This window comes from Heteronotia binoei, chromosome 13 (genome assembly GCF_032191835.1).
Source record: "Heteronotia binoei isolate CCM8104 ecotype False Entrance Well chromosome 13, APGP_CSIRO_Hbin_v1, whole genome shotgun sequence".
NCBI lineage: Eukaryota > Metazoa > Chordata > Lepidosauria > Squamata > Gekkonidae > Heteronotia > Heteronotia binoei.
In genome coordinates this window covers 15,000,238-15,069,999 of record NC_083235.1, presented here as the reverse complement: position 1 = coordinate 15,069,999, position 69,762 = coordinate 15,000,238, and the positions used below count along the sequence as shown (strand labels likewise).

At 48.9% G+C, this 69,762-nt stretch overlaps 3 protein-coding genes across 4 annotated transcripts in view; 1 reads left to right on the top strand and 2 right to left on the bottom strand.

The window, feature by feature from the left end:
* The window catches only part of ZWINT (ZW10 interacting kinetochore protein), a 20,217-nt gene extending 2,419 nt beyond the window's left edge, over window positions 1-17,798 (bottom strand). The window contains exons 1-8 of the mRNA XM_060252348.1: window positions 17,694-17,798; window positions 15,272-15,371; window positions 13,489-13,600; window positions 10,242-10,408; window positions 6,366-6,422; window positions 5,917-6,068; window positions 2,472-2,643; window positions 2,110-2,249 (exon numbers count right to left, since the gene is read on the bottom strand). Of these exons, the coding sequence (XP_060108331.1) occupies window positions 2,110-2,249; window positions 2,472-2,643; window positions 5,917-6,068; window positions 6,366-6,422; window positions 10,242-10,408; window positions 13,489-13,600; window positions 15,272-15,371; window positions 17,694-17,731 (938 nt within the window). The 5' untranslated portion in view covers window positions 17,732-17,798. The remainder of the gene's footprint in view (window positions 1-2,109; window positions 2,250-2,471; window positions 2,644-5,916; window positions 6,069-6,365; window positions 6,423-10,241; window positions 10,409-13,488; window positions 13,601-15,271; window positions 15,372-17,693) is intronic.
* Window positions 17,799-22,288: 4,490 nt separating this feature from the next.
* On the top strand, window positions 22,289-49,090 carry WDR13 (WD repeat domain 13). 2 transcript variants are annotated; one of them, XM_060252731.1, is made up of 10 exons: window positions 22,289-22,410; window positions 32,473-32,559; window positions 35,950-36,190; window positions 38,698-38,807; window positions 39,697-39,827; window positions 41,941-42,248; window positions 43,845-44,025; window positions 45,037-45,178; window positions 46,011-46,129; window positions 47,281-49,090. In XM_060252731.1, exons 1-10 carry the CDS (start codon window positions 22,328-22,330, stop codon window positions 47,463-47,465), a joined length of 1,587 nt encoding a protein of 528 aa, XP_060108714.1. In that variant the 5' UTR covers window positions 22,289-22,327; the 3' UTR covers window positions 47,466-49,090. The 2 variants fall into 2 exon arrangements, with proteins under 2 accessions (XP_060108714.1, XP_060108715.1); XM_060252732.1 differs by lacking the exon at window positions 22,289-22,410 and adding an exon at window positions 29,428-29,485.
* A 1,418-nt stretch (window positions 49,091-50,508) lies between these two features.
* Window positions 50,509-67,070, bottom strand: SUV39H1 (SUV39H1 histone lysine methyltransferase). Its single transcript, XM_060252962.1, has 6 exons — window positions 66,906-67,070; window positions 58,025-58,170; window positions 56,562-57,227; window positions 53,251-53,397; window positions 52,794-52,923; window positions 50,509-51,576 (listed from the first exon to the last, which is right to left on the bottom strand). Exons 1-6 carry the CDS (start codon window positions 66,922-66,924, stop codon window positions 51,440-51,442), a joined length of 1,245 nt encoding a protein of 414 aa, XP_060108945.1. The 5' UTR covers window positions 66,925-67,070; the 3' UTR covers window positions 50,509-51,439.
* Window positions 67,071-69,762: the final 2,692 nt, after the last annotated feature.

The following is a 69,762-nucleotide window of genomic DNA, read 5'->3' as shown; positions in this document are numbered from 1 at the left end:
GCGCAGCTCCTGAACCTTTCTGAGGGTTCCCCCTCCTCCTCCCCACCTACCTTGTCCATTGAATAGGAGGTGCAGCTGCATAACAACCCCTGGATTAGGAGAGCGGGCAGCCAGCCAGCCACCAGCTTTGCCACACACCTCATCAACCCCTTGAGAAGCCCATGCCACCCTTTCTCCACTTCGTATGTGATTTTGGGTGGCTTGCCGGCCTTTTGACTGGGGCGGGGGGGGGGGGGGTGGCCAAGGAGAGCCCCAGGTGAGTGAGGCCTGCTTGGGCTAGCTGGATTTCTAGCCAGCCCAAGCAGGCCTTGCTCACCTGGGGGTCTCCTTTCTCGTGTTGGGTTGCTCTTGGCTGGTGGGAGGGCAGCATATGCTAATGAGTTATGCTAATGAGCTCCACGACCTATGTCAAGACTCAGGGGGGTTCTTACCAATTGCTGCCACCACTCTGGGTTAAGGGTCTCCCTTGAGAAGGCCCAGAGTTCCCTCCCAAGCTTCCCTTAGCTTAGGCCAACTAATGGGCGTGAGGACCAGGCAGAGTTAACAACAGGGGAAAAAAGGTTTATTAAAAGGTCAATGCAATATAACAAACAAGGTGCATAAAACAGTAAAAGGGGTGAAGGGAAAAGTAACCAAATGCCCTAACGCGTCTGAACTTACTGTCCGTATCTGTCTCAGTCAGACCTGGGCCTACTCACCCTACCTCACAGGGCGAGGATCTCTCCCTGGCAGCAGCTCTTCCTCAGCTCTGCCTCCTAGGAAAAGAACACCCACTTCTGGGGCTTGGCCTTTATATATTCTCTTCCCAGGCCCCACCCCTCTCTGGGCCTATTTCCCTCCAAAACCCTCGCTACCCAATCAGAGGGACAGAGGGGATCCTGGGAGATGTAGGCTCTTCCCAGTACTCCTAAGCAGGCTTCCCTGGAGCCTGCAGGCCTCGCTAGGCCCAGGTACTGTTCTACAAAACGACCCCTGGATACATATATCCCATGATTGTTTCTTTTGGAGACAGTTATGTTGCAACCGCTCTGACTTGGATTGCCCAGACTAGCCCAGCTAAGTAGGGTCAGCTATTGTTGGACGGGAGACCCACCAAGGAAGCCCAGGGTTGCTATGCAGAGGCACGCAATGGCAAACCACCTCTGATTGTCTCTTGCCCTGACCTAGACGGACCAGGCTAGCCTGATCTCGTCAGATCGTGGACACTAAGCAGGGTCAGCCCTGATCTGTACCTGGATGGGAGACTCCCGAGGGAGACACGAGTTGCTACGCAGAGGCAGACGATCGTCAACCTCCAGTGCTGAGTGGCTCATTAATCCAACCTCTCCAATATGATATTCCCTTGACAAGCAACAGTTCTTTTCCTAATCATAAACAAAGCTACCGTCTACTGAATCAGACCACTGGTCCATCAAAGTCAGTGTTTTCTACTCAGACTGACAGCAGTTCTCCAGAGTCTCAGACACACCAATTTTTTTCATCTGGTCTCTTACCTGGAGATGCTGGGGATTGAACCTGGGACCTTCTGAATACCACGCAGAGGCTCTTCTCCTGAGCCAGTGACCCTCCCCTAAAGCAGTCCTTCGTACATGAATGCTCTTGAAGCTTCCTTATATTGAATCAGACCCTTGGTCCACCAAAGTCAGTATTTTCTACTCAGACTGGCAACAGCTCTCCAGGGTCTCAGGCCGAGGTCTTTCACATCACCTCCTGCAACGTGCTTTTTAACTGAATATGCCAGGGATTGAACCTGAGACATAGTGAACAATGTGAAGCTGCCTTCTACTGACTCAGACCCTCAGTCCATCAAAGTCAGTATTGTGTACTCAAACTGAAAGCAGCTCTCCAGGTCTCAAGCTGAGGTTTTTCACGCCTATTTGCATGGATCCTTTTTAGCTGGAGATGCCGGGGATTGAACCTGGGACCTTCTGCCTGCCAAGCAGAAGCTCTACCACTGAGCTACAGCCCCTCCTAATCCTGTTGCTGGAAAACAGGACAAGGGTTTGTGTACAAAGTATCTGCTGCCCCTCTCCCATGTTAAATTGGGGAACTCTGCCCTCCAGAGGCCTGAGGCAGAACTGCAAGGGGCAGCACGGCCTGAAAACTCACCAGCTTTGGAGGGATTCGATCTCAGCCAGGAGCCGCGCTTGCTGCAGATAGCTGCTCTGCACTTCCAGAAGGATGTCCTTGATGGTGCCGCTGCTGCCCACGCGGAGCGTGTCGGAGAGAAGGAAAAAGGGACAGTCGCTCTGCACATGGGCAGGGGAAAGAGACAGACAGACAGACCAAGAGACAGAGACAGACAGACAGACAGAGAGCGAGACAGACACAGAGACAGACAAGTAGAGAGACAGACAGGCAGAGAGACAGAGAGAGGGGACGGTCAAACCAGGCAAAGTACAGGCCTACGTGGGCTAAGCCAGCCCATTCTCCCCGCTTCCCCAACACACATTCACGCTCCCTCCACTCACCTCCAGGGCAATGTTGCCGTCCTCCCGCCAGTGGAGGCGTAGCTTTAGGAGATGGGGTTCAGCAGTACCAGGCTGGGCATGAGGGGTCAGCTCAAGCTCCAGGTCACTCTCGGAAGCGTGAGTCAGTTTCACACCCTGCAGCGTCTCCATGAAGCCCTGGAAATCAGAGATCCTGGGAGGAATGGGGGGGGGGGGTAGGAGGGAGGAGATGGACCAGGAGGAAGAGAATTCTGAGGGTGCACACGTTCTAGATCCCATATGGCAAAGTTATCGGAGAGTCGACAAAGAGGTGAATTTGCCTTTGCAGGCGAGCTGGGGAACCGCCTCCTCAGGATCCTTCGTACAGGGAAGCAGTGCCGGCCTTCAAGAATGGCAGGGTCTTTTCAGTGGCCGCCCCAGTACTCCACGATGCTCCCTGGTGAGACCCAGCCAGACACCCTGCCTAGGGAGCAAAACTACCTCCTGTCTTCCATGGCTTCTCAACCTGTTTGTGTTTCTTTTGAATTATTCTGCATTCATGTACTTGTGTTTTAAGGACTGTGATTACTCAGCATTCATGGCTGAAGGCTTTCTAGTCTACTGTGTGCAGCGCTGGGAAATTTTTGAAAAAACCATTTGTATGATTGGTAAGTGATTAACTTAAAGGTGAAGATCTGATAGAGGAATGAGCGGGACTGTGTAGATTCCACATTGCTTGACTTGCTTCTTGACTCTGATTAGCCCTTCCTGGCAACTAATTCCCCCCCTTCACCTATATGTAAGCTTGAGAAAATCGGTATCAATGTATCTGAAGAAATGTGCATCTACACATCCTAAGTCTTCCAGTTCTCACTTATACTCAGAATCAGGGCTTTTTTTAGTAGAAAAAGCCTCACAGGAACTTATTTGCATATTAGGCCATACATCCTGACATCATCGTGTCATACAGGTTTTTTTGTAGGAAATGCCCAGTGGGGGACTCATTTGCATATTAGGCCACACCCCCTGGCATCATCATTATGTCATACAGGTTTTTGTAGGGAAAGCCCAGCAGGGACCTATTTGCATATTAGGCCACACCCCCTGACATCGTGTCATACAGGTTTTTGTAGAAAAAACCCAGCAGGGACTCATTTGCATATTAGGCCACAGCCCTTGACACCAAGCTAGTTACAACTGTGTTTCTGTGCAAAAAAAGGACTGCTCAGTATTAAATTTTGTTGATCTTGGAGTTGGACTCAGACTTAGTTGTCACATCTGTTTGTTTACTCTTGTTCTTTGTATGCTAATTTGCTGGTATCCACAAGTCTTACCAATTGCTTCAATCCAATCTCAGCTACATTTATGGCTCCATTACTTCTGCATCTAGACCCCAATTAGCCCTTCCTGGCAACTAAACCACCCCCCTTTATCTACCACCTGTGGGAAGGGCGGGATATAAATTCTAAATAAATAAATAAAAATATGTAAGCTTGAGGAACTCTGCTTCAATGTATGTGAAGAAGCGTGCATGCACACAAAAGTTTATACCCAGAATTAAGCTGTCGGTCTTAAAAAGTGCCACGTGGACTCAAGCACTGTCTGTTGCTTCCGACCAAGATGGCTGCCCACCTGGATCTTACTCTGTTCCTGTTAGATGCAGAGAGGAATGAGCAAGTAGGGAAACCCCACCTTGACAAATGGAAATGTCATTCACCAGCTCCTCTAAGTTTATACCAATGCATGCTGAATACCCACATCCCGCACCTATACCTAACACGTTTAAAGGTGTTAACCTTTAAAGCCCTACACGGCCGAAGATCAACGGACCAGGGCTTTTTTTTGTAGCAGGAACTCCTTTGCATATTAGACCACTCCCCCCTGATATAGCCAATTCTCCAAGAGCTTGCACGGCTCAGTACAGGGCCTACTGTAAGCTCCAGGAGGATTGGCTAGATCAGGGGTGTATGGGCTAATATGCAAAGGAGTTCCTGCTACAAAAAAAGCCCTAACACCATTTTGGGGGGGGGGGCAGCATTCCCCCAATAATGGTTCTGGGCCCTCCCTTTTGGTGTTTTTAAATGAATTATTTTATAACGTTTTAACTGTATTTAAAATTCTGTCAGCGTTTTAATGTTTACATTTTGCTGCCTTGTGATTTGGCAGGAAGGCACCATAGAACTGCTTCAAATAAAAATGCTTTAAACAAACGAGGACTTAGAAGACTTGCAGGCTTGCCGCTTTCCTTTAAAAAGAAAAAGACAGCTGTTCTAAGCTTCCCCAAAAGTCAAAGCATGTACACAAAATGTGAACTCGTTCCTTCTCTGCTCCTTTGGCCTACAAGTCTTGACAATGTTCCCGCTAAGCTGCTGAGTCTTGCGAGCAAAAATTCTACTTTGTGAGCTACTGGCATTAAAGTTGTGAGCTCCTGCATAAAATTAGTGTGCTCTGGGGCCATCCTTCCTGAGCGGGCTGAGCTAAGACCAAAATGTGTGAGCCAGAGGTTAAAAATATTACCGATTTCCCACTCACCTTACGCCACTCTCACATTCCTCTTCTCAGCAGGGCTATCTTCCAATTACACACTATCTGCCCCGGGGCTGCAAGTAGCATCGGCGTTTTTGCACGGCAAACAGAAACTGGTTTTTAGAGAAGATGATTTTGGATTTATATCCCGCCCTATACTCTGAATCTCAGAGCGGTCACAATCTCCTCTACCTTCCCCACCCCCACAACAAACACCCTGTGAGGTAGGTGGGGTTAAGAGTGCTTTTACAGCAGCTGCCCTTTCAAGGACAACTCTTGTGAGAGCTATGGCTGACCCAAGGCCATTCCAGCAGCTGCAAGTGGAGGAGTGGGGAATCAAACCCGGTTCTCCCAGATATGAATCCGTGCACTTAACCACTACACCAAACTGGCTCTCAGTTTTTAATACTTGCTGCAAAAATTGGAATAGCTCAATACTGGAAGAAAAAATTTGACTAGCCCAATACTGGAAGAAAAGGCCTGCTCCAACAGTTAGAAAGTGGTTCATAAAAGTATGGGATAGCCTTGTTTCAGATAAGTCGGCATCACAAATTCTTGCATTTGATAACTCATCGTATAAGTCAAATTTTGAAGAGAAATGGTTTCGTTTTTCTCAATATGTAACAAGAAAGAAAGAAAGAAAGAAAGAAAGAAAGAAAGAAAGAAAGAAAGAAAGAAAGAAAGAAAGAAAGAAAGAAAGAAAGAAAGAAAGAAAGAAAGAAAGAAAGAAAGAAAGAAAGGAAAGAAAGAAAGGAAAGAAAGAAAGAAAGGAAAGAAAACGCCGATGTTACTTGCAGCCCTGGGGCAGATAGTGTGAAATCGGAAGGAAGCCCCGCTGAGAAGAGGAACGTGAGAGCGGCATAAGGTGAGTGGGGAATCAGAGCCAGAGCTAGCTCACATGAACTCAGCTTGGAGGGAACACTGGTCTTGAGTCATATCAGCCCCGCCCCCAAACACTCACCTCTGCACCTTTCCCTGCCAATCACCAGCCTGGTGCTTCAGTTCCTCCAGGGCCCCCTGCAGGCTCTGCAGCTCCTCCTGGTGTCTCTGCAGTCTGCCCTGCGCTTCCGCCACCTGTCCTTCCATCTGCTCTTGCAGCTTCTGCAAACGCTCCTGCCGAGGGAACAACACTCTGAATCAGGGCGAGGGGCTCACTGTCCGCCCACCCCGCAAAACTGGATTGGGAGCAGGGCTCTTTTTCTAACAGGAGCTCCTCTGCATATTAGGCCACGCCCCCTGATGTAGCCAATCCTCTTGGAGCTTACAGTGGGCCCTGTAAGAAGAGCCCTCTAAGCACTTGGAGGATTGGCTACATCAGGGGGGTGTGGCCTAATATGCAGAGGAGCTCCTGCTAGAAAAAGAGCCCTGACTGGGAGAGAGATCTGCTTCATCTCCCCGAACACTCTTCACCTGTTCCTTGAGGCACTGCACTTGAGCATTCTTCACCTTCTCCTCCATCTCCTTTTTCTGTAAAAGGAAACGCAAAGATGAAACAAGGACGGGTGGAACGAAGAAACCCAGGTCAGGCTGATGAGCGACTGAGAATCTACCAAACCCGCTTGCCCAATGGAATGACAGATGTGATTGAGTCCTGATGGGACAGAATTCTTTTCCTGGAGGAACCTAAAGCTTTAAGTACCCCATCAAAATGCATCTGACTTCTAACTAACTGTCCCCATTCCTGAGCTTCCTGCTTCCAAGCCAGTTTGGTGTAGTGGTGAAGTATGCGGACTCTTATCTGGAAGAACCGGGTTTGATTCCCCACTCCTCCACTTGCACCTGCTGGAATGGCCTTGGGTCAGCCATAGCTGTCGTAGGAGTTGTCCTTGAAAGGGCAGCTGCTGTGAGAGTCCTCTCTAGCCCCACCCACCTCACAGGGTGTGTGTTGTGCGGGGGAAGGTAAAGGAGATTGTGACCACTCTGAGATTCAGAGTGTAGGGTGGGATATAAATCCAATATCTTCTTCTTCTTGGAGGAAGTGAAAATCGACCCTGTCCCATGTGGAGCACCCAAGCCATGCAGATCAATACTCCATCTAGTCCAACATCCTGTCTCACACACTGGCCAACCAGTTCCTCTGGAGCGCCAACAACAGAGGCTGAGGCCTTCATAAGAACATCAGAAAAGCCCTGCTGGATCAGACCAGGGGTCCATCTAGTCCAGCATCCTGCATCACACAGTGGCCAGCCAGTTCCTCTGGAGCGCCAACAATAGGGCAGAGAGTCTGAGGCCTTCATAAGAACATCAGAAGAGCCCTGATGGATCAGACCAATAGTCCTCCTAGTCCAGCATCCTGTCTCACACAGTGGCAAACCAGTTCCTCTAGAGCAAGGGTGGGGAACTTCTGTCCCAAGGGCCGTACACGGCCCTCAAGGTTACTTGGTGTGGCTCTCGGGGATGGCTGGACCGAACCAAGCCATGGGGCAGCCTCCCTGGGGCCTGGATGGCCAACGAGGATCGTGGGGCCCAGCCGCGCTGTGCAGCAGCCTCCCCAGGGCCAGGCAGGGATCAAAGGGCCCAGATGTACTGTGCGGCAGCCTCCCTGGGGCCTGGCTGGCTGGCCAGAATTGCTGCAGGGCCTGGAAAAGTTACTGTCACAGTTCAGTTTGCACTTGATTATCCCAGATGGTGTGGCCTAATATGCTTATATTAGGAGATGTGGTCTAATATGCTACTGAGTTTCTGCTGGGCTTTTTGTACAAAAAAGCCCTGGGCTTAGGCTTTTGCCTAGGGCGGCAGGCTGGGGCGGCGGGGGGGGGGGGGGTGTGCGCGCGCGCGCGCCAGCTTAGGCTCTCCCCTCATGACTTCAAATAGAAAAACAATTATTTGCATTAATTTTGCTGGCCTGAATCATTCTCCCTCCGCGGAGCACTGTTTTTTAAGTCGATAATTTTTATGGCCCTCGAATGATGTGATAAATATCCATATGGCCCTTGGCAGAAAAAAAAGGTTCCCCACCCCTGCTCTAGAGGGCCAACAACAGGGCAGAGAGGCTGAGGCCCTCAGAAGAACATCAAAAGAGCCCTGCTGGATCAGACCAGTGGATCATCCAGTCCAGCATCCTGCCTCACAGTGGCCAACCAGTTCCTCTGGAGGGCCAACAACAGGGCAGAGAGGCCAAGGTCTTCATAAGAACATCAGAAGAGCCTTGCTGGATCAGACCAATGGTCCATCTAGTTCAGCATTCTGTCTCACACAAGGGTCAATCAGTTCCTCTGGAGGGCCAACAAGAGGGCTGGGAGGCCAAGGCCTTCATAAGAACATCCGAAGAGCCCTGCCCAACAACAGGGCAGGGAGGCCGAGGCTTTTTGGTCTCTGGTAAGACAACAAACTTCAATAGTAGCAGCTATAAGCAAAAACACCTATTCCAGATATTTAGGCATTTAAATTTCTCGTCAGTTTGGATGTCAATTTAACCAGCTACTTCACTGGAACCCAATCTCAGCATCTCTAAAGTCCCAACAACAAGTTCATAACATACATATGTATTCCCCTAGAAATACCTGAAAATCATAGGACTACTTTATAGCTTTACTAAGGCTTGCAGTGTATGTGTATTGAGTACTCATGTGAAACTTTGTTGATCGTGATTACATTGTAAAATATTTGGTGCCTGTGAGCACGCTTCTATAATTATCACATTGCTGAAATTTTGGTGCCTGTTAGGCACATTTTTTCTAGGTGCTTGGAAGCACACTTTTTAATCACTATTTCCTTATGTTTGGGGTTGTTTACCGCCAACCTTATTATTATTATTAATATATGGCAGTATAGCTAGGAAAGGAAAGGTCCCCTGTGCAAGCACCAGTCGTTTCTGACTCTGGGGTGACGTTGCTTTCACAACGTTTTCACGGCAGACTTTTTACGGGGTGGTTTGCCCTCGCCTTCCCCAGTCGTCTACACTTTCCCCCCAGCAAGCTGTGGACTCATTTGACCGACCTCAGAAGGATGGAAGGCTGAGTCAACCTCGAGCCGGCTACCTGAAAACCCAGCTTCTGCCGGGGATTGAACTCAAGTCGTGAACAGAGCTTAGGACTGCATTCCTGCAGCTTTAACACTCTGTGCCACGGGGCTCTATAGTATATATCTAGTATAGCTATATATATATATATATATGATATATGATGGTTTTTATTTAGTGTGCCTTTGATTTTCTTTGGTTCCATGATCAGAAGATAGCAAAAAAAAAATGCTCCCTGGTCAAACTAGCCTGGAGAAAAATTGCTGCCTAACCCCAAAAGGGGCAATCAGTATCTCCCTGGGCGTGTTAGAAAGAGCCACAGCAACTAAGCACGGATGCAGCCCTTCCTGCCCTCCTTCTCATGATCTGCCTAATTCACAGAATCAGCCTTGCTTTCAGATGGCCATCGAGCCTTTGTTTGAAAACCTCCAAGGAAGGAGAGGCCCACCGCCTTCCCAAGGAAGCCTGTTCCACTGATACCTTTGGAAAGCCAGTTTGGTGTGATGGTTAAGTGCGCGGACTCTTATCTGGGAGAACCGGGTTTGATTCCCCACTCCTCCACTTCCAGCCGCTGGAATGGCCTTGGGTCAGCCATAGCTCTCGCAGAGGTTGTCCTTGAAAGGGCAGCTTCTTTCAGAGCTCTCTCAGCCCCACTCACCACACAGGATGTCTGTTATGGGGAGGGGAGGAAGGTAAAGGAGACTGTGACTGCTCTGAGACTCTGAGATTCAGATTATAGGGCGGGAGAGCCCCGTGGCACAGAGTGGTGATGCTGCAGGAATGCAGTCCTAAGTTCTGCTCACAACCTGAGTTCGATCCCGGCAGAAGCTGGGTTCAGGTAGTCGGCTCAAGGTTGACTCAGCCTAACATCCTTCCAAGGTCATCAAATGAGTCCCCAGCTTGCTGGGGGGAAAGCGTAGATGACCGGGGAAGGCAATGGCAAACCACCCGTTAAAAAAGTCTGCCGTGAAAACATTGTGAAAGCAATGTCACCCCATAGTCGGAAACGACTGGTGCTTGCACAGGGGACCACCTTTAGTTTTTTTTATAAATCCAATAACTTCTTCTTTAAAATGAACCATATTGTTCATTTTTCCCCCCCTTACATCTGCACCGCTTACCAGAAGCCCTGTTGGACAACAGTCCCGCCTGCTTTATTAAAAACTTGGTGGGCAGCATGGCACCCACGGACACCAGGTCGGGGACCCTTGATTTAAGGGGGTTTACTGGGTATCTTGGACATTGCCTGTTTGTTTTAACACCCGAACGCTGGAGATCGCGGTGCTGCTCCCCACTGCTGCCGCCCTGAAACAGGAGGAACAAACCTTGGCTCGGTAGCGCCCCAGCGTCTCCTCCAAGAGCTGGGCCCTGCGGCGCGCCTCCTCGAGTCTGGCCAGGGTTTGCGGCACAGCCTCCTTGATGGCCTCGACCTTCTCCTGGTACTCGGCCTTGAGGGCTTTCCACTGCTGCTTGGCTTCTTGGATCTTGTTCCCTGCAGCAGGGAGAAAAGGGTCCGAGTCGGGGGTGGACAAACCGTGGCTCGGGAACCACGTGTGGCTCTTTCAAACATATTGTGTAGCTCTCAAAGCCCCACACTGCCCCATCAGCTGGCTTGGAGAAAGCATTTAAAGTTAACGTTGCTTTCTTTCCACCTCTCCCTCCCCTCTTATTTTTTTCCCCCTTCCTTCCTGTCTTGCGGCTCTCAAACACCTAACGTTCATATCTTGCGGCTCTCAGATATCTGACGTTTATTCTTTGCGGCTCTTACAATTCAGCGAGTTTGGCCACCCCTGGTCTAAGCTCTAGGCTCAGTGCCAGAAGCAGGGCCGGGATCTCGCGGCTCCAGGCGGGTCACACAGACTAGCAAGCATAACTCATCTAACCCCCAGTGGAGAAGAGTGAGGTTGCCGTCCCTTTAACAACCAGGGCCGATCTTGCTTAGATTCTGAGATCTGACAAGACTGGGCCAGCCTGGGCCATCCAGGTCAAGGCAGAGAGGTGGTTTCCCAATGCCTGCCTCTGCGTGGCAACCCTGTTCTTCCTTGGTGGTCTCCCATCCATATACTAACCAGGGCTGACCCTGCTTAGCTTCTGAGATCTGATGAGATGGGGACAGCCTAGGCCAGGCATCCCCAACCCCTGGTCCGTGGCCTGTTAGCAACCGGGCCATGAGTTGTATAATTATTTCATTATATATTACAAAATAATAATAATAACAATACAACATTGGATTTATATCCCGCCCTCCACTCCGAAGAGTCTCAGAGCGGCTCACAGTCTCCTTTACCTTCCTCCCCCGCAACAGACACCCTGTGAGGTGGGTGGGGCTGAGAGGGCTCTCACAGCAGCTGCCCTTTCAAGGACAACCTCTGCCAGAGCTGTGGCTGACCCAAGGCCATTCCAGCAGGTGCAAGTGGAGGAGTGGGGAATCAAACCCTGTGAGGTGGGTGGGGCTGAGAGGGCTCTTACAGCAGCTGCCCTTTCAAGGACAGCTCCTGCCAGAGCTGTGGCTGACCCAAGGCCATTCCAGCAGCTCCAAGTGGAGGAGTGGGGGATCAAACCCAGTGTGTACACTTAACCACCACACCAAAATAAAGTGCACAATGGTGTCAGTCCGAAACCATTGCCTCCCCCGCCCCCACCCCACCCCACCGGTCCGTGGAAAAACTGTCTTCCGCAAAACTGGTCCCTGGTGCCAAAAAGGTTGGGGACCGCTGGCCTATGTCATCCACATTGGGGCAGAGACAGACAGAGGTGATTTTGCCGTTGCCTGCCTCCGCACAGCAACCCTGGACTTCCTTGGTGGTCTCCCATCCGAGTACTAACCAGGGACAACCCTGCTTAGCTTCTGAGATCAGACGAAGCTCTATATGGTCGAGGGCCTGCCTATCTATGGGACCACCTTTCTCCGCATATTCCCCAGAGAGCGCTGCGTTCAGGGATGCCAAACTTACTATTTATCCCCAGACCAAGGGAGGTCAGACTGTGTTCCACATGGGCTCAGGGCCTTCTCAGTGGCAGCACCAGAAATGTGGAATGCCTGAATTATTTCAGCAGGCCTTTAACAGCTAAAGCGGGAGAGGAGTGCCGCCCTACACTGCTGAGGAACTGCGATCATCATAGGATCCCTGCCAGAAGAGAGAAGATCCCGCCTATACGGAGGTTGAACAGCACCGTAAAATGTATTTTAAATTGTCAATTTTATCGTTTTAAATTGCAGATTTAAATCTTCTTGAATTGACCGTCAACCGCCCTGAGTCCGCTTGCAGAGAGGGCGGTATAGAAGACTAAAGTAATCGATCAATTATAATGTGATCTTAATTATTTTATTATGTTGTAATCCCCCCTGAGCCCGACCTGGGAAAGGGCAGACTAGAAATCAGCAAAAATAAATAAATAATCAATCAATATAAATGAGGCCAGGTTAGCCTGGGCCATCTAAGTCAGGATATCAAGACTGACAGAAAGGCGGAAGAAGCCAAACCAGCTGCAGAAACTGACTTTGCCTAACCCGCTTTGGTTCCGTTTGCAAAACCCACTTTGGTTCTGTTTGTCAGTGCCGAGCGGGGGCAGTCCGAAACAGGAGAAATGCCCACCTCCCGTCAGATTATACATCCAGCTGCCAAGTCTGCCAACCCCCAACTAAGCAACCAGAAAACACCAGATATCTCCCTTGTACAATGAAAACAATGTACTTAATATCTCCAACACATAAAAAATACACAAAACGCTAGTATTACTTATGAGAAAAATTCAAAATGTTGTAACACACTCTCGAGAGCTACTGGCCCAGCAGGAAATACGTATCTCGGAGTCGTGAATATTATAGGGGCTGTAAGCCTCCAGAGATAAGATATATTAAAATATATATTTTTGAAGCTGACATATGTTTTAGAGTAAAGACTTAAGTTATTCATATGTGTATCTCTTGACAAAGATACTAATCAAAACGGGAAATACAACAATCGAAATTCCATTGAGAATATACTTTATGCACAGTTTAGAGAATATTTATATCACCTTTGAGTGTTGTACAAGTCTTTACATATTCCTTGGAAGACTGGAACTGTAATAGAACTTGGTGGTTTGGTTTATGTTATTCTGGATATTGTACTTATTGGCAACAGTGTGTTACAACATTTTGATTTTTTTTCTCATAAGTAATACTAGTGTTTTGTGTATTATTTATGTGTTGGAGATATTAAGCAGAGTGTTAAAAGCTGCAGTACTGCAGTCCTAAGCTCTGCTCACAACCTGAGCTCGATCCCCGGCAGAAGCTGGGTTGTCAGGTAGCCGGCTCGAGGTTGCCTCAGCCTTCCATCCTTCCGAGGCCCGTAAAATGAGGACCCAGCTTGCTGGGGGGAAAGTGTAGATGACTGGGAAAGGCAATGGCAAACCATCCCGTAAAAAGCCTGCCTTGAAAACGTTGCGAAAGCAACATCACCCCAGAGTCGGAAACGACTGGTGCTTGCACAGGGATCCTTTCCGTTCATTATACAAGGGAGATATCTGGTGTTTTCTGGTTGTCCCTGTTTTTTCATTGACCCCCAACTGAGCAGGAGTGATACTCACGGACACCTGCATAAGAGGCATCTCGAACGCCAAGGTCAGAGTCCAGGAAATCCAGGAGGAACTTCACCACTTGTAGCTGGCTGAGCAGCAGTTTGTGCGTCTTTCTGGTGTTCTGGGATCCGCACAGCAAAGAGTGTCACCAAACTGCAGGCATAAAGAGCTTCTCCCTCCCCACCTCCTCTTTGAGCCGGCCGCAGCTGAAGCCAGAATCCGCTAGGGCAGGCGTGGCCAAACTGTGGCTCGAGAGCCACAGGTGGCTCTTTATGGTGTGGCTCTCGAAGTCCCCCCCCCTCCACCTTCTGACTTGCTGTCTTTCAAGCAAGGCTGAAAGCTGGTTTTGGCCTGATGGCCAAACTGGAGCCTCTCTAACATTCCCTCCATTTTTCCCCCTTCTACTGAGCGGAGCAGTTCACATCCTGAGCAGAACAAAAACTGGGGTAATCTTAAAAGGGCAAAGGGCAGTGCAAGACCCCACACAGCTTCAGATGCGGAGCGGGGCTTCCTGTGTTCATGAGCAGCCAGTCACGTGCCCTGTGGGCACCTTTGGAATCCTGACGCAGGGTGGTAGATAGGCTTTTTTGGTAGCAGGAGCTCCTTTGTATATTAGGCCACACCTCCCTGATGTAGCCAATCCTCCAAGAGCTTACAAGGCTCTTAGTATAGGGCCTACTGTAAGCTCCAGGACAGGGGTGTCGAACTCTTTTGTTATGAGGGCCTGATCTGACATAAATGAGACCTTGTTGGGCCGGGCCATGTCGGGTTGGGCCAGGCCATGTGTGCACCAATCTAAGATTAGGCAGCAGAAATAGAAACTTCATAAAGGATACAGATAAACACAAATAAATAAATAAATCATTGGTCTTAAAGTTGCTTTCTTTGTATTTCTCCCATGGGATCCAGGGAACTGGGCAAAGGAAGCTCTGGCTCTTCCCCAGGGGACCGGGGCGGGGGGGGGAGCCTCGGACAATAGAAGGAAGAGAGGCTTGGCTCAATAGCTCTGCTGTACAATTGACAGCGCCTGGAAAAACAAACTGTGCCTCCCCCCACCTTCCTCCCCAAGAGAGGAGCCTCAGCCAATGGAGAAAATAGAGGTTTTGCTCTGTAGCTCCTGTGCCATTGAGCAAGCCTTGCAAAGCAAGCTGTGATGCAGAAGGAAGCAATGGAGAGGGAGAAGGAAGCAGATGACAGCCAGTTGTTCGGGGGCCTGATAGGAGCCCTTCGAAGGCCTGATTTGGCCCCCAAACCACATGTTTGACACCCCTGATCCAGGAGGATTGGCTACATCAGGGGTGTGTGGCCTAATATGCAAAGGAGTTCCTGCTAAAAAAAAAAGCCCTTGTAGGCACAACCACAAAATGGCTGCCACAGGAGGAGGAGCTGAACAGGCACAAAGAAGAAGCCCTAGTGTAAAGAAAGATTATTTTTAAAAATATATGCTGCAAAAGAACATCTGATAAAGAGAGTTGCGTTTCTCAAATACAAAGTGTCAGTCTTAAAGGCGCTGCTGGACTCTGCTGTTTTTGCAGCAACAGACTAAATCAGCTACCCCCTCTGAAGATATGACCATGGGAAACAGCAGCGAGTGAATCAGACCAACACTGTAGCAACAGCAGCTGCCCTGAATTGCCATTTTTATCTCCATGGACAAACAGAAGGTCTGCTGGAAAGGACCCCTCCTGGCCCCACCCACTTTCCAAAAACAATTGGCAGTTGCCATGGAGCCCAGGAGTGCCACGTTGCGGATCCCTGTTCAAGGGGGTATCAAAAGGGGACTGCCACTCACCACTGCATGCTCAGCCAAAGCTTTGGCGGGCAGCTCAGCCTCTGCCCCGTCATTGGCGTGGCCCTCAGAGGCAAGTGTGTCCTTCAGCCGAGCCAGGAGCCTGAAGAGGGCATAAGCAATCAGAATGTCAGAATGGTGAATTTCGAGCTTTGTTGTGTGTGTGTTATATATGTCTATAAAAAGGTAGTCCCCTGAGCAAGCACCAGTTGTTTCCGACTCTGGGGTGACGTCACTTTCACAACGTTTTCATGGCAGACTTTTTGTGGGGTGGTTTGCCACTGCATTCCCCAGTCATCTACACTTTCCCCCCAGCAAGCTGGGTCCTCATTTTACCAACCTCGGAAGGGTGGAAGGCTGAGTCAACACCTTGAGTCGGCTACCTGAACCCAGCTTTCACCAGGATCAAACTCAGGTCATGAGCAGAGCTTGAACTGCAGCTTTACCACTCCGTGCCATGGGGCTCCAGCTATAGCTATATATCTACATCTATGGGTCATTTTGTAGAAAAAGAGTTGCCGGAAATTATTACAACTCATTTGCATGTATCATACACCCCTGACATCACTGGAAGGCATACTGAATTATATCAGCTCAGCTTCTTGAATTATAATTGTCGTAATAAACCCTTACTCCCATCATGAGTTTTAAATTACTTTTTCCTGTGTGGCCACGGTGGCATGAGGAAGATTTCCATCTGTCTGGGTTTTGGTTATTTTCCCTTTTTTTGCAGGGGAATATATTAGAAAGTTTGTCAGATCTTAAGAGTTCAGCAACATTCTCACAGGGGTTGATATCCAAGTGGGCGGTTGTGCTGACGTGAAGCAGTAGAACAAAGTAGGAGTTCAGTTGCACCTTTAAGACCAACAAAGTTTTATTCAGAATGTAAGCTTCCGTATGCATGCATACTTCTTCAGACGAGGGGATGGGGTGCAGTGGGCTGAAATACATGTAGTTGGGGGGGGGGGGGTTAAGAGCATAAACTGATAAAAGCTGGGATCAAATGGCGAAATACTGTAATAAATTGGAAGACCATTTTATTACCTTCTATTGCTATCCAGACCAAATGGTCTTCCAATTTATTACACTATTTCCCTATTTAATCCTAATTTTTTTATCAGTTTACACCAGGGGTGGCCAAACTGTGGCTCGGGAGCCACATGTGGCTCTTTCACATACATTGTGTGGGTCTCCAAGCCCCCACTGCTCTGTCAGCCAGCTTGGAGGAGGCATTTGTTTCTTAAAAGTACTTTTTTTAAGCAAGCCAGTCAGAGGCTTGGAGAATGCATTTAAAATTAAAGTTGCTTCCTTTCTACCTCTACCTCTCTCCCCATCTATTTGCCTGCGTCTCTCCCTCATCTATTTGCCTTCCTTCCTTCCTCAATGGCAAATATCTGACGTTCACGTCTTGCGGCTCTCAAACATCTGACGCTTATTCTATGTGGCTCTTATGTTAAGCAAGTTTGGCCACCCCTGGTTTACACTCTTAACTCACCAACTACATGTATTTCAGCCCACTGTACCTTTTCCCCTCGTCTGAAGAAGTATGCATGCACACGAAAACTTACATTCTGAATGCAACTTGGTTGGTCTTAAAGGAGAACTTGAATCCTACTTTGTTCTCACAGGGGGTTTGAACAATGGAGCCCAAAAGCAAGTATTTGGGGGCAGGGGAAAGAATAAGACAGACAGACCACAATAAAATGTAGACGTTCCGGAGCTCTACTCCTGTGAGCTCCTACCCCAAATGAGGCAGTTGTACACAGGAAGGAGCTCCTGAGGCAGAGGTGGCCAAACTGTGGCTGGGGAGTCACACATGGCTCTTTCACATGCTAGGTATTGGAAGGTATCACTATTTTAGGGTTCCCAATTTCCAGGTGGGGGCAGGGGATCCCCCGGTTTGGAGGCCCTCCCCCCACTTCAGGGTCATCAGAAAGCGGGGGGAGGGGAGGGAAATGTCTGCTCATAACTCAATTATTCCCTATGGGGTATAATGGTGAATTCATCTGCTGGTATCTGGGGCTCTGTGGGGGTTGTTGTTGTTTTTTTTTTTGTTTCACTTTTTTAGGTAGAGGCATCAAATTTGCAGCATAGCATCCGGTGCCTCTCCTCAAAACACCCTCCAAGTTTCAAAAGGATTGGACCAGGGGGGGGTCTGAGTCTATGAGTCCCCAAAGGAGCTGTCTCTATCCTTATTTCCAATGGAGGGAAGGCATTTTAAAAGGTGTGCGGTCCCTTTAAATGTGATGGCCAGAACTCCCTTTGGAGCTCAATTATGCTGGTCACACCCTTGCTCCTGGCTCCACCCCCAGATATTTCTTGAATTGGACTTGGCAACCCTACACTATTCCCAAGGGGTAGGTGGTGAGAAGAACGAAAACAACCCGTCACCCTGCTCTTCAAGGCGTAGTCCCGACTAACTCACCCCACGGCCGCTTCTTCCACGTCTACCCTTCCCTCCATCCTTTCGCTGACAACAAAACCCCCTTTTCTTTTTCTCGCGCCCTTTTATTCAATTCTTCCCCACCCCGCCCAGCGCTCCAATCCGCTTTCGGGATACCAAGCAGAACCCCGCCTTCTTGGAGTCACACATGGGGGACGCTGCAGCGCGATTGGACGGGTGGGAGGACGGAAGCCGAAACGGCTGGGTTTTTTTGCGGCCGCCATTTTGGGAAGGTCCGAAAGCCGCGACGGAGGGGTTGATGGGAAAGGACGCCGTTAGCGAGAAGAAAGGGGAGGGTGGAACGCAAGGCACCGCCCCTCCCCTAAGGAGCGGCCTTGACCGTTGACAGGGCAACAGCGCCCGGATGCTATGCCAATCTTCACTTCCTTCTTTGCATCGGCTCACTGTGCTGGATTCCTCGCCTGATGAAGTGTGCTTAAGAGCACACGAAAGCTTACGTTCTAAATAAAAATTGGTTGGTCTTAAAGGTGCACTTGACTCCTGCTTTGTTCCAACACGGCTGCCCGCTTGGAGCTCTCTTCACTTCCCGTTCCTGTTAGGCTGTCTCTCCCAACTTGTGAGAATGTGAAATGGCACTATAGTCAGAAGTTGCAAACCCTTGGAGGCGACCCTCCTGGTACAAATAAGAGGAGGGGCTGGAACAGATGAGAGGGGGGCTCTTTCTGCACAACGCTGTGCCTGTTTCCATGGAAGTAAAACCTAGGGTTGCCAGCCTCCAGGTGGGGCCTGGAGATCTCCCGCTTTTACAACTGATCTCCAGCTGGCAGAGATCAGCCCCCCTGGAGAATACCAACAAGCAAAGGAGACCTGGGGTAATTACATGGCTATAAAATACAAGAAAAGCCCCAAGGTACCAAAAGACTAGAATACTTAACAACACTTTAAAGTTTTCGACCTCTGTAACTGAGAACAATATGTAGACTAACAAAGCCCACTCTTAACAAGGAAACTTCTACTAACTAGTAATACAATAAGCAGTGTAACACAGTGCAGTGATCAGTACAAAAGCAGGTTGCTCTTAACAAATATCAAGCCAGTCCAAAAATGTGGCTCAGCCAACAATATTCTTCTCTGGCCACTTCAAACTTGACCACCTTAAAGAAGCAAAGCTGGACCGGTGATCGATAATATCCAGTTTTGGGTAGCCTTAGTTTTCAGCTTGCACAAATCTCAGAGCAATGTCTCCAGGCCTGAAATATATTCTAAAAGGGGGAAAAAATATATTCTAGCTGTCAGGATGTCTATCATCTTCCTTTGGATTGAAATATGATCCTTCTACTCCTAGGCTCAGCGTCCCCCTGGAGAATATGGCTGCCTTTAAGGGTGGACTCGATGCACTGAACCATGCGGAGGCCCCTCTCCTCCCCAAACCTCACCATCTCCCGGATCCACCCCCAAAGTCTCCAGGTGTTTTCCAGCATACACCTGGCAACCCTGGTAAAACCCACTAACTCTTAAGTGAGTGCTTGTAGCATTAAATTAGACAGACAGTTTGGTGTAGTGGTTAAGTGAGTGGACTCTTATCTGGGAGAACCGGGTTTGATTCCCCACTCCTCCACTTGCACCTGCTGGAATGGCCTTGGGCCAGCCATAGCTCTGGCAGAGGTTGTCCTTGAAAGGGCAGCTGCTGTGAGAGTCCTCTCAGCCCCACCCACCTCACAGGGTGTCTGTTGTGGGGGAGGAAGGTAAAGGAGATTGTGAGCCGCTCTGAGACTCTTCGGAGTGGAGGGCGGGATATAAATCCAATATCTTCTTTTTCTAAATTCAGATGGGTTCCCAAGATCAGCAGGGCAATCCTATGCAAAGAGACTTGATTCTTAATATGGTAAAGAGTAAAGAGATCAGTAGCACCTTTAACAAATTTTATAGTAGCATAAGCCTTCAAGAAACACAATTCTCTTTGTCATCTCATGAAGAGAGCTGTGTTTTTTGAAAGCTTATGCTACTATTAAATTTGTTCAAAGTGTTACTGGACTCTCCACTATTTTGCAGCAACAGACTAACACGGCTAACTCCTCTCAGTCTTAATGTAAAATTGACATTCAGAATCCAAACCCCGGGGGGAGAGCATTTTAATCTTCCAGGTAATTCCACTGGAGCAGCAATCCTCAAAGGGTGAAGCTTCAGGGGGAGATTACAATAGGAGATGGTTTAAATTCAGCTCATTCACAAGTGCTGAACAGGAACAGAAAGATGCTTATCTCACTACAAATGCTACTTATCTGCTCTCTAATTGATTCTCTCCTGCTCTAAGCAAATTGTACCTCTGCGCCCTGACTCCCTTCTTCGCAACACCCCTCTCACTTTCTGACTGCAGTATAAGGACTCAGATTTCTATTTCAATTTATCTGAGGAAGTGAGCTACCACTCTTCAGAGGTTATACCCTGAACGTTGTACTAGTCTCTAGGGTGTGACTGGACTCCAATCTAGCTAAACTGTCTTAGTAATTCATTTCAGTGGCCCTTGAGGGGTGCAATGCACGTTTGATTTCAAGCAAGCCCCCTCTATGTTCAGAGGGACTGACATCCAACTCAGAGTAATTTAAGGCGGCTGTCTTGGTTGCCAACTTCTTCTGCCTGCCCTTGTTGCTCTGTTATGTAACCCCTATCTGATGCACTCTAAAGTAGGGCTGCTAACTTCTAAGTACAGCCTGAAGATCTCCTGGAATTATAACTGATTTCCATCCGATAGCACCCTAAAGACTAACAAAAACCTGTGGCAGCTTTTGTGAATTTACTGCTCACTTCTTCAGCGATCTGATCTAGGTGGGCAGCCATGTTGAGCTGAAGCAGCAGAACAAATTTTGAGCCAGTAGCACCTTTAAGACCAACATTGGACTCCAATTTTGTTCTAATGCTTCAGAGCTGCCCACCCAGATCTGTCTTCATGGAAGGTAACAGAGCAATTTTTGAGCCCACTGGCCCCTTTAATGTAATGCAGTGAATATTGGAATATGTTCCTCTGACAGAACACAGCACTCCACCTCAAAGGAGAGGATGCTGTCAGCTAACTCCATGCTTGACCAGCTTACCTTAGGGACCGTCTCTCCCCACACGTTCCCCAGAGGGTACTTAGATCAGGAACACAAAACTTGCTATGGATCCCCAGGCTGAGGGAAGTAAGACTGAAAACAGCTTGAGAAAGAGCCTTCTCAGTTGTAGAACCTCACTGGTGGAACCAAGTGCCCAGTTCCTCAAGGTCTGTAAGATGATACTATTTCAGTTAGCATTTAACTGAAATACTGACCACCACCACCTGCTTTAGACCTGCTCCCTATGGCTCAGAGGTCCTTCCCCAAACCTTGCACTCTCAATTTCCAGTAATTTCCCCACCCGGAGCTGGCAACCCTAACTCTTCAGCCCCCCACCCCCTACTGGAAAATTCTCTCCTGTGCCTTGGTTTCTGTGCCAGGCAAACCTGCGCCACTGACTCGCCTTCCCTAATCAATAAATGATGTGGTGGCTGGGCTAGAAATAGCTGCCTTGTGCACTTCTGCAAGACAGTAAAAGATCGGTGGGCTGCCGGGGAATACAACGACCCTTCGCGTCGCCATGCCAGCCGGCGCCTCTCCTAGGGCTGCCAATCCCCAGGTTTGGAGGCCCTCCCCCCGTTTCAGGGTCATCACGGGGGAATGTCTGCTGGGCACTCCATTATTCCCTATGGAGACCAATTCCCCGAGAGTATAATGGAGAATTGATCAATGGGTATCTGGGACTCTGGAGGCGCTGTTATTTGAGGTAGAGGCACCAAAGTTTCAGCATAGCATCTGGTGCCTCTCCCCCAAATACCCTCCAAGTTTAAAAAAGATCGGACCAAGGGGTTCAATTCTACGAGCCCCCAAAGAAGGTGCCCCTATCCTTCATTATTTCCAATGAAGGGAAGGCATTTAAAAGGTGTGCGGTCCCTTTAAAGGTGATGGCCAGCGTTCCCTCTAAGCTGAGTTAGCCTGAGCTAGCTCACAGATTTTTAGCCTTCAGCTCACACCTTTTTGTCTTAGCTCAGGAAGGATGACCCCAGAGCACACTCATTCATGCAGTAGCTCACAACTGTAATGCCAGGAGCTCACAAAGTAGAATTTTTGCTCACAAGTCCCTGCAGCTTAGAGGGAACATTATGGCCAGGACTCCCTTTGGAGTTCAGTTATGCTTGTCACACCTTTGCTCCTGGCTCCACCCCCAAAGTCCCCAGATATTTCTTGAATTGGACCTGGCAACCCTAACGCCAGGCGAAGCTGCGCCTCTCGCTTGCCTTCCCTGATCAATAAATGATGTGGCTGGGCTAGAAATAGCTGCCTTAGGCCTTCTGCAAGACAGGAAGCCCCGCCGAACCGACTCCGGGATAACCCCGCACAAGTTGGGCGCGCTGCCGGGGAATACAACGACCCCGCAAGGTCGCGCCGCCGTGCCAGGGGCCCCTGACCTCGTACCAGGCACGGCGGGCCGGAAACGCCTTCGGAGCCAAGCGCAACCGCCGGACCCAGCCCGCTTCCCCTTTTTCCAAAAGCCGCTCCACCCCGTGGCGATAAAAGGGCCCGGAGAGCGGCGCAGCCAGTGGAGCCGGCTTCTCCGGACCGGGCGGGTTGGCTGGCTGGGCTATGGCGGTGCTGGGTGCCGAGAGGCGGAAGGGCAGCTCTGTGAGCTCCAGCGGCTGGGACGTCGCGGACTGGAGGCGATTTCTGTAAGTTGCCCCCCCGGCGCGGTTGGCCTGGGGAGCCCGGGAGGACTTGGCACCCCGCCGGCGGAGAGCACTCCCTGCTCTCCCTGTTCACTTCCTCCTTTGCTCTAATTCAGGCAGTTGCAATGCACTTTCCTAACTGGATTTTATTGTTGGGTGAACTAGCCAAATCCAGTTGGAAAGCCCATTGGAAATGCAAAAGTTTGAGCTTTCCCTGCTGGGAGAGATTGCCAGGCAATATTTTCCTCTTGAGAGGAAAGGAAAGGTCCCCTCTGCGAGCACCAGTCGTTTCCGACTCTGGGGTGACGTTGCTTTCACAACGTCTTGAAAGGGTGGCTCAAAATCCCCACCGAGGGATCCAGCAAGGGGTGGGATTCTCACTTGCAACGGGGGGTGGGAGCTGGGGAGGGCGAGGCCCCTCGCCTTGGAGGACGGAAGAAAGGATTTTGGGAGATGTAGTTTTCTGTGTGCAAGGAGGGGGAGGGTTGTTTTCCTGGAAAGGTCCCCTGTGCAAGCACCAGTCGTTTCCGACTCTGGAGTGACATTGCTTTCACAACGTTTTCACGGCAGACTTTTGACGGGGTGGTTTGTCCTTGCAAACGGGATGGTTTGCCCAGTCATCTACACTTTCCCCCCCTGCAAGCTGGGTCCTTCCATTTTACCGAAGGATGGAAGGCTGAGTCAACCTCGAGCCGGTTATCAGAAAACTCAGCTTCCGCTGGGGATCGAACTCAGGTCGTGAGCAGAGCTTAGGAGGACTGCAGTACTGCAGCTTTAACACTCTGCGCCACGGGGCTCTTTTTTTTTTTTTTTGCCCCTCTACTTGTTTGATAGAAGAAGGGATTCTGGTAAATGTAGTTTTTGTGCAGGGATGGGGAGAATTTTGCCCCCCCCCCCCCCAAGTCACAGCCTGTGGGGTTTTCAAGGCAAGTGCTGTTCAGAGGTAGTTTGCCTTCGTTTGCCTCTGCGTTGTGACCCTGGACTTTGTGGAGTTGCCAGCCTCCAGGTGGGGCCTGGAGAACCCTCGCTTTTACAACTGATCTCCATCTAGTAGAGTCTGGATCATCGCCCCTGGAGAAAATGGCTTCTTTGAAGGGTGATTTCTATGGCATTGTACCATACTCCCCTCCCCAAACCCCACCCTCTTCCAGATCCACCCCCACAAATTCTCCGGGTATTTCCAACACCAACCTGGTAACCAGGGATAGAATTCTAGCAAGATCTCCTTTGCATATTAGGCCGCGCACCCCTGATGTAGCTGTCTGATCCTCCAAAAGCTTAAGATCTTGGAGGGTTGGCTACATAAGGAGGGTGTGGTCTACTATGCAAAGCAGCTTCTGCTAGAATTCCACCCCTGCTGGCAACCCTACTTTCTTGGTGGTCTCCCATCCAGATACTAGCCAGGCCAAACCCTGCTTAACTTCTGAGATGTGATGAGGCTAGTCTGGAGCCTCCAGGATAGGGGAGAGATAAACAGAGGTGGTTTGCCATTGTCTGCCTCTGTGTAACAACCCCACAGTTTCCTTGGGTCTCCAGAGGCTTTTTTGAGCAAGGACGTACAGGAACGCAGCTCCGGCTGACTTGGCATTGGGGGTGTGGCCTAGTATGCAAATGAGTTCTACAAAAAAGCCCTGGTGGTCTTCCATCCAAATTCTAACTAGGTCCAACCGTAGCATATGTTACGTTTTAAAACATTGGATATTGGCTTCATTTATGCCTTGTTTTTCTCCCCAGTGGGGACTCAAAGTGGCTTAGATCATTCTCTTCCATTATATCCTCTTGTGAGGTAGGTTAGGCTGTGAATGTGTGATCGGCTAAAGGCTGCCCAGTTAGCTTCCATGGCAGAGCAGGGATTTGAACCTGGGTCTCTCAGATCCTAGTCTGACACTGGGACCAGTGCACAATGCTGGCTGTCAGTGGTAGAGGCATGGTGACTGAAAGGATCCTTCACAGAAGCACTGAACCTCTGAATCCCAGAGCCAAGAGGCAACATCAGAGGAAGGCCTCAGCCTCTCTGCCCTGTTGTTGGTCCTCCAGAGGAATAGGCTGGCCACTGTTTGAGACAGGATGCTGGACTAGATGGACCACTGGTCTGATCCAGCCGGGCTCTTCTGATGTTCTTAGGAAGGCCACGGCCTCTGTGCCCTGTTGTTGGCCCTCCAGAGGAACTGGTTGGCCACTGTGTGATAAAGGATGCTGGACTAGGTGGACCATTGGTCTGATCCAGCATGGTTCTTCTGATGTTCTTAGGAAAGCCTTGGCCTCTATGACCTGTGGTTTGCCCTCCAGAGGAACTGTTCGGCCACCATGTGAGACAGGAGGCCGGACTAGATGGACCACTGGTCTGATTCAGCAGGGCTCTTCTGATGTTCTCCTGAAGGCCTCGGCCTCTATGCCTGTTGTTGGCTCTCCAGAGGAACTGGCTGGCTGCCATGTGAGACAGGAGGCCGGACTAGATGGACACTGGTCTGAGCCAGCAGGGCTTTTCTTATCTTTCAGCAAAAATAGCTTACCTGCATTTACCTGGGACCCTTCCCTTGCTTCCTAGTCATGTATAGATCCTGGGGCCTGGTTCACTTAAGCAGGAACTGTAATAGTGATAGAATAGACTGTGCCAATTCAGACTGCAGGTGTTGGGTTCCAAGTCTGAGCGGTCTTTAATATTTAAAAAAATCCCTTCAAGTGGAAAGCTAGGACATCAGGGAGATGGGTTCTGCCTGTTCTTTTCTGTTGTGCTTGTTTTCTGCTTGCAGGGAGTTTTTAAGAGAGGGATCCTCCACCTGCATTCTGACACAGTGCCAGTTAACAGTATCAAATCTTTGCTATGTCATTTTCCTGCATGCATGAACCAGGCCTGGGCCTGGGATTCCTGCATTCTAGCTGCCATTCACCTGCAAAGTGGTGCTGGGTGACCTTGGAGCTCCCATTCTCTCAGCTTAACCTACCTCACAGGGTTGTTGTGATGATAAAATGGAAGTACAATCACACACTCTACCTGGAGTCCCTTGGAAGTATGGCACATGCTACAGATTTATGGGATGCAGTCACAGCTGGGTCCTGCCTGATTTTTCAACATTTGAATGCTCTGCGGCCTGCATTGGCTGCCTATAGAGTACCGGGTCCGTTTCAAGGTGTTAGTTTTGACTTTTAAAGCTTCGCGCAGCCTGAGACCAACATACCCGCGGGACTGTCTCTGCCCCGGAGGTCGCTTCGTTCAGCCTCCCAAGATCTTTTGACCGTCCCCGGCCTAAGAGATGCCCGTCTTGCCTCTACCAGGGCCAGGACTTTTTCAGTCCTGGCCCCAACCTGGTGGAATCAGCTCCCTATGCAGATCCAGGCTCTACCTGGCTTGTTAGCCTTTTGTAGGGCCTATAAAACGGAGCTGTTCTGCCAGGCTTTTGGATGAGGCAGCAGGCATGTATTTGTTAGATCGGCTGGCCTCCCTTGCTGTACCCTTCTGCCGTATCATCTTGCTATACCATTCTGCTGGATCATCCTGCTGTACTATTAACTAAATATTATAACTGGTTTTCATTGTGATTTTATTGTGATTTTATTACTACCTATATTGATGTACTCCGCTCTGAGCCCTCACAGGGGAATGGGCAGAATAATAATAATAATTAGCCTTATTGGCAATTGCATTTACATCTAAATAATAATAATAATTATTATTATTTAGATGTAAATGCAATTACAGATAAGGCTAATTATTATTATTATTATTTTGCCCATTCCCCCATGAGGGCTCAGAGCGGAGTATTATTATAATTATTTAGATGTAAATGCAATTGCAGATAAGGCCTATTATTATTATTATTATTATTATTATTATTATTATTATTATTATTATTATTATTATTATTATTATTTTGCCCATTCCCCCATGAGGGCTCAGAGCGGAGTATTATTATTATTTAGATGTAAATGCAATTACAGATAAGGCTTATTATTATTATTATTTTTATTATTATTATTTTGCCCATTCCCCCATGAGGGCTCAGAGTGGAATATTATTAAGAGATGCCCGTCTTGCCGATGGAGTGACTGTAAGCCACAGTCACTAAAGGGAACCTCCACATCCGGAGGCAGCAAACCTATGAATACTTGTGCCAGGAGGGAACAGGGGATAGGCCTTGGCCTGTATTTTCAAAGAGAGGCTGTAGCTCAGCAGTAGAACACCTGCTTGGCAATCAGAAGGTCCCAGGTTCAGTCCCCGGCATCTCCAGTTAGAAGAACCAGGAAGCAGGAGGTGTGAAAGACCTCTGCCTGAGACCTTGGAGAGCCGCTGCTAGTTTGAGTAGACAGTGCTGAACCTTGATGGACCAGTACTGGCCCTGATGTGCGTTCATGTATTTTGAGGGCTTATCGGTCCTCCACTGATCCACCCTGTTTCACAGGGTGCTGGAGTAGATGGACCACAGGTGCAATCCAGCAAGGGCTCTTTGTATGTTCTAGCTAGCCTGATCTTTTCAGATCTCTGAAGCTCAGCAGGGTCGGCCTTGGTTAGAACTTGGGTGAGAGACCAACAGGGAAGTCGAGGGTTACTATACAGCAGCAGGCAATAGCAAATCCATCTCCATTCTTTGACAAACTGTGCGTGAAAACTTATCCCCCCAACGAATCTTCATTGGTAAGAACATAAGAGAAGCCATGTTGGATCAGGCCAATGGCCCATCCAGTCCAACACTCTGTGTCACACAGTGGCAAAAAAATTTATACATACACACACACTGTGGCTAATAGCCACTGATGGACCTCTGCTCCATATTTTTATCTAAACCCCTCTTGAAGGTGGCTATGCTTGAAGCCGCCACCACCACCTCCTGTGGCAGTGAATTCCACATGTTAATCACCCTTTGGGTGAAGAAGTACTTCCTTTTATCCGTTTTAACCTGGCTGCTCAGCAATTTAATCGAATGCCCACGAGTTCTTGTATTGTGAGAAAGGTAGAAAAGTACTTCTTTCTCTACTTTCTCCATCCCATGCATTATCTTGTAAACCTCTATCATGTCACCCCGCAGTCGACGTTTCTCCAAGTTAAAGAGTCCCAAGCGTTTCAACCTTTCTTCATAGGGAAAGTGTTCCAGCCCTTTAATCATTCTAGTTGCCCTTTTCTGGACTTTCTCCAATGCTATAATATCCTTTTTGAGGTGCGGCGACCAGAACTGCACACAGTACTCCAAATGAGACCGCACCATCGATTTATACAGGGGCATTATGATACTGACTGATTTGTTTTCAATTCCCTTCCTAATAATTCCCAGCATGGCGTTGGCCTTTTTTATTGCAAACGCACACTGTCTTGACATTTTCAGTGAGTTATCTACCACAACCCCAAGATCTCTCTCTTGGTCAGTCTCTGCCAGTTCACACCCCACCAACTTGTATTTGTAGCTGGGATTCTTGGCCCCAATGTGCATTACTTTGCACTTGGCCACATTGAACCGCATCTGCCACGTTGACACCCACTCACCCAGCCTCAACAGATCCCTTTGGAGTTCCTCACAATCTTCTCTGGTTCTCACCACCCTGAACAAGTTAGTGTCATCCGCAAACTTGGCCACTTCACTGCTCACTCCCAACTCTAAATCATTTATGAACAAGTTAAAGAGCATGGGACCCAGTACCGAGCCCTGCGGCACTCCACTGCTTACCGTCCTCCACTGCGAAGACTGCCCATTTATACTCACTCTCTGCTTCCTATTACTCAGCCAGTTTTTGATCCACAAGAGGACCTGTCCTTTTACTCCATGACTCTCAAGCTTTCTAAGGAGCCTTTGATGAGGAACTTTATCAAAAGCTTTCTGGAAGTCAAGGTAAACAACATCTATCAGGTCTCCTTTGTCCACATGTTTGTTCACCCCCTCAAAGAAATGTAACAGGTTAGTGAGGCAAGATCTTCCCTTGCAGAACCCATGCTGAGTCTTCCTTGGTAGTCCGTCTGTAGCAGCAGAGATGAGCAAGAGTCCAGTGGCACCTGAAAGACAAACTGTATCTGCAGTAGGGCATGAGCCTTCGTCAGTCATGCCGAAATCTCCTCCCCTGTCACAAATTTTGTCAGTCTTGAAGGTGCTCCTGGAGTCTTGCTCTTTTCTACCTCTGAAAGTCTTTTCCCTTGAAAACTATAAATCTGCCATGATGATGATGCCTCGAATTCAGCAGGAGCTCACAGGAGCACAGCCCCTGAACCTTTCTGTCAGCCTCCCTCCTCCTCCCCACCTACCTTATCCATTGAATAGTAGGTGCAGCTGCATAACAATCCCTGGATTAGGAGAGCGGGCAGCTAGCCAGCCACCAGGAGCTTTGCCACACCCCCAGCAGCCCTCATTAACCCCTGGAGAAGCCCATCCCACTCTTTCTCCACTTCTTATGTGATTTTTGGCGGCTGGTAGTTTGCTGGGGGGGAGGCGGCCAATGAGAGCCCCAGGTGATCGAGGCCTGCTTGGGCTGGCTGGATCTCTAGCCAGCCCAAGCAGGCCTCGCTTGCCTGGGGACTCTCCTTTCTTGCATCAAGTTGCTTTTGGCTGGGGGGAGGGGCCACAAATGCTAATGAGTTATGCTAATTAGCTCCACCTGTTTTTCTACAAAATGACCCCTGATGATGATGATATTACCACCACCACCAGAGTCCTCAAGAACCATATTAGCCCTGCATCTTTTCTCTGGAAGCAACCCCAACATCTGTCTTGGGGAAGGATCCTCTCCAGCCTTTCCTTGCTCACAGCCTCTTTGCCAGGAAGGAAAATGAACTCTGCGCTTGCTCAGGAGCCCTTGGCCTGGCCAAATACATGGGATGGGAGTGTGGGGGGGGGGGGGCAGCGGCTCAGAAGGCAGGCTGAAACGCCGTCTCCCGCTCGGCCTGGCAACGGGTTGGGCTGAATGTGGGAACGCGCCGCGCGAGGAGGAGGAGGAGATGGTGGTGGCGGCGGCGGCGGCGGCGGCGGCTCAGTTGTTAAAAGGCCGCATGCGCAGCTGGGCGGGATCTGAAAAGCTCCACCTCTTCTCCTCTTTATTTTAATTTTTTTGGCTTTGACGTCGGCCATCGCCGAGACGGAGCGCCCGGGAGCCGCTGCAGGTACCCGCCCGCCCCAGCCCCTTGTCCACCTCCCGGGGAGGGCTCCTCTGCTTTCTCCCTGCAATTCTGCAAGCCCTGGCCCCAGGGAAATGGCTTTATGCAGTCCCCCCCTCCCCCGCGCCCATATTCTGCCACTTTCACATCCTGCGATGTGGGCATCTTCTGGTCTCCATGGCAGCCAGGTCTCTTTAGAGCATCTCCATCTCTCCCCCCACCTGCGCATCCTTTAATGACTGCGGTCCTTCTTCTTTTCCTCCGCCCATCACCATGGCAACAAACCAACGCCACCCCCTCTGACGCCTTCCTCCCCACCCACCCCTTTTCACAGGGTCGCCATTATTAATCCCCTGACCTATAAATTGCACCCCCCACCACCACCTGGATTATTTGGATGTTGCCATCCCCGTTTTATTGCGCCCCCCGCCCTCCTCAAGAAAGGCGTTTTCCTATTCCTCCGCCTCCCCTTTGGCCCGGTTTATTCCTGAGTTGCCGTCGGTCTCTTTGCAACCCACCTGGCAAAATGACTCTGTTGTTTGAATTCTGTTTGGTGGAGCGGTGAAGTGTGCAGACTCTTATCTGGGAGAACCGGGTTTGATTCCCCACTCCTCCACTTGCGGCTGCTGGAATGGCCTTGGGTCAGCCATAGCTCTGGCAGAGCTGTCCTTGAAAGGGCAGCTTCTGGGAAAGCTCTCTCAGCCCCACCTACATCACAGGGTTTGATTCCCCACTCCTCCACTTGCAGCTGCTGGAATGGCCTTGGGTAAGTCATAGCTCTGGCAGAGCTGTCCCTGAAAGGGCAGCTTCTGGGAGAGCTCTCTCAGCTCCAGCTACCTCACAGGATGTCTGTTGTGGGGGAAGAAGGTATAGGAGACTAAGCCGCTCGGAGTATCTGATTCAGAGAGAAGGGCGGGGTATAAATCTTCAGTCTTCTTCTGTTGCCCAAGATGCTGTTCATGGAGACCCGGATGGCCTGTTGGGAGGCAGGGTCTTCAGTTGTTAGGGATGCCAGCCTCCAGGTGGGGCCTGGAGATCTCCTGGAATCACACCTCATTTCCAGACTAGAGATCAGCTCCCCTGGAGAAAAGGGATGCTTTGGAGGGTGGACTCAGTGGCATTGTACCTCGCTGAGGTCCCCGTCTTCCCCAGGCTCCATCCCCAAATCTCCAGGAGCTTCCCAAAGTGGATCTCACAGCTCAACACACACACCCATCCCCCACCAGTGGCTAGGGAGAACCTGGCAACCCTACCAGTCGTGGGTCCCTTGCAATGTTCCCTCTAAGCTGCAGAGTCTTGTGAGCAAAAATTCTACTTTGTGAGCTGCTGGCATTACAGTTGTGAGCGACTGCATCAGATAGTGTGCTCTGGGGTGGGTCCTCCTTCCTGAGCTAAGACAAAAATGTGTGAGCTGGAGGCTAAAAATCTGTGAGCTAGCTCACGCTCACTCAGCTTAGAGGGGACACTGGTCCCTTGTACGCCAAGGCCCTGCCAACTTTCTGAGCTTGAGGCCGGGCCCCCGTTCCGGCCTGCTGTTGGCAAGAATCAGGGTATCGAGAACAGGGGGGTGTTGCAGTTCTGATGCTTCACTCGGGCTGCCAGTTGGCTGTCTGGCATGGGGAATGTTCTGGCCAGGATGTGGAGACAGCACCCAGGCTCCACTGGGTAAAATCTTCATCTCCTTCCCCTCCCAGAAACAGAAGGGTGTCCAAATGAGGGGTGCACAGTGTCTCCACAATCACCCCCCATCCTTGGTATGGATTCCCTGCAGCTTCTAAAAATCCTGGCGAGAGAGCTGTGCTGCAGCGTGGGAGGGGGAATGGTGCATAATCCCTTGTATTTCCCCAGCCACCACCCCTGCGAAGTTTAGGAAACTGAACACCTAAAACAGTGGTCCCCAACCTTTTTGGCACCAGGGATCGGTTTAGTGGAAGACCATTTTTCCCATGGACCAGCAGGGAGTGGGGGGGAGGTGATGGTTTTGGGATGATACAATTGTGCACTTTATTCTGGTGTGGTGGTGAAGTGTGCAGACTCTTATCTAGGAGAACTGGGTTTGATTCCCCACTCCTCCACTTGCAGCTGCCAGGGCCAGATCTTAGGGGGGGGGGCAGGGGAGGGGTGCTTGCTCCAGGCGCTGACAGAGGGGGGGGCCGCCAAATTGGGTATGGAGTCCATTGTGTTCTATGGAACCGTAAAATAGAATGGCCCATAAGGGGGCGTCATTTTTTAATTTTGCCCTCCCTCAAAAAACATGTAGATCCGGTCCTGGAAGCTGCTGGAATGGCCTTGGGTCAGCCATAGCTCTTGCAGAGCTGTCCTTGAAAGGGCAGCTTCTGGTAGAGAATCATAGAGTTGGAAGGGACCTCCAGGGTCATCTAGTCCAACCCCCTGTGCAATGCAGGAAACTCACAAACACCTCCCCCTAAATTCACAGGATCTTCATTGCTGTCAGATGGCCATCTAGCCTCTGTTTAAAAACCCCCAAGAGCTCTCTTAACCCCACCTACCTCACAGGGTGTCTGTTGATGGGGAGGAAGATAAAAGAGATTGTGAGCCGCTCTGAGATTCGGAGTGGAGGGCAGGATATAAATCCAATGTCATTGTCGTCTTCTTATTATTGTTACATTGTGGTATGTCAGGGGTGGCCAACGGTAGCTCTCCAGATGTTTTTTGCCTACAACTCCCATCAGCCCCAGCTAGCATGGCCAATGGCTAAGGCTGATGGGAGTTGTAGGCAAAAAAACATCTGGAGAGCTACCATTGGCCACCCCTGTGATATGTAATGAAATAATTATACAACTCACGGCCCAGTTGCTAACAGACCACGGACCAGGACTGGTCCACAGCCCAGGGGTTGGGGATCCCTGACCTAGAACACCATTGCTTAGGCACCCAAACTGACATGTGGGGCAGTTAGATGATTTCACACTTTCCATGCCCGGGTTTTGCCCCTCTCTGGCACTGACTCCCCTTTCCCCTCACTGCTCCAGGCACCCGCTGAATAGCCCCCCTGCCCGGCCGGTGGCGACGAAGGGCATGGCCGCAGTTTGGCAGCAGGTTTTGGCTGTTGACGCAAGGTAAGTCCAATGGGATGGTTTGGAGAGGGTCCCTGGAGTTGGAGATTGCCCCGAGTTGATGGTTCAGAAGACAAGCTGCCCTCCATCCAAGGCTGTAGATGTGTGGCTGCCCACGCAATTCTGCTTTGATTCAGGGCGATTCATTGGGCAGAGCTCTCCTCTATGCACTGTCCTCTCAGTCAGTTGCAAGAATTGAAACCACCCCTCTGACCAGTATCCCATCTAAACCAGGGGTGTCAAACATGTGGCCCAGGGGCTGAATCAGGCTCCCGGAGGGCTCCTATCAGGCCCCTGAGCAACTGGCTCTTGTCCGCATCCTTCTCAGTCTCTCTTTCTTTCTTCTACATCTCAGCTTGCTTTGCAAGACTTGCTCAATCACACAGGAACTACAGAGCAAAGCCTCTGTTTTTTCTATTGGTTGAGGCTCCTCCCCCTCCTGGTCCCATGGGGAGGGAGGAAAAGAGCCAAAGTTTCCTTTGCCCAGTTCCCTGGATCCCATGGAAAAAATACAAAGAAAGCACCTTTGACCAACAAGTGCTAATAATTTAAGCACGTTTTATTTAAAATTGGTTTTAAAAAAAAAGTCTTTAGTTGTCTTTGTCCTTTGAAAAGTTTATATCTCTGCTACCTCATTTTAACATGGCCCAGCCCAACACAGCCCAGCGTGGCCTGACAAGGTCTCATTTAGGTCAAATTCGGCCCTCCTAACAAATGAGTTTGACACCCCTGCTCTAAACTGTGGAGTCTTGTGAGCAAAAATTCTACTTTGTGAGCTGCTGCATAAATTAGCTTGCTCTGGGGCCATTTCTTTCCTGAGCTAAGACAAAAAATGTGTGAGGCGGAGGCTAAAAACTATGAGCTAGTTCACACTTAACTCAGCTTAGAGGGAACGCTGCCTCTGACATATCTGAAGACATGTGTGTGCGCACAAAAGCTGATACCCAGAATTTTACTTTGTTGGTCTTAAAAGGTGCCACTGGGTATCTGAAGAATGACAACTGCATAATGCATAAGAAAGCTTATACCCAGAATTAAAGTTCGCTGGTCTTCAAGGTGCCACTAAACTCAAACTTTGTCCTCCTGCTTCAGCCCAACACAGCTGCCCACCTGAACCAGACGCAACACTGATTATTATATGACTGAGCTGTTAAACCAGAACTGTGGGCAGAGTGGTATGGCTGATTTAGGGCAGGGGTGTCGAACTCATCTGTTATGAGGGCTGGATCTGACATAAATAACACCTTATCAGGCAAGGCTATGTCAGGCCGGGTCATGTGTGTACCTATTTTAGATTAGGTAGCAGAGTTATAAACTTTTCAAAGGACACAGACAAACACGACTAAACATATATTGTTTTTACTTAAAACATTAGCACTGATTGGTCTTAAAGGTGCTTTCTTTGTATTTCTCCCATGGGATCCAGGGAACAGGGCAAAGGAAGCTCTAGCTTGTTCCCTCCCTCCCTAGGGCACCAGGAGGCAGAGGAGCCTCAGCCAATGGAGAAAATGGAGGTTTTGCTCTGTAGCTCCTGTGCGATGGAGCAAGCCTTGCAAAGCAAGATGAGAAGCAGAAGGAAGCGAGAGAGAAGAAGGAAGCAGATAAGAGCCAGTTGCCTCATTCAGCCCCTGGGCCACATGTTTGACACCCCTGATTTAGGGATCAGTGTTTAAAGGGTTGGGATGACGAATTGAATATGAAGACAGCTGCCTTCAGGGGCTAAAAAGCAAACACACTGGGCCCTGGGGGTAATCAATCTCAAGCAAAGGAAACCCCCAGTAAATAGTACGTTACAGTCTTCTCTAATACTTTACCATGTATCTCCATGAGTAGCACCGTCAGAGACTTTTCCATGTAGCTACCTGGAGAATTTGTAACCGAGTTTTGGTGAGCAGTTTTGACTTATGGAAGAATGGACTTGGGAGTATGTTTATATATTTTTGTTGTGTGTAATTTCTAACTGTACTATTGAAAGTTCATTACTTATTTTGATATTGTCTGAGAGGTTTCTGTTTGGTATTATTATATACAGGGCTGGAATTCCAGCAGGAGCTCCTTTGCATATTAGGCTGCGCCCCCGCCCCCCGATGTAGCCAATCCTCCAGGAGCTTACAAATAAGAGCCTTGTAAGCTCTTGGAGGATTGGCTACATTCAGGGGTGTGTGGCCTAATATGCAAAGGAGCTCCCGTTAGAATTCCACCCCTGATTATATAATATTATATGATAAAGTATTAGAGAAGACTGTAATGTACTATTTACTGGGGGTTTCCTTTGCTTGAGCCTTCAGGGGCTAAGCGACAAGTCTGAGAAGTCAACAGAGGGAGTGGCCTTCTTGACCAGGAGAAAGTCAGCCCTGTCAAAAGAGAGACTCAGGTGGGCAACCGTGTTGGTCTGAAGCAACAGCACAAAGCCAGAGCCCAGGGGCACCTTTAAGACCAATAAAACGTTATTCCTGTTATAAGCTTTTGTGTGCATGCAGACTTCTTCAGATATATGAAAAGGCGTGCATGCATAGGAACGCTTATACCCAGCATTCAACTTTGTTGCTCTTGAAGGTGCCACTGGACTCAAATTATGGAGGCCCCAGCAAGGGGTTTTCAAGGCAAGTGAGATGCAGAGGCGGTTTGCCATTCCCTGCAGAGCCTCCTCGGTTGGTCTCTCAAGCGTTAACCAACTTTGCTTCGCTTCTGAGATTGGGCAACACCATGTAACCTGTCCTAGATAAGTTGTCAACAAATTAACAAAACAGAGGGAAAGGCCACCTCTCACAGTTTTGTAGACAAAAGCTGGCTATGAATTCAGGAGCTAGTAAATTGGACCGCAAGCGTACCTTCTTCCCATACGATTTGCAACTGCAGGAAATTCAGTCCTGTCTGCATGTCGATACAGTACTGCAGTGTTGTCTTGCTGCCCTTGTGTGGTAATGTGAGAAAGTGTTTCGAACTATTATTGTAAGCCGCCTTGAGCCCCAACCAAAAGCTGCACATGAATGTTTTGGTAGATGAAATGAAATAAAACAGGGCGCTGTACTCCAGAGAATCTTGTACGCAGGGGTGGAATTCTAGCAGGAGATCCTTTGCATATTAGGCCACACACCCTGATGCAGCCAGTCCTCTAAGAGCTTACAGAAAAGAGCCCTGTAAGCTCTTGGAGGATTGGCTGCATCAGGGGTGTGTGGCCTAATATGCAAAGGAGCTCCTGCTAGAATGCCACCTCTGCTTGTATGAAAGATTCTCTCCACTCAGTTGGCGCTAACTTAGAATAATGTTTTTTATTTAACTGGGTATCCCCTCTCCCCAAAGGGGGCAAAAAGAGTGGGGCAGGCTTTGCCAAGGTTCTAGTTGCTTGGCCTTCCAGCAGCTGATGCACCAACACCCCCCCCCCCATTGCAGGTACAACGCATACCGCACTCCAAACTTCCCCCAGTTCCGCACGCAGTACATCCGCCGGCGCAGCCAGCTGCTGCGGGACAACGCCCAAGCTGGCTACGACCCCTCGATCCGCAAGCAGTACCTGCGCCTGCGCAGCCAGCTCCTGGCCCAACGCTACGGCCCCCTCTCCGAGCAGAGCAGCTTCCGCGCCTACAGCAACAGCATTGTCCGAAGCAGTCGCACCACGCTCGACCGCATGGAGGTAACCGCGGCTGCCGTGCCCGAGAGCAACCAGGGAATCGGAGCCATGCCAGTCCCCTGCTTGGGACAGGGAGTGTCTCATACTTTCTGGGAGTTTGCAGGTGGCTGATCTTGGGTGGGGAGTGGCAGCCAATGTTATGCTCCCTGTGAGGAGAGAATGGCCCCTCTATCTAACCCCTTTTATCTAAGGGGTTAGATAAAAATATGGAGCAGAGGTCCATCAGTGGCTATTAGCCACAGTGTGTGTGTGTGTGTGTGTGTGTGTGTGTGTGTATAGAGCCACTGTTTGACACAGAGTGTTGGACTGGATGGGCCATTGGCCTGATCTAACATGGCTTCTCTTATGTTCTTAAGCAGGTCCGTAGCTGCAGTGTGGCCCAGGTGGGGCCAAGCCACTCCATTCAAACCCCCTTTCCATCTGTATGGCCCCTCCACTGAAGGTCCTCCAATCTGCCCCCTTTGCTCACCACCTCTTGCCGCCACTCTGAACACATGGTGCATGCGTGGGGAGGCTTAGTTTGTGGCATGAAAGCCGCCTCCCTCCCATTTGCGTTCTGAGAGAGTCGTTGTGGGATAGATCTCTCTCCCTGGTCCAGCAGCCACAGATTCTTCATTTCCCTGTCTGCACATGCTTCAGGCTCTGTGAGATGTCCAGGGCTTTTTTTTTTTTTTTACAGCAGGAACTCCTTTGCATATTAGGCCACACACCCCTGAGGTAGCCAATCCTCCAAGAGCTTACTGGGCTCTTAGTACTAAGCCTACTGTAAGCTCCAGGAGGATTGGCTACCTCAGGAGTGTGTGGCCTAATATGCAAAGGAGTTCCTGCTACAGAAAAATCCGTGGATGTGTCAAGTGTCATTTTAGGCCCTATGCCCCCCCCAAACTAAAATTTTATCTGCTGCCCCCCCTACCTAAAAATTTCTGGCTACTGGCTTGCCTCTAAGTGCACGATTCATCGCAATACAAGATTCTCTAAGCCAGGGGTGTCGAGCTCATCTGTTATGAGGGCCAGATCTGACATAAAGGAGACCTTGTAGGGCCGGGCCGTGTGTGTCATAAAATGTAGTGCCAGGGAGCAGAGATATAAACTTTATAAAGGACACAGACAAACGCAATTAAAGGTTTTTTTTTTTAAAAAAATCCTTAAAGTAAAACATGCTTAAAACTTTAGCACTTGTTGGTCTCAATGGTGCTTTTTTTTGCATCTCTCCCAAGCAATCCAGGGAACTGGGCAAAGGAAGCTCTGGCTTTTTCATTCCTTCTCCAGGGGACCAGCCAATAGAAGGAAGAAAGGTTTGGTGCAGTCGCTGCTGTGCAATTGAGAAAGCCTGGCAAAGCAAGCTCTCCTTCCCCCCCCCCCCCAAGAGAGGAGCCTCAGCCAATTGAGAAAATAGAGACTTTGTTCTGTAGCTCTACTGTGCAATTGAGCAAGCCTGGCAAAGCAAGCTGTGATGCAGAAGGAAGCAAGAGAGAGGGAGAAGGTAGCAGACGACAGCCAGTTGCCCGGGGCCTGATTCAGCCCCTGGGCCGCATGTTTGACAACCCTGTTCTAAGGTTCTGCTCCATGCAGCACAGCATCTTTTGCCACCTTTATCAAGGCCTCGCATGTCCTGTGAACGTGCAAATTAAATTAAATAGGCTACAAAGACTTGCTTGCTGTAATTCTGGTCTAAATTAAATAGGCGGCAAAGACTCGTTCCAGTAGTCATGATAGGCTTGTGAAAAGGGACTAGAAAGGAAAGGGCATTGAACAGGGCAGGGAGATAACCTATCTGTCCTCAGAGACTTCGTCAGACTCTGCTAATGTATTGGCAGTCATGAGGGCTAGAAAACTGGCAAACAAACACCTGCATGGCTTGGGACTGAGGTATCTGAAGGACCCATCTTCTCCCATCTTCTTGCCCAAGGATTAAGATCACAGGGTGAGGTCCTTCCGACTGTCCCTCCAATCATAGAAGCTTGTTTGGTGGGTATATGAGGGCCTTTTCAGTGGCAGCCCCACAGTTACCAGGGAGGCGTGCCTGGCTCCCTTACTTTTGATCTTTAGGGGGCCACTGAGGATACTTTTATTTAGGGCTGTGTTTGTTTAACTCCTCCACCTGCTGGAATGGCCTTGGGTCAGCCATAGCTCTTGTAGGAGTTGTCCTTGAAAGGGCAGCTGCTGTAAAAAGCTCTCTCAGCCCCACCCACCTCACAGGGTGTCTTCTTTAAGTCCTGAGTGGGTATTTGAAAGTTGGGGGTTCATTTTTTGAAAGGTATTTTATTTTATGTCTTATCTACATTGTAAGCTGCCTTGAGCTCCCTAAGGAAGAAACATGAATAACGTTTTAAATTAAAAAGCAGAACTAAGTACTGAATTCTAGATCCCAGTTTCTTTTAGCAGTGCCTTGCAGTTCCTCTTGTTATAACAGTTCCCTCCCCTGAATCTCTGCCCAGCTGGGACATTAGCACTGCCCTGGTTCTAGCATATCCTGCTTGCAAAGGTAACTGCTGTCTGTTGAATCATAGGATTTTGATGACGACCCAAGAGCGCTGGGCGCCCGTGGCCACCGTCGCTCCGTCAGCCGAGGGTCCTACCAGCTGCAGGCTCAAATGAACCGAGCCGTTTACGATGAGAGGTACGAGATCACCAGAGACTTGATCTGGGATAAAAGTGGTTACGGGGAACTCCCTTTCCCCCAATTGATCTCCTTTGTTGCATGCTGTTCGTTGATCATGTAGTGCAGGGGTCTCCGACATGTGAGCACATTTGGGATTCTGGGCACAGCACAAAATGGCTGCCACAGGAGGCAGAACAAGCCTCAAAACGCCTACTGTAGCTTACTTTTGGTCACAAAGTGAAGATTCTTGTGCTGGGGTGGCAGCTGCTGCCAAAGCAACATTGTAAAGAGAGCCAGTCTGGTGTAGTGGTGAAATGTGCGGACTCTTATCTGGGAGAACCGGGTTTGATTCCCCACTCCTCCACATGCGCCTGCTGGAATGGCCTTGGATCAGCCATAGCTCTTGTAGGAGTTGTCCTTGAGATGGCAGCTGCTGTAAAAAGCTCTCAGCCCCACCCACCTCACAGGGTGTCTGTTGTGGGAGGAGAAGATATAGGAGATTGTAAGCTGCTCTGGGTATCTCAGAGAGAAGGGCAAGGTATAAATCTGCAGTCTCCTTCTTCTTAAAGATCTGCACAGCCAACCAAATCTTCAGTGGCCCTTTGGAAGCCTTACTGAGCAAAAGCTCCCCCCCAGCCCCACCCACTTTCTAGAAATACTTGATGGGCACCAGGAAAGATAGCAGAGGTCAGAGGACATCCTGGTGCCCGTGGGCACCACGTTGCAGACCTGGATGTAACATATGACCAAACAGTGGTCATTATCAAGACGTCTGAACTTGGTTCTCACTTCGATCCAGGAAATGAGGTCTGTGAGAAAACAGCCTCTGTGCTGTTTCCACCTCCTCTGTTAGAAATGTAGCTCGTGGAGTGCCCCTCCTTTACCTTGGCATCTTGTATTCCTCCAGAACCCCAGGCAACGTTGTCCCCACTTCGGTGGCAGAAGCCAGCCGTGCCATGGCTGGGGATACTACACTCAGTGAGAACTACGCTTTTGCCGGCATGTACCATATCTTTGACCAGCATGTGGATGAGGCCGGTGAGTACAGCAAGCATTCTGTAATGAGGGCATGGGGGGGCGGGGCTGGTTGTACAAGCAGCATCTCCCTTTTGGAGAACTGAGTCATGTTCATGGCATGCAGAGGGCAAGCGAGGGGTCAGGAAGATCTTTCTTTGCAGGAGGAAGATATGAGGATGGTAGGAGGGGTATACAAACCACCACCATCCTTTTTGGGTCTGTTGGACCCGAAAGATATTGGTATTCCTGAATACCTGTATTGGTATTTGGATAAATATTTGGGAAACCCAAATTTATTCGGCTCCATTATACTCTATAATGGAGAACTTCACTCACCGAGTTGTGCTGCCTTGGTGGCACAACTCAGGGAGTGGACTGAAAACATTTAGGGATTGCAGTCTGTTTAAATGGCTTCTAGCCATGCCCCAAAACCCCTGAATATTGGTTTTTATTAGGGTATGGCTATTTTCGTAGCTGAATCAGCATCTCCCTTTTGGAGACCTGGGTCATGTTCATGGCATGCGGAGGGCAAGCCAGGGGTCAGGAAGTTCTTCCTTTACAGGAAGAAGATATGAAGTTGGTAGGTGGGGTATACAACCCCCCCCCCCCTCTTTCAGGTCTGTTGGACCCGAAAAATATTGGTATTCCTGAATACCTGTATTGGTATTTGGGTAAATATTTGGGAAACCCAGATTTATTCAGCTCCATTATACCCTATAATGGAGAATTTCACTCATCGAGTTGTGCTGTCGTGGTGGCACAACTCAGGGAGTGGACTGAAAGCATTTAAAGAGATCGCAGTCTGTTTAAATGCCTTCTAGCCGTGCCCAAATAAAAACTGAATAAATATTGGCTTTTATTAGGGGATGGCTATATTCGTAGCCGAATCAGATTGTCTAATCTGTATTCAGCTGAATAAGTACCCCCAAAGTAGCAATAAGGTATTTTGGGGGGCATGCAGGGCTTTTTTTTTTTTTTTTGAGCAGGAACGCAGTTCCGGCTGACTTGGTGTCAGGAGGTGTCAGTAGCCTAATATGCAAATGAGTCCCTGCTGGGCTTTTTCTACAGAAAAGCCCTGTGTGAAGCAATGGTGATGTCGGGGTGTGCGGCATAATATGCAAATGAGTTCCTGCTGGCCTTTTTCTGCAAAAAAAGCCCTGGGGGGGTATGTATTGGCTTGGTATATACCAAATGCACATCCCTCGTTGGTGCCTAACAAGGGCCCTGACCTAGATGGGCCAGGCTTGTCTGATCTCATCAGTTCTTGAAAGCTAAGAAGGGTCTGCCCTGGTTGGTACTTTGATGGGAGACCACCAAGGAAATCAAGGGGCAGAGGCAGGCAAGAGCAACCCATCTCTGGCCTTGAAAACCCCATGAAGGGTCACCATAAATCAGCTGCGACTGGAGGGCACCTTTTTGCCACCACCAGCTAGCGAGTCTGGATAGTTGTTATCCTTGGGGTGGCAGCAAAAGGTATGAGAAGTGGAGGGCTGTGAAAGTTCCGATATGCTGCAATCATTAAGTACACTTCAGTGCTGCTGAGCGCTGTTCAAATGATGGTTCCCTTCCCCACAGTACCACTTACACATTCCTTAGGGAAACCAGAGTAATTAAGAGAACCACATTCTGAGGGGTGAATGGGAAACGGCTGCTTGTACGCAGGGTCAGCGCTAGGGGTTCTGCCGCTCCCAGCAGCTCCGTGTTGCGCCCCCCCCCCCACGTCGGGCCCCTCCGCACAGATTCCCTCGAGGGCATCATCGTGCAGGGCGGCGTGAGGGGAGAGAGCGATGGCTGGCGCACAAGAGTGCTGCTGCACCGCCGCTTCCCCCCACGCTGCCTGGCTGCTTTCAACCTGAAAGCAGCCAGGCAGCACTAAATCACCGCTCTTCTGAGGCTGCCTCCAAAGAGTACAGCGGCTCAGCAGCACCTTAGGAAGGGGCAAGGGGAGTAAGGGGGTGCCTGGTGGTGCCCCCAGGCGGGGTAGCGCCCTAGGCAGCCGCCTACCTCTCCTACTCCCACACGCCGGCCCTGCTTGAACTTGGAGTGCAATTTAGAAGCCTGGGAGATCCCCAGCCTCTTGGAGGGGTGTTCTGTCAACAGCTGGCTAACTTCCACTCCCCTCCTTCCTCCCCAGTGCCCAAGGTCCAGTTTGCCAATGACGACAAGCACCTCCTAGCCTGCTGCTCTCTGGACGGCACCATTTCCGTATGCCAGCTGGTACCCACCCCTCCAGTGGTGCTGCACGTCCTGAAGGGTCACAGCCGCGGCGTCTCTGACTTTGCCTGGTCACTCTCCAACGACATTATCGTTTCCACTTCGCTCGATGCCACGATGCGCATCTGGGCCACCGAGGACGGCAAGTGCATCCGGGAGATCCCAGATCCGGATGCGTCGGAGCTGCTGTGTTGCACATTCCAGCCAATGAACAACAATCTCACAGTGGTGAGTAAAGAGAAGACCCTCCAGAGGCGATGGTCGTTTTCTACCAGCAGGCAATGAACAAAAATATATTGGACCTTTGTTATCTAGGACAGCCCAGCCCAGCCCAGCCCCTCTCCCTTCTACCCACGATGGAGGCTTTCTCTGGCTTAAAAACAGCACCTCCTGTTTCAGAAGAACAGAATCCAGATTGGAACAGCTAACTTTCAGTCCAGTAGCACTTCAAAGACTCAACAAGATTTTGGGGGTATAAGCTTTCAAGATTCAATGCTGCCTTCATCAGAAGAGTGGTAAGCTGCAGTACTACAGTCCAAGCTCTGCTCACACCTTGAGTTAGATCCCGACGGAAGCTGGGTTCAGGTAGCTGGCTTAATGCTGACTCAGCCTTCCATTCTTCCGAGGTCGGTAAAACGAGTACCCAGCTTGGTGGAGGTCAAGTGTGGATGACTGGGGAAAGCAATGGCAAACCACTCCGTAACAAAAAGTCTGCCAAGAAAACGTCCTGTTGTGACATCACCCCGTGGGTCGGTAACGACTCGATGCTTGCACAGGGGACTACCTTTACCTGACAGAGGGAGCTTTTGACTCTCAAAAGCTTATTCCCCCCAAATCTTGTTTGCCTCCAAGACGATTCTGGACTCAGATCTAGCTGTTCTTCTGTTGCAGACCAACATGGCTACCCGTTGAAAGAACCCAGGTTGATTGTCCTTACCGGTTTTTGCAGGCGTGGGAAGGGAGGTGAGAAGAAGGATCTAGGGGTGCGAAAAGGATCTAGGGGTCTTAGTGGACCATACGCTGAACATGATTCAACAGTGTGATGTGGTGCCTAAAAAGGCAAATGCAATTTTGGGCTTTATCAACAGAAAGTAGAGTGTCCAGATCACGTGAAGTGATGGTATTGCTTTACTCTGCTCTGGTAAAACCTCACCTGGAGTATTGTGTTCAGTTTTGAGCAACACATTTTAAGAAGGATATAGGCAAGCTGGAACGGGTCCAGAGGAGGGCGACAAAGATGGTGAAGGGTCTGGAGACCAAGTCCTATGAAGAAAGGTTGAAGGAGCTGGACATGTCTAGCCTGGAGAGGAGGCAGCTGAGAGGTGATTGGATCACCAGCCTCAAGTACTTGAAGGGCTGTCATATAGAGGAGGGTGTGGAATTGTTTTCTGTGGCCCCAGAAGGTCGGACCAGAACCAGTGGGTTGAAATTAAAAGATTTTCTGGCTCAACATTAGGAAGAACTTCCTGACCGTTCGAGCGATCCCTCAGCGGAACAGGCTTCCTCGGGAGGTGGTGGGCTCTCCTTCCTTGGAGGTTTTTAAGCAGAGGCTAGATGGCCATCTGACAGCAATGAGGATCCTGTGAATTTGTGAGTTTCCTGCATTGTGCAGGGGGGGTTGGACTAGATGACCCTGGAGGTCCCTTCCAACTCTATAAATATGATTCTAAGAAAGTATGTTACCGATGAAAGCCCTTCCCTTCAAGGGGTCCCAGCTCCCTAGTAAAGGGGCGGAAGTGAGGAAGAAGGTATATGTATTTTTCATTCTCCACCTCCTGCTTTATGGGACGGTATAAAAACTGAGATCTTTATCTTGCCTGCAAGGTGGGGAACGGGAAGCACAACCTCCACGTGGTGAACATCTCCACGGGGAAAAAAGTGAAAGGCGGCTCAAGCAAGCTCACGGGCCGGGTTCTTTCTCTCTCCTTCGATTCCCCCGGACGGATCCTCTGGGCGGGAGACGATAGGGGCAGCATATTTTCTTTCATCTTCGATATGGCGACAGGTAAGCCTTGATGGAGTGGGTTTGGCAGCAGGGTAAAAGATAAGGAGCCCTGTGGCAGAGTGGTAAAGCTGCAGTACTGCAGTCCTAAGCTCTGCTCACAACCTTTCGATCCCAGCGGAAACTGGGTTCAGATAGCTGGCTCAAGGTTGACTCAGCCTTCCATCCATGAGTCCCCAGCTTGCTGGGGGGAAAGCGTAGATGACTGGGGAAGGCAATGGCAAACCACCCTGTAAAAAGTCTGCCGTGAAAACGTTGTGAAAGCAACGTCACCCCAGAGTTGGAAATGACTGGTGCTTGCACAGGGGGCTACCTTTATCAGGGCCCTGCATACCTTAGAGATTGCCTTTCCCCGTATATGCCCAGCAACCACTTCGGTCCAGGTCTCAAAACCTGTTGACAGTCCGCAGCATTAGGGAAGTTAGGCTTCAGTCAACTACAGCCAGGGCCTTTTCCGCGGCTGCACCTAGCCAGCTGGTGGAGTGAGTTGCCGGAAGATGTTAGGGCACTGCGAGAGCTCCCACAGTTCTGCAGGGCCTGTAAAAAGGGCACTCTTCCACCTTGCTTTTCCTTAAGGATAACTTACAGCAACGGACCATGCCCATAAACCGGAACTTAACATCATTCTGGACTTCCTACCACGCTATGGCGATTTGGGGTCCCTTGGAACATCTAACATTGACTGTACTGCTACCATCGAAATTTAATTGCGTCGTGAATCATTCTACTAGCATCTACTGTTACGTTGTTTTTAACTTATATTTGAAAAATTGTTTTATGTCTGATGTATTAGCGATGTTTTATCTTGTTTGGTCATTTTTTTGACCCTAACCTGTGAGCCGCCCTGAGCCTGCCTTCGGGGGGGGGGGGAGGGGGGATATAAATAAAATAATTAAATGAAGCCTCGATGGAGTGGGTTTAGCAGTGGGGTAAAGGCGTTCTAAAGGGGTGGAGGAACGAAGGCCTGGTCTGGCTGCATCACAGCTTCCTGCTTCTCTCCCTCCTTCCCTAAAGGAAAACTGACCAAGGCCAAGCGCCTGGTAGTGAACGAGGGCAGCTCCATCACCAGCATCTCAGCCCGCTCCTGGATCAGCCGAGAAGCACGGGACCCCTCTCTCCTTATCAACGCTTGCATTAACAAGCTGCTGCTGTACAGGTGAGGTTCTGCTGTGCTGGCAATAAGACTAAGTCTCATTAAGTTCTACATGGGGGTGGCCAAACTGCAGCTCTTTCACCCAGATGGGTGCAGCTCCCGGAGACTGAGGAGGAATTTAATGCAGGTTTACTCTCAAGTTAAGCGTGTTTAGCATTGGGACCTCAGTCAGCCTCTGAGCACTGGCCCATAGGAGGCAACTGTATCTGGGGTGTGTGAAGCAGGGAAGGAGGGGGAAATAAGCAGGCTTGCAATCTCTTCTCCTCCACTACAGAGGTTGCCTGGAAACCTAGAGCAGGGAGAGTGTACAAGAGCCGAGGAAGCCACTGGAAGGAGGGGTGGAATTAAAGATGGTGGCACAGGGTTCCCTCTTCATTTCATAGCTCTTAGAGGAGTTGTATTTACTAACCTTGATGTCAAGGCAAAGAGAGATGCATAATGATGCAAACAGTGGTCAGCGGTATACATGTGTGTTTCCTTCTCCCATTGGTGCCCAAAAACCAATTCCCTAACCTTTCCCTATGCTGGTCTTACAGGAACTGTTATTCCCAGTTGTTTTTTAAGTCTCCTTCTAGCATAGTCACGTTGTAAAGTGCTTACTCATGTATTTTATTTTTCTGTGCAAAAAGTTTTAATAGAGACACGTGTGTAATATTTGTTCATGTCTTGTGGCTCTCAAACATCTGACTCTTACACTAAGCAGATTTGGCCATCCCTGGCCTACACAGACAGTACTAAAAAGCCCCCTGGTCTTATGGGGTGGAAGACATGATAACTAGCCACAGATTGTTTGGCATCTGATTCTGCTCCTCTCCCCCCACCCCCCTCCCCACAGGGTAGTGGACAACGAAGGGACACTCCAGCTTAAGAGAAGTTTCCAGATACAGCAGAGCTCCCACCCAGTTCGCAGCATCTTCTGCCCGCTCATGTCCTTCCGGCAAGGAGCTTGTGTTGGTACGATATTAATGGGCCTAACCTTTAATTGCAAAGGGGATGGAGGGTGGTTGCTCTGGGATTTAGGGAGTTCCTGTGGCTCAGTGGTAGAGCATCTGTTCGGTATGCAGAAGGTCCCAGGTTCAATTCCCGGCATCTCCAGTAAGGATCAAGTTGTAGGTGATGAAAAGGACCTCAGCCTGAGACACTGGAGAGCCGCTGCTAGTCTAAGCAGACAGTACTGACTCTGATGGACTGATGGTGTGGTTCAGTTATCAGGCAGTTTCATCTGTGCATGCGAATTCTTCACCAAGCCTGCCTACTTCTCCATTTCAAACAGCAGCCAGTACTAACGGTAAAGGGTTAGAAAAGGCACTCTCCTCAGTCGTGAGGGGCCTATAATTAGATACTCTGACCTGGATGGTCCAGCCTGCATCTTGTCAAATCTCAGAAGCAAAGCAAGCCCCAGCTGGTACTTGAATGGGAGACCACTGAGGAAGCCCAAGGTTGCTACATGAGAGCAGGCAATAGCCAACCAGCTTCAAATTTTATACTTGCTCTCCTGCCTCACTTGGACTTGATCAGACAGCCAGGAAAATGGCCAAATATTTATCTGAACTAGATAACGCGCAACATCAGAGAGCTTTAATGCTGGCTAGGATGAATGCATTTCCCTCCAACGTTCTCTATGGGAGATTTCTTCAAGTCCCCTACAGCGACATTGTCTACGTGGGTCAAGCTCGCCTGATTCCATCCAGCATATTTTATTGAACTGCCAACTGTATACTAATCTCTGGAAGGTTCTGTTAAGATAGTCTAAATAGGATGGATTGCCGTTTCCTACTAAATGACAACATAACCAATAGCACAAGAGCTGTTGCCAAATTCTTGGCTGAAATTGTCAAAAATTATTCTACGCAGGTTTTATTGTGATTCTTCATATTTTAGCGTTTTATGTTTTGAACAGATATACTGGATTGTTGTTTGGCTGACAAATCTCTGTATATCTCTTTTGGTTATGCCAATAAAGGTGTGCTATTGCCAGCCAACTCTGTCTATCACCTACGAGGTCACCCTAACTCGGCTGCAACTTGACGGCACTCTCCCCCATTGTAGTTACAGAGAGATGCCGTCTAATAACTCCTCTTTCTCTCTCTCTCTCTCTCTTTAAGTGACCGGCAGTGAGGACATGTGCGTCTACTTCTTTGACGTGGAACGTGCCACTAAGGCCATCGTGAACAAGCTGCAGGGCCATAGTGCGGCCGTGCTGGACGTCAGCTTTAACTGCGATGAAAGCCTGCTGGCCTCCAGCGATGCAAAAGGGATGGTCATCGTCTGGAGGAGAGAACAGAAATAGCAGACCCCCTCCCCCTCCAGCAAGCGGAGAGGAGTACACGTACCGAACAGGTTGTGGAAGGAAGCAATGTAGAATGGCAGTCAAGAGCCCTGAAAAGGAACACACAGGCTTTTTTTCTTCCTCTTGCTGGTAATTTTGCACCCTCTGCACATAGGAAAATGCCAAGCATATCGCTATACTGAAACAGCAGTCATTGCTTCCCTGCGTTTCGGTTAGCAGCTTTGTACAGAAGGAAGGGGAATCAAAAGACTATGTGCTGCGTCCTTCCTTTCATTTTTGACTTTCCCTGGACGTTCTCTCCTTTCAATGGCAGCTACAGCTGTCACCACTGTCAGCTGAAAGGGGTTGGTACACCTCTGTTAACTGTTAATTGACGAGATAGGATCTGGAACCGTGGGGCTTCTCTTCCAACTTGTACACCCGAGGACTGATGACCACAGTTCTATGTACAGCCTGCTCTGTGAAACAGCTTTGGTTACCCAGTTCCTCCCAGAAATGCAAGGGCCAGTAACAAGCAGCATGGCAGTCATGAAAGCTCCAGACTCGGTACTGTACTGAAAATCAACTTCCTTGCCTCGTGTCAGGTATCAGACGGAGACATCTCCTCAGAAGGATTAGCTGGCGAGATTGGTCTCCGTTTTGGGGCTTGCAGACTTCTGAAGCTTTTCACTGACTTAGCCTGAGAAAATTCCAGTTGCTTGGCTCTGCCTAGAGCTCTTTTTTTTTCACCACGTCTCTTGGAAACAAAATTCCAGTGATTGAATGTCTTCCCTGTTACTGAAAGGAGAAAGTTAACACGGGGGCCAAACTAGTGCTATGTAGAAGCAACGTCCTAACTGATTGGAATACTGCTGCGGGTTGTGGAATTCATACAAGCTGTGGCTGGAATTCTCTGAAAGCCGTATGGAAGGACAAATGCTCCTAGCAGCCGTAGCCTAAATGCGGATGAAGCCAAGTTTATTAAGCTGCTGCTGCTGCTGCAAAAGCTGTATGAGGAAAAGGCAGCTGTGTGCCGTTACGGCATGTATAGTGTTTTAGTAAGGGGTCGGGGCAAGTTGTAATGAAACTTCTCTGTATTGTGGCTGTGGTAGTGACTTCCCTGCTGTTTTGTTTTTTGTCTAGCGTGAACCAAGGAAAAGGATGTTGATTTAAGTTTTACTAAGCAGCACTGGGAAAGGTAATAGAAGTGTTTTTTCAGAGAGGTGTCCAGATGCTTAAAACCTAATTAAATAAAGGGGGGGGGGTGTTCTAAATTCCCTGTTAAGCATGAGATCAGGAGCGGGACCACTATCAGTCGAAGTACATGCTGGACACATTTTTAGGCTATAAAGCCTCTTGGCAAGGCTGGGATCTGTGATGTCCAAGGTCAGAGAGTTATGACAACATGCAAATGTTTGTAACAAGCAACATAATTGTTCCAGCTCCAGGAAATTATTTGTAGGAATAAGGGCACCAATAATGGAGAGCAGACTGTAAAGGGACAGTTTAAAATAGTATAGGAATCTCGACACTAATTTCCCCCAGTCTCATTTATGCAGATGACACAGCCACGTTTCTGAAGAATTGCAAATGGCAGTTTACGTTAATTCTAATTTTAACAAAATAAATTGATGATTTCAGTTTGATCAACGGTGAGAGTGTTTTTTTTTCTTTTAACCTGAAGGCATGAGCCTATTCTTGAAGTGGCGTGTTCTGTTGTTGCAAAACATTAAGCACGTACCAGATTGTGTATTACCTGTAGGAATCTACAGTTTGGGTACTCAGAGATTTCGAGCAACTGAAGCTCAAAAAAACTGGTACCAGGACCGGTTCCGGTTCAGAAGCAGGGAAGAAGTTGACCAAAATGAGACAGACACACAGGACAAATTCCGAAGAGCATGGACCTGGTGAGGGGTCGTTTTGTAGAAAAATAGGTGGTGGAGCTCATTAGCATATGCTGCCCCCCCCCCCAGCCAAAAGCAACCCGACACAAGAAAGGAGAGCCATGGGTGAGCGAGGCCTGCTTGGGCTGGCTAGAGATCCAGCCAGCCCAAGCAGGCCTCGCTCACCTGGGGCTCTCCTGGCCGCCTTCGCCCCAGTCAAAAGGCCAGCAAGCCACCTGCAGCCCCAAATCACATAAGTGGAGAAAGGGTGGGGTGGGCTTCTCCAGGGGTTAATGAGGGCTGCTGGGGGTGTGGCAAAGCTACTAGTGGCTGGCTAGCTGTCTGTTCTTTTAATCCAGGGATTGTTATGCAGCTGCACCTACTATTCAATGGACAAGGTAAGTAAGTGGGAAGGAGGGGTGGCGTCCAAAAGGTTCAGGAGCCGCGTTCCTGTGAGCTCCTTCTGAATTCAAGGCCTGGGTCTGGTCATGTATTCAATAGCTACAAACTAATTTTTTTTTTTAATTCAACCCTATAAAAACCTAGTATAGGAGCAGCTCATTCTCCGTTAGCACCTTTACTTACAGGAGAATGATGATGTCCTATCATCATTCACCTACATCCTGAGATGTGGGAAGATCTGCTCATTAGTTCTTCAAGGCGGCAAAGGAAGGAAAGAATTATGTCTCATTGGTTCAGAAATATTACAGTTTAGATGGCTGGATAAATGTGGGTTCACCTACAAAAGACATGGATATTAGGAGATAAAAGTTCTTTTAAAAGTCTAGCTTAAGGGCCATGGCTCAGCGGTAGAACATTTGATTGGCATGCACAAAGTCCCAGATTCAAGCCCTCCTGGCATTTTCTGTGGATTAGGTGGAAGATGATGTGAAAGACCTTTGCCAATTCTGAGTAGACAACACTGACCTTGGGGGACTGACGGTCTGATTTGGTACTAGGCAGCTTCATATGTTCAAGTCAAACATAAATGCATTGCCCCCTGTGATACCCAGTCCTCAGTGCAATTAAAACCCAATAAAATATGTAGCAAGTAAGCGAAAGCCCTGAAGGCTGGGTATAGCCTCCTCAAATGTTAGCCAACTTTAACTTTGCCTTTCTCTTGTTAGGTCTGAAACTGCTTCCATTCTCCATGCACAATCATACCACTCAAACCATCTGAATTTTGTTTTTTGGATTTTTTAAAAGAAACGATACAAAGTGTAAAGTTGCAAACAGAATAAAAATCCAACAGAATAAAGAATCCAACAATCTAATTAAGTCCATCAACCAACAGTCTGAAGCTAGATTCTTTGCCCCAACCCACTTCCACAAATACGCTTTTTAAAAAAATGTCCTTTTAAGGGGATGAAAAATACATTAGTTAAGAGAGGTGACGATGGCTTGTCTGTTTGCATAGGACAACTCTCTGAGATAGGCAATAAGTGCGACTTCAAGTACAAATTATCTTGGAGACTCTCCCCAGCGCTATGCTGAAAGGAGGTTCCGTGAATGAATAGAGAGATGGACAGCAGTCGTATATAGCACACTGAGGTAATACAGAACTTGTGTCCTGCCAAATCCATAAAAAACTGAGTGGCGGGGGGACGGTTTTCCACCTACCTGCAAAGCAACCAGGAAGCGCTTCCCATTTAGAAAGCAAGACCTTCTATCTCCTAGCAAACCACAACAAAGAAAAGAAATTAGCCAGTGTTCTCTGCCCCAAGGCACCTGCAATCAAGCCTTCCTAATAATAAACTGAGGTGGAGAAGACACCCCCCCAGCAGATTTATGAGCCATTCTGGGCTGTTGTCCTTGTAGCCAGCATCTCAGCAGCAAGTCTAACAAGTCAATTTAATCACCTGTGTTTTGAAAAGCCCCTTGCATATCATTAGAATACTTCTGCTTGGCGATGAGAAGCTGTCATGTGGAGGCGGGACCGCACAACAGGTGCGGGTCACTGCCCGCTTATATAGTTCATAGTCCCCATCATCCGTGGTTTTTTAAAGCAGGTACAGTCACTCTTAAACTGCCATTTTGCAGCAGCTGCCAGTTCATCTCTTGCCTTCCAGTTCAAGCATGGCCAGACATCTCCCAGGCAAAACCGCCAAGGAACTAGAAGAGGTATTTCCGGCAGGACTCCGTGCCGCACTTACACTCAATGCGCATCCGCTTCTTTGGGGAGCCGGTCAGGCCTCCCATGAGACTGAAATTAGTGTCCATCCGTGTGCTCTCCGCATTTACCGGGTCCACTGGGGAGGTTGAGAGAAGGGGCAGACAGGGGCGGGAATCAATACTGAAGCCAGGAACATTTTGTACTATACCTACCATCATACACAGAGGTACAGTGTAGTGATTACAGCAGGGTAGAATTCTAGCAGGAGCTCCTTTGCATATTAGGCCACACACCCCTGATATAGCCAATCCTCCAAGAGCTTACAAAAAAGAGCCTTGTAAGCTCTTGGGAGGATTGGCTACCTCAGGGGTGTGTGGCCTAATATGCAATGGAGCTCCTGCTAGAATTCCACCGCTGGATTACAGTATTGGATTACAATCTGGGAGACCCAGGTTTGAATCCCCACTGTGCTATGGAAGCTTACCAGGTTACCGTGGGCTAGTCACAGACTCTCAGCCTAATTTATCTCACCAGGATGTTGGGAGGATAAAATGGAGGAAAGGAGGACTGGGGAGAAAGGTGGAGAACAGATTAAGTAAATAAATAGAAAATAAATATTACAGCTCCCAGCAGATGGTCCCTGATAGCAGTTATTTATTTGGTCCAAAAGATTGTGCTCTAGCAATGCCCTGCCTCCTTTATCAGCGACCTGTTATAATGAAGAACAGGCAACTTTTATTACTTTTTATTGCTATCCAGACCAAATGGTCTTCCAATTCATTACACTATTTCGCCATTTGACCCTAACTTTGAATCAGTTTACACTCTTAACCCACCAACTACATGTATTTCAGCCCACTGTACCCCATCCCCTCGTCTGAAGAAGTATGCATGCATACAAAAGCTTACATTCTGAATAAAACTTCGTTGGTCTTAAAGGAGAAACTTGACTCCTACTTTGTTCTACTACTTCATACCAACACAGCTGCCCACTTGGATCTATCTCCCCACAACAGACACCTTGTCTGAGGTAGGTAAGACTGAGAGTGTTTTGAGAGAATGTTGACTGTCCCAAGGTCACCCAGCTGGCTTCATGTGGAAGAGGAATGGGGATTCAAACCCAGTTCTCCAGATTAGAGTCTGGCGTTCTTAACCACTACACCACTCCGGGACTCCTATGAATACCTTCTAATTACCCAGAACTCACATACACAGTTAAATTACAGAGTTTAAATGCAGACAAAATCTAACTTTTAAAAAATAGTTCCAAAGGACAGGACCCCTGCGTCCTAATCCGTGCAACCCAAGCTGCGTTATGCAGACTGCGACAGGCCCCAAATTTCTGTCGAATACCTTGCATGTTGTAGTCAAAGGTGAGTTCCTCCCCGATACGGATCGACCGAGTGGCGAAGAAGGCGATGCGCGGCAGCCGCTCATCGAGGTTTTCAATGAAGACGTTGTACACCTGGAGGTTGGGGTTACACTGGAAAGCAGAGAACGACGAGGAGAGGGAGAAATCAAGTCAAATCCTGGATTAAGATGGTACGTTCACCTGGATGGGCCAGGCTAACCCAATCTCATCAGATCTGGGGAGCTAAGCAGGGTGGGTCCTAGTTGGGGGTCCTCGGATGGGAGACTTGCCAAGGAAGTCCAGGGTTGCTACACAGAGGCAGGCGATGAGAAACCACCTGCCTTGAAGATCCCATGGGGTTGCCCTAAATCAGCTGTGAGCTGAAAGCACTTTCCACCAGCACCACGTTAAGGAAATACCACCGCCGCCACCACCCCCGTTGTGACCCGCTCTACTCACACTGTGGTTGACAAAATGTGAGATGTTGCCATAGTAGGCAGCATCCACCGTATAGACATCCTCTACATAGTCCAGGTCAAACAGGTAAGTGGCACCCTGCCGGTCATAGATCTGACCCCGTCGCTCTGCCTCCTCTGATGTGATGATCTGGGAGAGAGGAAGGGCAGTGAACACAGAATGCAGAAGAAACGTTTCCACTTTCTTAGCCCACTTCTGTGAACTGCTCTTTCAGCTCCCTATATTCCTGTACCCATTTCTTCTGCTGATCTTCTGCCTATCTCTGGGCTTTGTGCAGCCATATACACATATACTAATATCTTAGTCCTATCTTCAGCAAACCGAGCCTTGGGCACAGAGCAGTAAGCTGCAGTACTGCAGTCCAAGCTCTACTCACAACCTGAGTTTGATCCCGGCGGAAGCTTGGTTCAGGCAGCCGCCTCAGAGTTGACTCAGCCTTCCATCCTTCCGAGGACCCAGCTCACTGGGGGTAAAGTGTAGATGACTGGGGAAGGCAATGGCAAACCACCCCATAACAAAAAGCCTGCCCAGAAAACATTGTGAGGTGACATCATCCCATGGGTTAGTAATGACTTGGTGCTTGCACAGGGAACTACCTTTTTACCTTTCCTTTATCTTCAGTGAGCCCTGACCTGGAGACAAGCCCTACAATGAAGGGATGAGGGACTTGGGAATGGTCAGTTTGGAGAAGAGGAGGTTGAGGGGAGGCATGATTGCTCTCTTGAAGTATCTGAAAGGCTGTCGCTTAGAGGAGGGCAGGGAGCTGTTCCTGTTGCCAGCGAAGGGTAGACCTCACAATAATGGCTTTAAATTATGGGCAGAAAGGTACCAGCTGAATATTACAGGGGGGGGAAATTACAATAAGAGTAATTCAGCAGCGGGATTGGCTGCCTGGGAGATGGTGACCTTACCTTCACTGGCAGCCTTTAAGCAGTGGCTGGACGAACACTTGCAATGAGCAGGGGATTGGGCTAGATCAGGGCTGGCCAAATTGTGACTTGGGAGTCACGTGGGGCTCTCTCACATATATTGTGTGGCTCTTGAAGCCCCCACTGCCCCATCAGCTGGCTTGGAGAAGGCATTTCTCTCTTTAAATCATTTCTCCAAGCCAAGCCAGCTGGCGGCTAGGAGAATGCATGTGAAGTTAAAGTTGCTTTCTTTCCACCTCTCCCTCCCTCCATTTGCCTGCCTGCGACTCTCAAACATCCGACCTTTATTCTATGTAGATAGATCCAAGTGGGCAGCCGTGTTGGTCTGAAGCACTTAACTTGCCGTACACAAACTCCTGCTTTGTTTATTCTATGTGGCTTTTATGTTAAGCAAGTTTGGCCACTCCTGGACTAGACGGCTTATCGGGCCCCATCCAACTCTAGCTTTATTCCATCAGACTTTGGAAGCTAAACAGAGTCAGCCCTGGTTAGTTCTTGGATAGGAGACCACCAAGGAAGTCCAGAATTTTCCTACGCAGTGGGAGGCAATGACAAATTACTTCTGAACATCTCTTGCCTTGAAAACCCTGCAGCATTGCAATAGGTTGGCTGGAACTTGGTGGCAAAAAAAAAATCTTCAGGAAGGATCTCCATTAACACTCAAATGCTCTGATTAAGTTCACATGGCAGATTAAGAGTTCTCTATTGACAAACCCAAAGCTATTCTCACCATGGCAGAGAAGCTGCCAAGTGATTCCTTAAACTTCAAGGAATCCTTGATATTCTTCCTACAATGAGTTGTGGTAAAATTACATCTCTTTTTTTTTTGTGTGACATTTTTACCCCACCAAAAAAGTGTCTTTATGCCGCAGATGATCAGCGGATGGTTCAAAAGTATCTCACTACCGATGTAAAACTTTCATTGTGTGAAGCAAGTTATGCTCTAATAAAGATTAGGTAGAATTTTCCTATTATTCCCTCCTTATTGATGGAGGCATGTACTCGAAGTTTTATAAGCAGCTTTGTACTGTACAACCGTAATAGAAGACTATCTTAATTCTGACAACGCACAGTGACCCCTTACTCTAAGATACAGTGATTTCTGGACTGAGGAGTAGCAGTTTGACAGAAAATTGAGATTTTCAGGAGACAAAAGTATTAATGGATGAAAGCATTGGATGAATATTTCAGTGTGCTGACAAGATTCATCCATTATCTCTTCCTTTCTTCCTGGAGCTGCCTGGCTAACTATCCCACCTGAGTTAGCTAGGAGGCCAAGCACTTCTCTCTGTTTACATTGGACCTGGAATTCAAAGTACTGACTGCTGTTATTTAGATAAAATGAAGGATGGCGACAGTCAATGTACACATTGTTAACAATAGGGAAGCTCCCACTTTGTCACTGCATTCCTTCATTAACCACATAACAAAGTTGTCAGGGGGACTCTGTCACGTCCTTAGTCCATGCAGATAAATCAGCCTTAAGAGACCCTGCCTGTTTATCCTGTTATCTTCCCAATATCCCTCTGGTGTCTGATAAAGTGGTCTTCTCATCTGGGATTTCATGAGCACCATCTCAGATGGGACTACAACCATGGACTAGTCCAGGGTTCCCCCATGTGGCACCTGTGGGTACATGCAAGCATTTCCATGTGCTTCCAGAAAGCAGTTGGGGAATAAGTGCAACCAGTGACTGGATTCTTTCATAGAACTAAAGGAACTTTTCACCTGGATCCTTCAAATCCTAGAAGGAGGATCCAGAATCTGTGAATGGGATGTTCTTGTTCCACCATTGGTCATCTTTGTGTGTGTGTGTGTGTACACCCCCTGCTCTGGGCTTCATCTGTCTATTTATATTCGCCATCCCCTTTCCTTTGGCATGTATATTCCTGGCTTCGTCCAGGGCTTTTTTTGTAGCAGGAACCCCTTTGCCTATTAGGCCGCACACCCCAGATGTAGCCAATCCCCCAAGAGCTTACAGGGCTCTTAGTACAGGGCCTGCTGTAAGCTCCAGGAGGACAGGCTACATCAGGGGTGTGGCCTAATATGCAAAGGAGTTCCTGCTACAAAAAAAGCCCTGGCTCTGCCTCTTGTGGCAGCCATTTTACAGAGATGCTCACTTACTGCCGTACTTCAAAATTCTAAACATGCCCAGAGGTTCAAAAAGATTGGGAGTCCTGGATTAGACTGTTTTTTATGCTCACATAAACTGTTATCTCTGAAGTTATGTTTTTTTGCTGTACAGAGGTGTTATGGCTTCCCTTCCTGCATCTTTACCCAGGTGAACCCAGTTCCCATTTCGTTCTTCTTGCATCCTGGGCCACCTCCCGTGAACCTCTTTAGTCTCCTGCCTGCCCATCCTACCTCTCCTACGTATTCCATGACAAAGCTGTTCTTGCGGATCTTCTCCAGCGTGCGCACACCCCAGCCGCGCCCGTTATCTGTCCGGAAAATGCAGAGGTCGTAACGAATGCCCTTCTGCACCACACGGTTGGGACAGTCGATCCCGCATCTGCAGCGGGAATTGCACTCGTAGATGGGCATGCCGGCCTTGATCTTCACTTGGCCCAGCTCGTTGTAAGCAAATTTATGGTGCGAAACCCCCGGGCAGCAACCGTCCACTGCTTCCGACCGACAGTCTCGGCATTCGCAGCCCACGGCCACCTGGTTGAGAATGATGCCGTCCCCAACCTTGTACTCATTGATGTAGACAAAGTCCCGGGGAGGCCCGTCCAAGTCCACTTCATTCTCTACCACGATGCGTCCCTTGTGATTGCGTTTGGCATTGAGCTCGTACTCCCACTGCTGCAGGGCCTGCCGCTGCTTGGCCTTCTGCACCAGGTAGCTAGTGATGCCTTGGTCAAGGAAGCGCATGTTCTTTCTCATCCTGTCTCCGCGCTGGACCAACGCCTGCTCGAGGTCCCGGTGGAACTGCTTGAGGATACTGATGCATCGCAAGTTCTTACGGGGCTCCCAGGTGCTTTCCACTTCCGAGTAGCCCCGCCACTTCACCAGGTAGTATTCCTCGTCCTGTGCAAAAGGAAACCGTGCCCAGTGTCAGCTTGAAACAGTGCCGGATTAAACCCTGCGGAGGCCCCTAGGCAGTCAGAATCTTGGGGGCCCCCTCGCAAGTTACCTCAGAGTCGGAGCACCCGTCCTGCCGCCTGCAGCCCCTGCTGCAGCCTGCAGGCACCTTCTCAAAAGCCCCTTTGACGAAGCTGCAGGGAAGAGGCAGAGAGAGGCAAACGTGGCGATGACACCAGCAGCATCCGCACCAGGCAAGTTGGGCAAAGAAAGGCTCAGTGTGTGCAGGCTGGGAGGGCTGCAAGCAGGGGGGAAACTGTGGGAGAAAGCCGCCCCCGGGGCCCCTTAAGGTGTGGGGCCCATAGGATGGTACCTACTTGGCCTATTTGTTAACATGGCCCTGGTTTGAAAAATGACATTCTTCTTCCCAGAGCAGAAAACAGACCCCCAGAAAATAAGGTCTCTCAGTAATCGCCACTGAAGCCCCAGGGCAAGGATAGAACCCAAGAATCCAGAGTGGAATTTAGCAGTCCTAAACCTATTTCCATCAGGTCTTATAGAACCCTTTCCCCACAATTCCACTTCTGTAGCAGCCTAGAATTTCTGCCCACAAGAGAGAGACTTGCTCTCTGTTTCAGTACTGCCTGGCTGATAATAATGAGACGGGGGAAAGTGAGAGGAGAGGAAGATGAGAGAGTCCAAAATACTGCCAAGATTCTGTAGAGAAACAGTCAACAAAGAACTAGAAAGGGAGACGCTGGGTCACATAAAAGGAGGCAATGCAAAAGCTGTGGGAAACTCACCCGAATTTTCATGTAGTCATACAGATATTCCACTTCAAAATCACACAGGTTTCTCCTGGTGACGCCCAAGTCCGAACAGCATACTTTTTCCAACCGGCACAAATCCTGGAGCTGGGACTGAGTGGATTTGCAACAAACAGAGCAGGCTAGAGAGGACAGGAATGGGGAGAAGGGGCAGAGATGAACTGTTAGAAGAAGTGCTGTTTTGCCTTTGAAAAGATGGTTTCTCTGGCTTGTTCTTCTCAGACTTCTAACCTAGAGAACGGGCCTGCTCTGGTCTGTGGGCCCTGTTCCTCTCTGCCTCCAAGGTTTTCCCAACACCTGGAGAGGCTTTTGTCTCTCTCCAGTAACCCGCTACCACCACCTGACCTCTGTAGGAATTGCCCGCTGGGATGATCATGACTCCCAGCTTCCCTTCCAAGTTCTGAGGCCTTGCCTCTGTGTCTCCCACTGCTCAGCACCTGGTCACCGCGGGGACACTTTATTGCCTTGTGCGCCCCTAGAGGAATAGCCGCTTGCCAACTGACGGCTTTCCCCCTGACACTCTTTTTAAAATAGTGCATCCAGGAGGGTGGGAGGCTATGTGGCACAGAGAAGTATTACTAGTATCAAAAATTATAAAGTATTTATTAAAAAGCAAATGTTCACAAGCATACTTTTTGCACAGCCCCAGATTGAGCAAGGGATTCAAAAGAAATGGGTAAAACACAATTCCTGCCTCTCTCTATTCATGTCCTATCAGATGTTAAATACAGGACAGACGCCTTAGATTAGAACGTTATAGATCTCTACAGAGTTACAATTACTTTGCAGCTTCCTTCAGCTGTCCAGGCCAGCACATGGCAATAGCTGTTGCCTCCAGACCTCAGTTAAGAGTTCTGTCTGCTTCAACGGAATCAGCAGCCAGGAGACCTCCCTCCTGACTCCCAGGAATGTTATAATCTCTCTTTTCTCCACCCACTGACCCAGTCAGGCTGGGTCAAAGAAGCTTTTCCTGAAGACTTCCTAGTCTTTAATACCTCCAAATCTCTGAACCCTGCTTGGGGGTGGGACTGGACCATCCTATTATCGTTAGAGTTTTTTTGGCATTTTGTGATAGGTAAAGTGGGGCTGGAAAGCCACTGACTGACTTCCCCCTTCCTGCCTGTTCTCTGCCCAGAGAGAAAAGCCATTTCTTCACAGGGTCATTAGGAGAAAGGAGATCTCAGGATGTGGTGTCAGAGGCACTTTTCAAAGGTCAGTTGCAGGAGACAACAGGTAAAACACCTCAAGCAAGCCGTCTTAGAAAGCCTCTACTAAAGAAAAGGTGCAAGCACCAGTCGTTTCCGACTCTGGGGTGACATCCCATCATGACGTTTTCATGGCAGACTTTTTAATGGGGTGGTTTGCCACTGCCTTCCCCAGTCATCTACACTTTCCCTCCAGCAAGCTGGGTACTCATTTTACTGACCTCAGAAGGATGAAAGGCTGAGTCAACCTCAAGCCGGCTACCCGAACCCAGCTTCCACCGGGATCGAACTCAGGTCGTGAGCAGAGCGCTCGGACTGCAGTACTGCAGCACTACCACTCTGCACCACGGGGCTCCTTAATCCTCTACTACACACCCAGATTTGTTTGCACACATCACTTCCATACCAGTCTTCCATTTATTCCAGCCATGAGCTTTCCACAATAGAACTTATCTGCAGCTCCCGTTTGCCTTTGTCTTCTTTCACATATGCATGCACTTCGAAGCTATAAATACCTCGATAAGTCGACAGCTATCACTGTTTTATAGGCTACTCACACATACAAATGCGGAAGAAGTTTTTAATATCCCAGTTTTCCCTAAGAACCTCAAAGCAACTTACAATCACCTTCCCTTCATTTCCCCACAACAGGCACCTTGTGAGGCAGGAGGGACTGAGAGAGTTTGGAGAGAACTGTGACTGGCCCAAGGTCACCCAGCAGGCATCATGTGGAAGAGCAGAAGGGAATCATCAAACCCACTTCTCCAGATTAGAGTCCACCACTCTTAACCACTACGCCACGCTGGCTCTTGTGAGGAGATGACTCTGAACACCAAGCTAAAAGTAGCACAGAATTTATACTATGCTGACTCCTACTATGGCTCTCAGTTGGTTCACCTCAGAACCCCTACATAGGCAGAAACCCAATATTTACTATCTAGTACATTTGTATCCCCACTTTTTATTTATTTAAAACATTTACTAGCTGCCTTTCTACCTTACAGAACTCAGCAGCTTACAAAACAAAGCAATAACCATAAAGGTACAAAAAATAACTATAAAAGTTCTTTTCCTCCAGAGTTGCATACATGACCAGTGTTCCCTCTAAACTGAGTTAGCATGAGCTAGCTCACAGTTTCTTGGCCCCTGGCTCACACATTTTTGTCTTAGTCCAGGAAAAATGACCCCAGTCAGGGCTTTTTTTTGTAGCAGGAACTCCTTTACATATTGGGCCACACATCCCTGATGTAGCCAATCCTCCAAGAGCTTACAGTAGGCCCTGTACTAAGAACCCTGTAAGCTCTTGGAGGATTGGCTACATCAGGGGTGTGTGGCCCAATATGCAAGAGTTTCTGCTACAAACCCCCCCTCCCCCCGAGAGCTAACTAATTTATGCAGTAGCTCACAATTTTAATGCCAGCAGCTAATGAAGTAGAATTTTTGCTCACAAGACTCCATAGCTGAGAGGGAACACAGTACATGACTCTCTAGTTTTTCAAACACATTGCTACTAAATGCTAATGCATTGGCACATAAAAGAAGCCATGTTGGATCAGGCCAATGGTCCATCCAGTCCAACACTCTGTGTCACACAGTGGCCAAAAACCAAGTGCCATCAGGAGGTCCACCAGTGGTGCTAGAAGCCCTCCCCCTGTGCCCCCCCCAAGCACCAAGAATGCAGAGCATCACTGCCCCAGACAGAGAGTTCCAACAATACGCTATGGCTAACAGCCACTGATGCACCTCTGCACCATATGCTTATCCCATCGCCTCTTGAAGCTACCTATGCTTATAGCCGCCGCCACCTCCTGTGGCAGTGAATTCCACGTGTTAATCACCCTTTGGGTAAAGAATACTTCCTTTAATCTGTTCTAACCCAACTGCTCAGCAATTTCATTGAGTGCCCACGAGTTCTTGTTTTGTGAGAAAGGGAGAAAAGTCCTTTCTCTACCTTCTCTATCCCATGCATAATCTTGTAAACCCCTATCATGTCACCCCCTCACTCAATGTTTCTCCAAGCTAAAGAACCCCAAGCGTTTTAACCTTTCTTCATAGGGAAAGTGTTCCAACCCTTTAATCATTCTAGTTGCCCTTTTCTGCACTTTTTCCAGTGCTGTAATATCTTTTTTGAGGCGTGGTGACCAGATTAGTGGGATATGGCAATAGCTGCTTATCATCAGTAATTCGAGCAACACGCACCACCTAGACTGTATGACTGATTTTACATCCCAAGCAAGGAGTCATCATCAGTTCTTCGAACTTGTTCAAATGCTAAGAAAGAGCGTTGCTTCCTCCATTTGCAAACTGGTAAGAAAAAAAGAGGAAGAAGCTTGTTGAGAAACACACACCCAAAGAATCCTCTTTCCTAGGGAAAGTTTAGATACTTCATGCCAGCATTCATATTAAAAAAACTGGTGTGATTAACAAACATTGAAGTCAGGTATCCACCAAAGTTCAGGTCATCTGATACGGGTCTGCACTTCACTCATTCCACTACTTTATTTCCAAGAAAACACTAATCAGAGAAGACAAAAGGTGGCAGTAAGAGAGGTTAAATGGAGTCTCATTATTTGCTTTATTTATACCCTGCCTTTCTCCTGCAAAATGGCCTACATTGTTTTCCTCTCCTCCACTGTATCCTTAAGAACATAAGAAAAGCCATGTTGTATCAGGCCAATGGCTTATCCAGTCCAACACTCTGCGTCATCAAGAGGTCCATCAGTGGGACCAGGACACTAGAAGCCCTCCAACTGTTGCCCCCCCAAAGCACCACTTACACCACATACAGAGCATCACTGCCCCAGACAGAGAGTTCCAACAATACGCTGTGGCTAATAGCCACTGATGGACCTCTGTTCCATATGTTTATCCAATCCCCTCTTGAAGCTGGCTATGCCTGTAGCCACCACTGCCTCCTGTGGCAATGCCAATAAATTCCACATGTTAATTTTATTGTTGATTGTTTTTATGATGTAACCCGCCCTGAGCCTGTTCTACAGGAAGGGCGGGCTAAAAATCAAATAAAAAAATAAATAATCACCCTTTGGGTAAAGAAGTACTTCCTTTTATCCGTTCTAACCCGACTGCTCAGCAATTTCATGGAGTGTCCACGAGTTCTTGTCTTGTCAGAAAGGGAGAAAAGCAGGTCTTTCTCTACCTTCTCTATCCCGTGCAAAATCTTGTAAACCTCCTGCAATCCTTACAACAACCCTGTAAGATAGGTCAGGCTGGGGGTGAGGGAGAGGTGCGATTGACCCCAAGAGTAGACAGCATGCTTCCATGGCAGAGTGGAGAGTCGAACCTTGGTCTAACAGATATGATACTATATTCACCATGCTGCACCATACAATTCACATACACCCCGCTAAACCACCCCATGTCGGAGAAGTGTGTAGTAACAAATGACACACAGAAGACTTTTAACAGCAGAATCTCAATCAGAACAAACTACAAATGGGGAAGTGGAAAGTTACAGGATCCCCTTTTGATACTGTCCATCTCCTAGAACTCTGCCATAGGAGCAACTCCAAAACTTTACTACCATTCAAACAGTTAAAAATCTTTTTCCAGCTTTAGGCTGCAGTTTTATGCACACCTATCATAAGCCTCCTTGAACAAAGTGAGGTTTACCTTTGAGTAAACATGCACAGGATTGCAAGTCTGTTAGGGGTTGATTTGTAGAAATTCGTTGGACTCAGTAACTTAAGAATTTGTTTTTCACTAAATAAAGTCCACTAAAAGGATCTCCAGCTTCAAAAACTGCTTTATGAATATGATATCCTGGGGCTCAGGTGAATTAATCTCATACATACCAACAATTCAAACAGACATGAAGCTTCGCAAAGTCTTGCAAAACTCGGTGTTTTTTTTTAAATTGCCTTTTACCTGCAGAAAATTCATTCCTTTAGAACAAATAATAATTACAGTACTAGGTGCAAGGTCAGCATAAGCATTCACGGAAAGGGTAGAGACGAAGGGAAAGGGATGAAGGGAACAGGATGATTATCTTTTACGATTAGCATGTAGTTATCTGCTCACGTTCTTAGGATGAAAGAGGTTATAAATCAGATGCAGCGTCAGAACATTGGAAAAGCCCTGCTGGATTTGACCAGTGGTCCATCCAGTCCAGCATCCTGTCTCACATAGCAGCCAACCAGTTCCTCTGGAGAGCCAACAACAGGCATAGAAGCTGAGGTCTTTGTAAGAACATAAGAAGAGCCCTGCTGGATTAGACCAGTGGTCCAGCTAGTCCAACATTCTGTTTCACACAGCAGCTGGCCACTTCCTCTGGACAGCCAACAGCAGGGCAGAGAAGCTGAGGCCTTCCCCTAATGTTGCCTCCTGGCACTGGGATTCAGAGGCTTACTGCAACCCCCCCTCCACACACACACACCCAGTGACCCCTGTTCCATGCCCAGAATATGGCAAAAAATCTCCAGGATTCCTGGCTAAACTGGCCTGGATAAAAAAAAAAAATGCTACCTCATTCCAATTTCCCTGAAGGCTGAAGCCTTCATAAGAACATCAGAAGAGCCCTGCTGGATCAGACCAGTGAGGGTCCATCTAATCCAGCATCCTGTTTCACAGTGGCCAACCAGTTCCTCTGAAGGGCCGACAACAGGGCATAGAGAACCGGGTCTTCCCATGATGCTGCTGTCTGGCACTAGGATTCAGAGGTTGACTGTCCTTGAATGAGGAAGTTCCCTTTAGTTGCCATGGCTATTAGCCACCGATAGACTTAGAAAAGAGCTAGACTCCAGTAGCACCCCAAAGACCATCAAAAACATCAGAGTCATAGTTAAAGAAAGGACATCAGCTCTTTACAAAAAGAGGGCTGAAGGTATTCTAAACTTGGATCAACCTCATTTCTGGAGGCCAGGCTGAGCTCCACGAATGTCACTTAGCTGAGCCATCTCCCTTAGTGTTCAAGGCTCTTCCCCCAGCCCCCAGTATTCCTAAACGGATTAACACTAGTGGCTAAAAAAGTCAAGGGTGTCACATGTAAATTAAGTTTTAAAGAAAGAAACTCTGCATTAGTTTCAAAGGGTAGTCATGCTGTTCTGCATTAGAAGAGCTAGATTTGAATTCAGTAGCACCTTAGAGAACGAGATTTTGAGGTACAACCGTTCAAGCATCAGTTCTGATAAAGGTAGCTTTGTCTTTTGAAACACCAAAATCCCATTGATCTCTAAGTGCTGCTGGACTTGAATCAAACTCAGCATTATAAAGTTTTAGTCCAGTGGCAACTTTAAGACCAACACGGCTGCCCATCTGAACCAAACTCCTCAACATTGATTATGATTGAGCTGTTAAACCAGAATTATGGATTATTTAGGGAGCAAAGGGTTGGGATGACAAATTGAATAGGGAGACAACTGCCCTTTGGGGGTGGGGGGGCTAATCCATAAAGCTAAGAAGTCAACAAAGGGGGTGTCCTTCTGGATCAGGGGAAAGTCAATCCTGTCAAGAGAAATCCAGGTGTGCAATCGTGTTGGTCTGAAGCAACAGAACAAAATCTGAGTCCAGTGGCACCTTTAAGACCAACAAAGTTCAACGCTGGGTATAAGCTTTTGGGCGCACACACACGTCTTGAGACAGATCCAGGTCTGGAGCAACAGGACACAGTATGAGTTCAGTGGCACCTTTAAGACCAACAAAGTTTGCGCAAGTGCTAGAGCAGGGGTCCTCAAACTACGGCCCGCGGGCCAGATGCGGCCCGCTGAGGACGTTGATGCGGCCCGCCGGGTTATGGCAAAATCAGACTGGAAGTGACGTTCGACCTAAACTCGCGTTAGCAACTCATACTTCCGGCACTGGGCTGAGGCGACAGAGACAGAGTGTGAGGCGATACCAAAGTGAGGTGAGTTCCCAGGCTGGGGTGTGTGGTGTGGGGAAGGGAGAGAGATGCAGAAGACGGAGAACTGACGGCCCGCGGCCTTGTACAGTAACGGCAGCCACCACAACAGTCCGGCCCTCCAACAGTCTGAGGGACAGTGAACTGGCCCCCTATTTAAAAAGTTTGAGGACCCCTGTGCTAGAGCATCTGCTTGGTAAGCAGAAGGTCCCAGGTTCAATCCCCAGCATTTCCAACAAAAAAGGGTCCAGGCAAATAGGAGTGAAAAACCTCAGCTTGAGACCCTGGAGAGCTGCCGCCACTCTGAGTAGACAATACGGACTTTGGGAGGGACGGTGGCTCAGTGCTAGAGCATCTGCTTGGTAAGCAGAAGGTCCCAGGTTCAATCCCCAGCATTTCCAACAAAAAAGGGTCCAGGCAAATAGGAGTGAAAAACCTCAGCTTGAGACCCTGGAGAGCTGCCGCCACTCTGAGTAGACAATACGGACTTTGGGAGGGACGGTGGCTCAGTGCTAGAGCATCTGCTTGGTAAGCAGAAGGTCCCAGGTTCAATCCCCAGCATTTCCAACAAAAAAGGGTCCAGGCAAATAGGAGTGAAAAACCTCAGCTTGAGACCCTGGAGAGCTGCCGCCACTCTGAGTAGACAATACGGACTTTGGGAGGGACGGTGGCTCAGTGGTAGAGCATCTGCTTGGGAAGCAGAAGGTCCCAGGTTCATTCCCCGGCATCTCCAACTAAAAAAGGGTCCAGGCAAGTAGGTGAAAAAAAACTCAGCTTGAGACCCTGGAGAGCCGCCGCCAGTCTGAGTAGACAATATTGACTTTGATGGACTGAGGGTCTGATTCAGTATAAGGCAGCTTCATATGTCCATATGTTTGGTGCATGCTTCTTCAGGTACCAAGAAGCATGCCCAGAATTAAACTTTTGTTAGTCTTAAAGCTGCCACTGGACTCAAACTTAAACCTGTCAACAGTCTGGTGAAGTATGTCCCACAAAAAAGGAAAAGATTTTGTGAGGGACACGTGTATGGCGAGGAGGGGGGATAAGTGGGGCCTGGCTGGTACAGGGGAGTTTATGAAGCCCCTTTGGTGTAGCGGTCAGAGCTAGCCCAGCACCGCGGAGACCCGGGTTCGAAACCGGCGCTCTCGCTCTAAAGTCCATAGGATGGACCATCGCTCTTTCTCTCCCTCAGGCCCTTCAAGCGGGTTGTTGGCAGGCAAAAGCGGAGAAAGGCGCGGGAAGAGAATAACATCAGACGGCTTTATTAGAGGATAGAGACGAAGAGTGGCGGAAAAGACGCGGGAGCGGCTGAGGCGAAGGAGACAAGAGTCGGCGTCCCTGAAGGGACCTGGCGGGCGCTTATTTTGCGCGGAAATTTTATTACTGAACGCGAGAACGAGGGACACCCACCCAGCCGACTTCGGCTGGCGGTTTATATGCCGGGGCTCAACCGGTTTATATGCCTCAGGTCTCAACCGCCCCACACCGTCCCTCCTTTCCCGCCTTCGGGGCGAAAGAGGACGGCGGCTCCGTAACGGTCGCTGCCGCCGCTGCCACCTCCCGCCCTTCCGAACGTTGCGGCGGAGGGCGCCGATTGGCTCCTGCGCTCGCGACGGGACAGCGCATCTTTTTTCTTTACCTCCCCCCCCCCCGCAGTGGTCGCCGCCAGTCAAACTCCCCCCCCCCTCAGTATTCGCGGCTGCTGCTTGGCGCGCGCACGTGCCCGCCGCCGCCACCCTTAAAGTTCCACCACGCCGCCAGAAAACCGCGCGCGCGCCCTCCGGCTCCGCTCACTCACCTTTTAAATTTTCCGCCATTTTGGGTCCCTCTTCCTTTATTTATTTATTTATTTATTTCAATTTCCCTCCAGTCAACTGAGGCCGCCAGAAAACTTTTCATCTCACCAGAACGTGGAGGCGGAGGAGGGGGTCGGCGCCCGACTACCCTATGGCGCGGGCTCATTGAGGCTAGCCGAGCGCGCCTCGCCCAATGGGAAGTGCGGGAGCGCGGCGAAGTCCCGCCCCGAGCGCCCTCGAGGGCCCGCCTCCCTTGACCTCATTTGCATGGGCTCCTCGGCGCGCGGCCCGCTGACTCTTGCACGATGCGGTCTTGCAGGGGGGGAGAGGAAGTCCCATTGAACTCAGCGGGCTTTACTTCCGTGTAAACGACGGAGGGTTGTAAAAAAAAAAAAAATCGAAGCTGTCAAAAGTTTCGCAACTTGCCCCGCCGGACTGGGTGACTCGCCGACAGCGAAGAATGTGGCAAGAGTTTGGAGAAGAGAATTGCAAAAGGGAACGGGAAAGGGCTGACACCTTTCCAAAAATACTAGATATTCACTTACAGGGACTAGACTTCATAATTCCCTGGGGGGATGGCACCGGCTGAAGTGCATTACTTAACAAATGAAATTATATATCAGGGGTGGCCAAATTTGCTTAACATAAGAGCCACATAGAATAATTGTCAGAACATCAGATGTTTGAGAGCAACAAGACATGAACGTTGGATGTTTGAGAGCTGCAAGACATAAATGTCAGATGTTGGAAGGAAGGAAGGAAATAGATGGGGAGCTGGAGAGGTGGAAAGAAAGCAACTTTAAATGCATTTCCCAAGTTGGCTTGGCGAAGTGATTTAAAGAAACATGCCTTCTCCAAGCTGTGGGAGCTTCAAGAGCCACACAATATATGTGAAAAAGCCACATGTAGCTCCCAAGCCACAGTTTGACCACCCCTGTTATACAGTATGTCACAGAAGTGAGTACACCTCACATTTTGTAAATATTTAAGTATATCTTTTCATGCGACAACACTGAAGAAATGACACTTGGCTACAATGTAAAGTAGTAAGTCTACAGATTGTATAACAGTGTAAATGTGCTGTCCCCTCAAAATTACGCAACACACAGCTATTAATGTCTAAACTGCTGGAAACAAAAGTGAGTACACCCCTAAGTAATAATGTCCAAATGGGGCCCAAAGTGTTAATATTTTGTGCGGCCACCATTATTTTCCATCACTGCCTTAACCCTCTTGGGCATAGAGTTCACCAGAGCTTCACAGGTTGCCACTGGAGTCCTCTTCCACTCCTCCATGGTGACGTCATGTAGCTGGTGGATGTTAGAGACCTTGCACACCTCCACCTTCCGTTTCAGGATGCCCCACAGATGCTCAAAAGGGTTTAGGTCTGGAGACATGCTTGGCCAATCCATCACCTTTACCCTCAGCTTCTTTAGCAAGGCAGTGGTCGTTTTGGAGGTGTGTTTGGGGTCATTATCATGTTGGAATACTGCCCTGCGGCCCAGTCTCCGAAAGGAGGGGATCGTGCTCTGCTTCAGTATGTCACAGCACATGTTGGCATTCATGGTTCCCTCAATTAACTGTAGCTCCCCAGTGCTGGCAGCACTCATGCAGCCCCAGACCATGACATTCCCACCACCATGCTTGACTGTAGGCAAGACACACTCATCTTTGTATGCCTCACCTGGTTGCCGCCACACACGCTTGACACCATCTGAACCAAATAAGTTTATCTTGGTCTCATCGGACCACAGGACGTGGTTCCAGAAATCCATGTCCTTAGTCTGCTTGTCTGCAGCAAACCATTTGCGGGCTTTCTTGTGCATCATCTTTAGAAGAGGCTTCCTTCTGAGACGACAGCCCGGCAGGCCAATTTGATGCAGGGTGCGGCGTATGGTCTGAGCACTGACAGGCTGACCTCCCACCCCTTCAACCTCTGTAGCAATGTTATGGTCTGGGGCTGCATGAGTGCTGTGACATACTGAAGCAGAGCATGATCCCCTCCCTTCAGAGACTGGGCCACAGGGCAATATTCCAACATGATAACGACCCCAAACACACCTCCAAAATGACCACTGCCTTGCTAAAGAAGCCGAGGGTAAAGGTGATGGACTGGCCAAGCATGTCTCCAGACCTAAACCCTATTGAGCATCTGTGGGGCATCCTGAAACGGAAGGTGGAGGTGCGCAAGGTCTCTAACATCCACCAGCTACGTGACGTCATCATGGAGGAGTAGAGGAGGACTCCAGTGGCAACCTGTGAAGCTCTGGTGAACTCTATGCCCAAGAGGGTTAAGGCAGTGCTGGAAAATAATGGTGGCCACACAAAATATTGACACTTTTGGCCCCATTTGGACATTATCACTTAGGGGTGTACTCACTTTTCTTGCCAGCAGTTTAGACATTAATGGCTGTGCGTTGCGTAATTTTGAGGGGACAGCACATTTACACTGTTATACTAGCTGTAGACTCACTACATTACATTGTAGCCAAGTGTCATTTCTTCAGTGTTGTCACATGAAAAGATATATTTAAATATTTACAAAATGTGAGGGGGTGTACTCACTTCTGTGACATACTGTATATAATAGATCCTGTCGACAATCATGCAGTTTTAAGATTGGGGAGACCAGAGCTTTAAGATTGGGAAGAACAGAGTTCAAATCCCCCACTTAGCTATAATGCACAGATCTTGGGCCAGTTACGCATTCAGCCTAAATTGTGAGGAAAAGACATTGGGGGAGGAAGTATTCCATGTTTTAATATTTTAACGCAGGGGTGTCAAACATGTGTGTGTGTGGGGAAATAAGGCCTACAAAGGGCTCTTATCAGGCCCAGCAGCAACACACTGTCATCTGCT

Excerpts from the sequence above, each read along its gene's own strand:
- SUV39H1 (XM_060252962.1), bottom strand. Across the intron at positions 53,398-56,561 it reads TCATGGAATACGTAGGAGAG|ATCATCACATCAGAGGAGGC; the intron begins GTAGGATGGGCA and ends CCTCTCTCCCAG. Across the intron at positions 51,577-52,793 it reads CTTTGACTACAACATGCAAG|TGGACCCGGTAAATGCGGAG; the intron begins GTATTCGACAGA and ends CAACCTCCCCAG.
- WDR13 (XM_060252731.1), top strand. The coding sequence starts at position 22,328 with ATGGCGGTGCTGGGTGCCGAGAGGCGGAAGGGCAGCTCTGTGAGCTCC. Across the intron at positions 22,411-32,472 it reads GCGGACTGGAGGCGATTTCT|GCACCCGCTGAATAGCCCCC; the intron begins GTAAGTTGCCCC and ends TCACTGCTCCAG. Across the intron at positions 38,808-39,696 it reads CGAGCCGTTTACGATGAGAG|AACCCCAGGCAACGTTGTCC; the intron begins GTACGAGATCAC and ends GTATTCCTCCAG.